The 72089-nt window shown below is 44.7% G+C and overlaps 1 protein-coding gene across 1 annotated transcript; it reads right to left on the minus strand.

The window, feature by feature from the left end:
- Positions 1–10637: 10637 nt before the first annotated feature.
- LOC8026503 (calsenilin) lies at positions 10638–48638 on the minus strand. Its single transcript, XM_042288495.1, has 8 exons — positions 48614–48638; positions 48311–48438; positions 44544–44606; positions 42013–42019; positions 39260–39330; positions 34118–34342; positions 28691–28753; positions 10638–11393 (listed from the first exon to the last, which is right to left on the minus strand). Exons 1-8 carry the CDS (start codon positions 48636–48638, stop codon positions 11346–11348), a joined length of 630 nt encoding a protein of 209 aa, XP_042144429.1. The 3' UTR covers positions 10638–11345.
- Positions 48639–72089: the final 23451 nt, after the last annotated feature.

Consider the following 72089-nt stretch of genomic DNA (forward strand, 5'->3'; position numbering starts at 1 on the left):
GCATGTGCAATAATTGCGGGCCAGAAATCAGAAAAAAAAGCCAACAATGCATCAGTTTTTTTTAAATCTGAAAAAAAAAAGTTGTAAACATTTCAGCGAAGAAAGTGGACGAGAAGACATCGGAAAATAGAATTGTAGTATAGGTTTACGAACCATGAGATGCAGTGTGCCCCATATGTAAGGACTATGCACTTGGTGCAAACTTTCGAAGAAAAAAATGTTTCTTTTTTAACAAAAATTTGCTTTTATAGGTTGCAAACCTGATGCATACTAGAGTCAGGAAAATATGGCTCTGTGATTTTAGCTATACGTTTATAAAGTACTGCCTACATACTTTGCTTCTCTGAACAACGCGTTAGAGGGTGCACTTACTACGGCTTGAATATACTAAAATTACTACCACTTGATTAAATTCACTAGGCTTGATTACTAAAATATTTTTTTGTAGATTTTAATATGGTGGAATCAATAAAATAACCAAAAAGAAATGAGCGTGGTTTTTTTTTTTAATAATCTGTTGCCTCGTGCCTGGTAGAATTAGTAGTTCGCACGCGGATGTACACGCGGGTGTGGCTCTACCCTAGCTTTCATTTTAGATTCAGCTACATTTGTCGAAAGTTTCCCTTGGAGCTCGACACTTAACGTATGATTTAGCCCAGGAGTGGCCGGGCTGGCCTGACCTAAGAGCCGCAAACAAAACCACGAAACTTCCAGAAGCCGCGGGAAGGGGGGGGGCGGCAAACTTTTGTTTAGAGCAATAAACGAAACTGGAACTAAGTTTTAATTTATCCAAGTCAAAAGCCGTTCAACTGTTAGTAAGGTAGCAGTAGCACAAGACTACGAAACCGCAAACCGCAACCTGTCTTTCGATTTAAAACGCGTTCCATTACTCTTTTTAGGAAAGTGCTCATGTGACGGGGAGGGAGGAGGGGGAGTGAAGGAGGGGAGGGAGCCGCGAGCCGCACTTTAACACGCAAAGAGCCGCAGGCGACTCGCGATCCGCAGCTTCGCCACCCCTGCTCTAGCCTCCAGTCACTGTCAGGATGAGGACGGCAGGGCGTCTGTTTTGAACCCCCTGACTCCAGCGCCCTTACGTTGCCTTCCCACGTTCTTTGGCTGCTTAGGATTTTCACCACGTTCTACTCGTTCTTATAAAGAAGTAAATACGATAACACACAAAATAGGTTTGTTTAAATAAATGTCGCGTGGTACAGGTATTTTTGTTTAAGTTAGACTGGTGCGAAATTATTGTGCGCAAGAAAGAGAAAAATCCAAACAACGTACCATTGAGAGGTTTAAGTGACCTATCTTGAACCTTTTAATTGGGGTTCATCTCGAACATTCTTTACCAAGTATTATACACCTGTACTCTTATACATGGGTCATCGACTGGTATTAGATTATTTCAATTTAGTTCCATGATGTAATTTATTTAAAATTTTAAATCGAATAAAAAATAAACGTTTCCAAATTTTGAACACGCGTTATTGACCCATTAACCGTTTTTTTCAGTTTTTTATCTAAAAGTCTTTTTTATATTGCACGCGCGGTCCGGACTACACGTGTCTCCACAATTGGTCGCCAATCTTTGAACCTGTACAATAATAAAACAAAACAAAAAAGAAACAGGTACAAACATTTCAAACATTTCTGTGCAACGCCGCAAGCTAAGATCTAGGGGCTGTTAGGGGTGAGGAGGTATGCATGTAAACATGCCTTCATTAAGAAAACATGTCTCCGCCCCCACCCTCCGCTGTTCCGATGACAATGGCTACGCTTTTTTTTTTTCGTTAATTAAAATACTTGAGTCGGGGTGCATATGGTACCTCATATCAGCTTAGTATATCCAATAGCCTTGTATCTCTCAACTTAGCTGTCTTTTTCTGCTTAAGTTTTTTTTCCTCCTGAAGAGTGTACCCATTTGATCTTGAAACCAGATGACGATATCTACAGCCGGTGAAACTGGTGCTGTAGCTTTCTTGAAATTAGGGGGTTTAATTTTTCTCAAATATTCAGTCCTTCATGGTGTCAATTCTCAGTGTGGGACATAAATCAACGTTTACAGGGGTCTTATGATGAAGAAAATATGACAGGGAAATGGCATTCTTCAAACCACAGAGAATATACGCTTGACTTGAATACATGAAGATTGTACCGTTACCGATATGAGAAAGGAACGAAATAAGGGCTGTGGTTATGAAATAAAGATACAGCCCCGCGGACAGTTCAATGGTGAACGCAAATTAAAATATGAGCGATGATTTTCTTCCCGTGAAGCTTGGCTTTTCTTATTTAAAAGCAGCCCGTAATCGGAGGTTTTCAGTTTGCCGGATTTTAATACTACCGTCTCGGAGGTTAATTTCGGCGTTTAACGGTATTTACTGAAAACACAAAAGCCCTAACCAGTAGGACAACGAGATTCATACAAAATACTCACTCACCTTTTTCAGAGCGTAGCACAACAAAACAAGATGATCATTCAATGCATCAGCACTTGCTCGAATCGGTGAATTTTTCCAGAAGTTCATTGCACGTCACATGAATAATCACGCGGAACTGTTTTTCTTACCTCATCCGGTCCCTCGTCCGTTGCGATGTTTTAATTCTAAAATATGCCATACCAAAAATTCCAAGTCTCACCTTTAACATATTCACCCTCTCTTGACAGTAATAAAAAATTGCGGAACGCAAAAAGCAAGTATACTCTACGGTGTAGAGTTGATAGTTGCTAGAAAGACACTGTTGCCAAAGAAGTGTTTCAAGCAAGCGATCACATCTTGAATTGTTTTGGGTATCTCTTAAAAATTGTAGAATGCGATACATGCGTCGTCAAACAAACGTATAATAACTATATAAATTACATATATATATATAAGTTTATATAAATATGATATAAGTGTCCTTATACTCGTATGTTTACTACAGACAGTCATATTTTTTATTAGACTATTTAAGGGCAGCTGCATACAATTAAATTTGTTGAACTTAATGTTTGATCCACAATCATTTTTATTGTGTTCGTTTCGCCTTTCTACGTTCGTGTTCTAGTCTGTCTTAAAACCTGCAGCAAAGGGAATTTTCGGTCGCTAATTGAGCATACCCGCTTTGGAAGTTTTCAAATAACAGTTGATATAGGAAAGTATTTTCATTAAATTAGTTCTAGGACTTGCACACTATAGCTTGCAGATGTGATGTAAGATCGAAATGCGACAAAGGACACCGAGAGTTTCCGAAATATACATTTTTTATTCAACGATAAACTTCACCGTGCAATGGTCACGAAGTGTATCCAAGTTCTTGTCGTCGTACAAAAAGACGCCTGACACGGGACATATTCAAGACGACGCCGAAACAATTCTAGACATCGTCGTTTTCAGACAAATATATAGTTAGTTGCGCGTACCTCTGGTGTGTAGCCACAGGCACGCGCCACAACAAAAATACAGAGCACATCGTTTCTTTCATGATCCGAACAAAGTGACATAGGTAACTTGAAAAAGGAGCCTCTATAAAAGGAGCTAAAATTGGAACATGGAAGGTTTTCCGCGTTTCGAGTCAATGCTCAAGTACTTCTGGAGACTACAGCACTAATAACCAGTCTTAAAATTGTATTTCTCCTTGTTCAATATTAAAGCGCAGCAAGTAGCCTTTAAAAGTTTTATCTCTTTTGTGCGAAAAGTTCAACAAACGCCAAGGAAGCCACATGTTTGCATTTATTAGAAAAACAAAGCCGCACAAAAAGAAGCTCCGATATAACACAAACATTTCTTGCTTATACTTAATTTACTTTGTTACCCACAAAAAGGAAATCGACCGCTCAAATATATGTCAATGTAAATGCTGCGCACAATATTGATGCAGTATTGTTTAAGAAAATGATTTGTTGTTAGAAGGACAATTTCGCAAACATTTTTTTGTAAACAAATGGCAGAGCTTTTGCATGAACTGAAGAATTGCTTGTCATTTTTCTCGCTAAGTAGAAAATGAATCATTAACTTTTGTTTAGAAACATCCTAATTATTCATTTCTTAATTCTCTTCGTCTCCAAACATGAAGTTTTAGAAAACCTAACTGAAAAAAAAATACTTGGTCTTATTTTTGTCTTCGGAAAAATTTCAGAATCGAAGTTTCTTTTAAGCACGTGACCTGATAATGTTTCCATGAAGAATAATACCCTAGAAAATGAAAATTGCTGTATTACATTAATCAAGTGATTAATTACAAGTTATTTGTATTGCAAAAACCAACAAAACAACAAGCTGACAAGTAGAAGCACAAGGCTACATAAAAATTAAGGCGTAACCCTACAGTGATAGAGTGATGTATCAAATCCATGTTGCAATGACGGGAATCACCGATCAGAGGAAATAACAGTCAGTCTGAGGGTGTGTAAGACCCCTTAAAAAAACGAGAACACTCAAGTTAATGAACTATTGGGGCAATTTGTTATTTCAAATAGTTTTGAAACTTTGTTTCATAGTGGCCGAAAAACTGGGTTTTAGTTTCTCAATTGAACCCGGTACTTCAACGCCAGTGAGGCATTTTTCGGTTGTTTTTCAGAACATTGTTTTTGAAGTATAATTTTTTTCAGCAACGACGAGCCACCTAAAATGATCCATCATGAACAGATGACTACTTAGTTTGCAAGTCATGTTTTTAAGGGATATTTTCCTATGTGGCACGTGAAGATACAAAACTTGCAAATCAAGACAAGGTGTATTTCAATGTAGCGCATTGGTTTCGTTGGGTCTGGGCATCCTGCGAGAGTTTTTATTCTGCTAATTAAGGCTTAACAGCTATCAAAATGGACAAATTCCGGACGGCAGATGGTCGGCTGTAGCAAAAACACGTGCCTACTGTTTGATGATGATATCATCACATTTCTCACCAAAACAAAAGCTAAGCACTATTTAGAGGCATGAATGTGATATAGTCCCTGTAAGAATGGACGCTTGTGATATTGACCGGCACACCAAGCAATGATCGCGAAGATAAATATTTCGCTTGGATTATTCGGCACATTTTTGAGGAAAAAAAATTAAAACAACCTTTTGTTTCTTTTCTGGTTGCCTGATGTACCACAGCAGAAATACCAAATTACATTTTCTTTACTACTTCTGTGTCTGAAAGGCAATTCATTGCAATGGCAATATTATAATAGTGAGCTGTTTTTGCGTGAAACTAATGAAATTTATTATGAAAATGAGTCTAAGACCTCAAACCACACAAAAAAGCATAAATCACTAAATTATTCGACACGTGGTTGTAGCGGCCGATAATATATTTAATGAAATCGATTAAATCGCATTATGTGAGCAGGAGAATGTGCATCTTATATATCGCTTCTCGTTTAGGAACCTAAAAACAGAATTTACGAGCAATAAAAAGAAGCATCATTTGTAAAAATCAATAACTTAATATTAAAATCAAAAACGAAAAAAAAAAAACAAAAAAAAAAACGTTGGCGACATTTGAAAAATTTGTCATGCGTAGAATTAATTTTCGGGTCGGCAAATCTTGGTGAAATTTCGATGCACTCATACCATGACTTCGGACGGGAACGCCATTGGTCGTCGGCAAGGTGACATGATCGTTTGGAACAGCCAAGGAGTGTAAAACGCCCCCTACGAGAGAGCCGTGCTTTGGCGGTGTCTGAATGGAAAAAGCCACCGAAGTTCCAGATCTACCAAGTCAATCAAATTCGCCAAGCCTGACTGACAATATATCCCCGTATTATTTTTTGTTTTGTTTTTATTTTGTAATGTAAAATGCCTAGCCCTCTGATATAACATACTCTATGTTTAAACGATACACAATAGGACTAGAAACATCGCTGTTTAGTCGACTGCTTTCGATTAATGTGGTTTGATCTAAAGATGTCGCAGGGTTTACCGCAAGCCGTACAATACGTTTGGAGAGCAGATACTGTATCAATCACCACCATCTCCTTTACTTCTTGAATATCTGGAAATGCTCACAAACAATGCGATTCTCAGTAAAAAAATTTGGTTTCGGTGGCTGGCATTTCTTTTGTTAGTGTGAAAATATTTATGGAAAAATAGACTGCTAAATTCAGGTGACGTCTCAAGAGGAAAAAGCTAAATGTCTTGAAAGGTATTCCGGATAGTCTACTATATTCCTTCCTTTAATAGACTTTGGAGCTGCCAGTGCTTTCCGAATTCGTACAATGAAACTTTCTTTACATTCCACTTTTTTATATATTTTAACCAAATGTAAAAAAAAATACTAACGAACGCAATATTCGATACCGCAGAGAAACACTCAATTGAACATGATGCTTGATATGATCCTGTGCCACATTATTACAAGCCTTATTATGAAAACGCAACTTCTACCAAAAAAACCGGAAACCCTTGACTATTATAGATAAATCCAGATTATAGCTCACTTCAAACACTTGGTCCACCATCGCAATTCTACATTTACACGATTCTTCTGGTATGATAATCTCTAAGTGAACATCTATGTATATCTCACGCACAAACGAGTGACTTTAATATTACTCCATGTTAAAGACGTACCTTAAAGGTTTCCTTAAATAAGGAATCAATCTAAATTGCTGGTTCCCCCTTTTAATGGACTCCCCTTTGCTTCTTTTTTTGGTTGAGACCTTATATGCATGAATTATTTAGCAATAAAATTTCATCTGTGTTTGGGGCTCATTTCCATCTTCCTGTTGTTTTTCTGTCGTCACCGCTGTCTCATGTAATTCTAAAATTGTAAACTTACACCAGCTCACATGCACCCTCACGTTTGGCTTGATAAACTAGTGAATAGTCGCTTTTAAAATATTTTTAGATGAAAAAAACACCTTCACACGGAAGCTTGTTTTACCTCACTTTCAATATTATCTTTATTAAAACTGAACAACAATATTAAATTGGGTGCAGTTCCTACTGAAAACAGAATATAATGTAGAAAATGTAAGATTTGAAGCCAGTCAGTGTCAAAAATCTCGGAATAACAATTTTTTTTTAGTAGTAAAAACGATACAACGCGCTTGCAATTTTTAAACACCATACCCGCCCTCTGAAGCTTCGAGACATACTACAAGATTTTACATTGAAAAAACACAAGTGATCGATTCGTACTTCTAAAATATCTAAATATTATGAGGGATGTATGCCCCTCTTCACAGACTACCTGGAGCCTACCAATCGATTAGCGCCCTCGTTTGAGTAGCGTTTTTAGTTTTTCCAGCAAATCTTTGCAGAAGATTTCCATAAGTTCCCTGCATATCTGCTTCTTCGGAGATAAATAGGGTGAAATATATGCATACCCAACTAGCCAATATTAATATTGGGTACTATATCTGTTTCGCTTTCCACGCTTCGTTGTTGTAATTGTTCAGATTGCACGGAACAACATCGGTCATAGATTTTATAAATAACGTAGTGCACGAACTGACTTATTAAAAAAAAATTAGGCTGGATTCACGAAAAGCTTTATACGCTTTGACAGCTTAGCTAAAGTTTGTACGTTATGCACTTTATAATTTTGCAAAATGTACGAACATTTGATTCGTGAAGACAAATTTGTTGGAAGGTTTTGTCATCTGCACGGTTTCGGTTGTAAGGACATTAGTGTACGTGAATCCTGCATCTGCAATGTGACTCATAAGGTTCCGAGTACTGCATCTATTAGTCAATGACCAAGACAAAAAAATACCCCCGGAAAGCCAATGAATTTTCCAAAGCCACTGCCGAACCAGCGTTTTTATATTAACTTTATTTGAGATGTTCCCTCAGACCTTGTACAAAGAAGAGCCTTTCAGTCCGTGTTAAGGTAATGTCATGGAGGCGCTTCAGGCGCGTCTGCGTATTCTTAACCTTTGGCAGGTGTTATAAAATTAATTCAAGAGATGAAAAATTTTGTGAATCTATCTGCCAGAAAAAACGAAGATATTCCCTCCTTGACAATTACGGACGACTCGAAGGAGTTGTACACTGCACGGTACCGTTCGCGCGAAAGCGAAGCAACCTTGGTTTTCTCCATTTCACTCATATAGGCCATAATTGAATACAAAATTTTGCAGCTCTACATCGTACCTCATATGAGCGCATTCAGCTGCCTTAATGATCAACGCTTGAAAAAAAAAAACAACAAAAAAACGTTAATTGAGTACTTGTGCTAACTGTGTCGCCCTCCGTATCTCGTCTGCAGCAAGAATTTTCAGACGAATATTTAAAATTTTGTTTCGATTTCTTACGATGCACTTTTTAGACGTAAACAATTTTAATTACGTACGATAGCTAAAGAAACATACCAAACCAGTCTCAAAACTTGATTGGCACCGCAAAAGCTGTGCCTCATGGAGCAAATATGCTGATAAAAGAAAAAAAAAAACCAAGAATTTCGTTCGGCATTGTTTGCTCTGCAAGCGAAATCACAACAGTGAATATTTCACCGAAAGCAAAGCGAACTAAGCGTCTAGCTGAATTCGTCAATTTTCGCATCATTAATTTAGTTTATGGAGTTCGACATTACGAGCTAGGTGGGTGGGGTGCCAGTGAAGACAATTTATTTATGCTAACACGGATCATGCGCCCTCTCCCAGGCAAAACGCAGAGAGAGCTCCAATGCGGGACTCAGCTCATCTGAGAGCGTTGCCTTGTATGATCCTTCGGGGCCCAACATAGTATTTTGTATTTTAACTGGAGGGCAGCTCTATAAAAAATTGCTACCCTAAACCAATTTGTACTAAATATCTCGTCCCTCAAGAGATGAGAATTATGCGCGTTTGGTCATGTGTTTTATGTCTCCACGAGATATAAGCATTTGCGCCTCCTATAGCATTTTAGAATAAATGATTCCTGAGGCGCGCAGAAGTGACTCCGCCCACAAGTAACGTGGAAAGACATTTTCTCCATGCGCGGTCTGGTGGGGAAACATATAGTGCTAATGAGCCTAAACAGAGAGCTAGCGATTTGAGAATGGCCAGCGTCTGATTATTTGTTCTTATGTATGATCTAATCGAAGGAACAAAAATACGCAGATGGTGCTATCTTCTGGTGGGGAGCTCTAACACTACATTCTTCGCTTAGTTTGACAGAGTTCTGCAGACCGATGCAAATGTACGAAGCGGGCTTTTTGGCTGCAATCAGACATTGGAATTTGGTCAAAGTGCGTATTTGCAAAGGCCCCTGTGTCACAACTTTAGTTTTTCCATCCGACATGAGTGCCGCCTTCAGTACACTCCGGGCAAATTATATCTCATTCCTGTATTTGGCACAATGCACCGAGAACAATTTAAAAGGTTAAATATATGAGGATCTATAAACTTGTCCTTACACTTTGGACGAACACTAAATATAAGTTTCCTATAACAAGTTTTCTCTGAGCTGATGACTCTACCATACTACTTCGATTCACACCGAAACTGACGACACAAAACAAATCACATGAACGCTTGACCTGTGCAGGCTGCACACCGCAACGTTTACACCTCCGGCGTGAGGTGCCAGTTGTGGGGTCTACGCATTATAGTATTTAATGCACAGTGTAGAGAAAATAGCTTCTCTCTACTTTGTGCGGTAGATATCTCAATATGTTCAAATGGTAACCTTACTCTAATGCGGTTCACGCCTTGAATTGTAAATAACGCCGCCTCAGTTGTCCAACATACATGCAAGAAAACATTATCTGGCGTTAATTTAGGTAGAATAAAAGATACTACGAGTAGTTGCAAGAAACATTTGAATGACCAAACAAGAGCATAATTTACTGATCATTCAGAACGAAATAAGCGTTTGTGCGTCGCAGACCATGCAAATGTTCTTCCCTCGTATGCTAACATTTATTTTGAAACATGAGAATCGCTGCTTACGACATATATTTCGTGCATGGGACCATTTGTGCTTAATTTACATCCCAGTAACCAAGAGAGTGACCTAAAGCATACGCTTATTGGTCACTCGTCAGCTTGCTGCTACTTCTGTTTGCATCCGGTCGTTGGACACTGTGGCAACCACTAATAAAACGTTTTCAGGTGTAACTGATGGAATGGTGGTCATGTTTACCACCCTTGAGTTAACTGGGGGACGTCAAATTTTCTCTTAGAACCTTTTGAACACGTCCAAGTCTCCTGGTATATTCGCGCCGTGACGAGAAGGGATCTCTCCCCGTCTCAAGTATGCTCTGCAGCATCGTGGGAGGCACGGCCGCCAGCTCATGGCTATACTGTGCTGTGCTCTTGTGCATGTCCTCTTGCACTCAATGCATTTTGCACATATACGTTGGCGCGGCTGTACCTTTAACAGTGTTGCAAATAACTCCGGAGATGAGACATAGGAATAAGTGGAGATATGAGATGTTTCTCGAAAAATGTTGCATCTTAGGGAATGTAAACAGGTATCCAGTGTGGACAATATGAAACAGCAATGACTACATGACTGTGAGCGAGCATTCCGATTTCTATGAATGCAAAACCAGGTGTCGAAAACATCTGTATATTTCAAGATACGTCGGACGTGATGCCATATACCCAAGAAAGCTCATTTACAGCGATTGAGTGGTTTTTCTACATACTAAAAGTTATGTAAAAACTGAAACAACTAGTTCGCTCTTCATAAACGTTTTGGCCCAAGGACGTGGCCAAAAAAGACAGAATTGAGTACAGTCTTCCTTCAACTGGAGCAGAACACGTCAACGCAGATGCATCTGACATCTCAGATCTATCTGCCAATGAGGAGCAGCCTGCATCGTGTGAACTACTTCTGAAAACGTAGCTAGTTTTTCAGACACCAAGATTCGGCTCGCCACAAACCGATGATCTCGTGTCACGTTTACGATAGACCATAGCTTTGCATTTCATGAGCCATCCATCAGGAAAGATTTGTAGGCCACATGTAACAGTAGATGCGCGCGAACCTGACGATGCCTTGTTTTGATAGAATTCTTTTCCAACTAGTGTTAGCGTCCATCTGCACTGGCGAGTCATTGAGGTACGCCTATCTTTTAGTCCAACAGTGGTCTAGAGTACGCGGACTCTGACCTTGACCTGAGACGTTGTTTCATGTAGATCCTTACACTGGTGCCTGTGCTTAGGCTTCACGTGGAAGCTATATGTGTTACCAGACACGATAGGGTCGCTAGACTTCGACGCCTTTTCTAGGTCTAGACATCGTCATGATGTGCTATCGGCGCCACCGACTGACTTGCTGAATGAAGTCCCAAGGTCTGACGAACTCGAGGATGGCGCCGAGACGTAAAAGCGACTTGGAGAAGCAGAGGTGCCTTAGAATGATGTCGCTGCAGGACCGATGAATTCAGGGATTCAAGGATGGCATTTCAGTTGTTCATGATGGCAGCGAGGCGCCGGATGATCATAGCACCGTGTCAAGGATAGCCAAGGACTTCATGACGTTTTCATCCTGGACAAAATAAAATAGAAATTAGAATGTACTTCAATGGTAACATTTATGCATATCAACAGTCAGGATCTAGTGGAACGACTGGTTGTTTATTAAATTGAGTGCACTGTAATCTAGGCGCTTGTTATCGTTGTGAGTGAAAGGTAGGCTTATTAACCAGGCATATTGAGCATAATATTAATTACAAAGATATTGACCTGAGATAGTTTGGTATTCATTTGGTGTGGAGCCAGCAGACTATAGGAAGGAAGGAAGGGAGGAGAAAAGGCAAGTCAACCGACCGCTGGACTACCAACAATTTTATTGAATCCTCCTGTTCTACTGATGCTCTTCTTTTTCTTCTGCTTTTTCTTCATAAATACTGTTTCTGTCCCCTTCCTCTCATATATATTGAGCAAGAGGATTGGTGCCCTGCAGAAAGTCTTTCTCATGTTGCAAGGCGTTTGAAGGGGAACTCACGTAATTACTTAACTTTCCTTCTCCAGCAAAGTCCTCGGACATCACCCATGCAAGCTGATTTTGTAGTGTTTTAGAACGCGAACTTACTCGAGGTCTGCTTTGAATTTGCATGATTGACAATGGGCAGCTAGATGCCACGGTGCCGTGAGGTTTCTAATGTTGGCTGCATTTTCTCGTGCTCGGTCGTTTAGACAACTTTTGTCTCTCCGATGTAGTGGCGCCCACATGTGCACGGTATGTTGTAAATGCATTCCTTTTTGCGCGGAGCGTAGTTTGTTCTGTTTCTGGTGTTATACTGATCTTTTTATTGGTTTGTGCTTGGTCAATCTTGCGGCATATTGAATACTCTCTTTTGGTGGCCGAGCACACAACTTGCATGTTTTGGCGGCTTGCAATTTTCTTTTTGTAATTTAAGGGTGACCCCATGATTATATGAAACCACCGCAATGGATTTCGTTGATTTATATTATGTGTGTTTATTACGATCATTCGTCCTCTTGACGGTGCTGCCAGTTTTTTGCGTCTGGAGGCCAGTAATGGGGTTGAATACCCGGCTTGTATAAGCCTAGAAGTTTGTGTTTTGAAACTTTGATTGATTTGGTATGGACAGGTTTTCATAAGGCTCGCTGTTGGAGCTGTAGTGGCCAATCCGTGATGGACGTTTTTCTTAAAAGTTCCGGTTCATAATAAAGAAATTGTTTTCCCGATCGCGCTCGGTATTTCCAACGAACATGTCCTGCTTGAAATTCCAAAGCCAAATCGAGGAGCCCAAGGGATTTCTCGACAGGACTCTCATAGGTGAAGATAGCCTCTCTGGAACTGACTATAGGGATGAGCTGAGCTAGTTGGCTAGTATACATCACGGGTGGAACCAGTTTCTGTTTCTCCTTCCTTCCTTGTTCAGCTGGTTCTACCCTTGATTTCTAGAATTGTTTGATGATGGCATCAAAGCATTCGGAAGCTTTTACATTTACCTGTATGGTACCCCTACTGAAAAAAACCATTTGAAATTCAAACGGGTGGCAAACTGGTCGCCCGTTTGAATCAAACCTGTCGATCCGTTTGGATCAAACGTGATTATGGGATACGGGTACCCGTTTGGAAACGGTACCCGTTCGAAACGGTACCCGTTTGATACAGGTGCCCGTTTGATACGGGTGCCGTATGGTACGAGTACCCGTTCGACATGGCACGTGACCACACGTTTGAACGTGGCCTTCGAAATGGCAAATTATGCGCTAGCCCTAAATGGGTATCGTCTGGGAGGTTGGTTATCTTAAACATATTTAAGACGTCCCGAAACTCATAAACGTATTTATAACATGGAGAAAACACGTAGAACAAATGCACTCGCGTAGGTGCTTGTAAGTGGACAGGAAAACCGACACAAAAGATTGTTTTCAATTCTCCTCGAAGTTTATTACCTCTTCTGTGGACAAGTACAAACGTGCAAGCAATCTGTGAACACTATACAGGTAGACTTTCGGGGAAATTATTCTCCTGGCTGCCGCGCGAATAGGCGCTGCATAATTCTTTAGATAATTTAAAAGAGTACGCGTAGAAGAACGGTCAATCGTTGCCAACACGTAGGTTGCAGTGCACTTACCATAACAATAGCGGACTAGAAAAAGGTAATCCGTGATATTTGTCGACACGGTCAAAGCAGGACAACCACACAAACACAAACGAGAGGGAACGGCTCCTTGGAAGTTTCAACACGATGCGGCGCACAAGCTGTCATTTGCCGAACCCAACCAAACCGCGAGAATTTGCGACTTCTTTGAAGAATCGCTCGTTGCCGACGTACACGTAGGTCTTTTCGAACACTGATAGCTTTGGTGCACATCCAATACGTTGTCGAGAGACATCCCAATAAGACCGCAGGGTTAGGCGACAGATTGAAGCAGGTAGGACGAGCGAACTTCGAGCAGCAACTGACAAGCAGACAAAGAAAAAAGCGGCTGCAAGGCGCGCCCTTCCGGATCTCGATGCTTATCAGCGTGTAGCTCGCGCGCTGTTGTGGGTCACGTGACAGGGGTGACAAGAAAGGAGGGAGGGGGCGAGGTCAAGGCGCTGGGACCACCGGGACAGCCCCTCTCCTCTCCCCAGGCATTCCAGGGAGATGCGTTTTTGTAGTCCCGAAGAAAAAACGCGCGCGCGCGCGCGCGCTCGAACTTTGGAAATGGCGGCGGGGCTGCCAGAAGCTCGGCTTGCGCCCGAGCGAAGAAAGAACTCAGCGCAAGCTCGTAGTTTGAGTGCTGCAACGGCGGGCGTGCTCTCGCAATGCTCGATGTTCTTGCAGCCGCGTGTACGCGTGCTACCTTCGCTGCGTCTTGAATTAAAGTGAAACGGAGTCTAGACGTACATTCTTTCACGCGGTCGCGTCTTCTGCGAGAGAGATTCGAGCTGAATAAGTAAATTGAGGCAACAAAGATGGACAAAGTATAAAAGGTCTGTCAAAAATATCGGCTCACCAACGTCGTGCGTTTACGTAAAAAAAAAAAAAAAGGTGTTAGTTTTAGTTGCAGTATAATCGAAAATCAGCGCAATTGAAATATAAATATAATTACTTGCATTACGCGGACGATCTGAAATCGATGAACCGGCGCTCCCAGCCTTCCGGAAAACATTGGCTGCCACGGTTGAAACGCTAGGCGTGCCCACCCCGCCGATCTGTACGTTCAATATCAAACGGGCTCCGGAGAGCCGTTTGATTAAACCGGTGCAGTTTGCAACATGGTCGCCGGTTTGAGCAAACGTGCGACAACTTTGCCCAAACGAGTCGCCCATTTGCCCAGACGAGCGACCCGTTTGCCAAATAGGTGACCGTTCTGGCTCATACGGGGGACCCCTTTGAGCCATACGGGCGACCCCTTTGACAAACTGGTGACCAGTATGGTTAAACGGTTACCGGTATGGACCCGTTTATTTTCATATGGGCGCCAAATGGTTTTTTTCAGTAGGGACATAAAAAATCATCCACGTATTTAAAGAAAACTGTATTCAGCTTTTTATTACTTCTTTGATTACTTTTCCACACATAGCAAGAAAAACTTCGCACAGATGCGGAGCCTCTCAAGAACCAATGCATACGCCATTTACGCCGTACTTTTGCACATATTGGGGACCTTAAGATTTACAAGTAGGTGCTTAAGCTCATGCTTGCTGCATTGTGGAACTTTGAAAGTCTTTGTCCCTCAATGGTGGAATACAGAACTTGTATGCTGTTTGTGACCAGAATGAAGTAGTACATGTACAGTTCATCAAGATAAAGCGCAAAAGCGATGAGATGCCCTTGTTCTTTAGGAGTGGCTATCACTTGTTCTGAGTTTGGTATACGAAAGGGGTTCCAAACTGTATCTGTACTTCATATATTTGTTCGGCCATAACCGTGGATATGTATGCTTGTCAAGTAGTTATTTTTGATACAATAGCCTGGGGCTGCAAAGAATATCATTATCAATTTGTTGGACGAAAATAAACAAGCAAGACTCAGCAGCATGTTTTTTCAGCCAAACCTTACGTAGAAGTGTCTAGATTTCGGGCATCAAACTTGGCAAGCGGGCATAACGAAATTATTGGCTCAATAACTCTCCAACGTAGAGAGAGAAGACCCCTTCGGGATACTAAACTCGGAAAAGGTGATAGCCTTTGTTCAAGAACGAGGACACCTCATCGCTTCTATTTTTTTATTGATGTAGAGGACATGTACTATTGCATTCATCTCACGAGCCTCATATGGGATCTCCAATTCACCATCGAGGGATATAAGCTTTCAAAGTTCCAAAATGCAGCAGGCATGAGCTTAGAGACCTTGGAAATCTTAAAATTTTACCTGTCGGCAACCATAATGGTCCACCAAAATCCCAAATATTCGCAAAAGAGCGACGTATGCATTGGTTCCCAAGTGGCTCCGCATGTATGCAAAGTTTCTCTAGCCATGTGTGGAAAAGTCATCCTTTAGGTAATAAAAGACCCATGAATAGCGGTTATCTTTAGATACGTGGATGTTTCTTTTAAAATTTGATCTATCACAGAAATCTATAAAAAAAAAACGGAGGAATGCCAAGATATCAATATAAAACATTTCCAAAAGAGTGGAAGGGGCTCATTATACCTGTGAGACTCCCGTCAAGAAATTAGTTAGGTTCCTTCACTTGACTTTGGATTTTTAAGCTGGACTTGTCTGTTCAAAATGAGAAACGACCGCGGAAATTATTTCTTTCTTATGAGTCGCAGCATAAAAAATGGGATGCAAGAACTGGTCATCACAGCTCTTCAAACAAGCCTAAAAAAGACCTGTACATACCATATAAAAAAAGCTTTAATATACAAATTTCTGGGCTTGAAGAAGCCGGTTATCCAAGACCATTACTGATCTCTATATGCCAAAAATATCTGCCGCACTATCAAAAGGATAAATGATCGTAATAAATGCACGAAACAGATTTTCAAGAAATCTTTCGCGGTGGTCATATGTATCCATGGGGTGATCCAAAGGTTAAAACATTTCAGAGCTGGTAAAACGTGCAAGTTCTGTGCTCGGCACCCAATAAGGTATATCCGATGTGCCACAAGATCAACCAGACACAGACCAATAAGAGGGGTCGGTGTGGCACAAGATACGAAAAAAACGACTTTCCGTGAAAAATAAATTAATTTCCAACATACCATTGATATGTGGGCGCAGCTATATCCGACCAACGGAACGTTGTATTAACGACAGTGCACGGGAACATAAAGCTAACTTCAAAGAGTTGACGGCATGGGGGAAGCTAGCTGTCCATTGTCCACCATGTAAATGCAAAGCGAACCTCCAGCAGGTTCGCATCCCTGGACAGAACAGAAACGAGCTTGCGCTGGAGATGTTGGAGGCCCTTGCTATAAAAGAAAAATAAGATAATTGCGTGAGTTCCCGCTTGTAGTAGACCCGAGTCAAGGGGTGTACTGAAGTTTATTCCAATACAGCAGGTCAGAGGGACATGACCAGCTGCCAAGATTCCAACTCGCCGAAGAACGGAATGCACGAGCTCCCGTGTCCGAGCTCGTGCTCTGCTGACAAAGAAGACGATGATCTTTTGCAATCACCACATTTCCTTCCCTTTTAAGAAGGCTTGTAACGGTCCGGCTTGAGGCGGCTGCGGGTCGGGTATCTCCTACTGGAGTCTGGCTGCAATGGAGACCCCGAAGTAACTTGTGTGTCGGTGGCCTCCTGCTGGGTGTAAACCTGAGAAGGCCCTGGCACATCCATTGGGAATATTGAAGTGTCGGGATCGTCATATGTCAACCTTGGTTTCAGGTGATCTGCATGGACCCGACGGGTTTTGTGATCTTCATCTGAAACTTCGTAGATGACGTTGCCAATTATTTTTGTGACAACGCCCTTTATCCATTGTTGTTTGTGGAGAGGATGTTTTACCCACACTTTCTGCTTGATTGTGAAGGTAGCGGTTCCCTTGTCTTTCTTTGCCGTCTTGGCATGGGTCCGTACCTTGGAAGGCTTCAGTAAGTCGAGAACCGTCTGATAGGGCCTGCTCGTGAGCAGTTGACACGGGGGTTCTCCCGTTGAGGTGTGGGGGGTGATCCGGTACTTGAGCAAGAAGTCTCGGATGGCTGCCTTCCTCTCTTTTCCAGAGGAACGTTGAAGAGCAGTCTTCAATGTCTTTACAAAACTCTCTGCTTGTCCGTTGGACTTGGGGTGATACGGTGGGGTGAAGAGATGAGTAATTCCGCCGCTGTCCATGAATTCTTTAAACTCCGAGCTGATGAACTGTCGCCCATTATCGGTGACAAGTTGTTGTGGCAGGCCTTGACGAGAGAAAATCTCCTGCAAAGCGTCGATGGTATCTGCCGCTGTTATGGATTTCATCGGCATAACCTCAGGCCATTTGCTGAACGCATCTATGACAATGAGATAGCTTTGCTGATCTAGCTGTGCAAAGTCAGCATGAAGTCTCTGCCACGGCAGTTCCGGAGCTTCCCAGCGGTGAAGAGGAACGTGTGGTTTGTTGTCGCAAACACTGCTGCAGACCTCACATTTCTGCGTCGTGCGCTCAATGTCTCTGTCGATGTGTGGCCACCACACGTACGACCGTGCCAACATCTTCATTTTTGTTTGACCCACGTGTCCTTCATGAAGAAGTTCCATTACTTGGTGCTGGAATTTGCGTGGAACTACGGTTCGCGAATTCCATAGGATGCAACCGTTGAGGATGGCTAATTCCGATCTCTGTCTATGGAATGGCGTGAGGTCGGAGTGCGTCACCTTTTCTGGCCAGCCCTGACTGATGTACCGTTGTACTTGGGAGAGGACAGAATCTGACGCAGTTTCCGTGGCAATGTCCTTTGCCTTCACTGGTAACTTAGACAAACTCTGGGTGTGAAGCGCAAAGACATGTTCTGTATCACAGGAGATGGTGAAAACTCCGCTTGCCATTTCCTTGTCGAAGTCTTCGTCGGGACCTTTTGCGAAACGCTAAAGTCCATCAGCGTTTCCGAAGTTTGCTGTTGGCACGTACTCAATTGTGTAGCTGTAGTTCATTAGTATAAGGGCCCAACGCTGGAGTCTGTTTGCCGATGTCACGGGGATTCCCTTCATGGGGCCAAATATGGTTGTCAGAGGTTTGTGGTCAGTATAGAGCACAAACTTGCGTCCCCAAAGGTACTGGTGAAATTTGCGGACTCCAAAGATGATGGCAAGTGTTTCCTTCTCTATTTGTGCATAAGCACACTCTGAAGAATTCAGTGTCTTAGAAGCATGTGCTATGGGGCGTTCCTTGCCATTGATCTTGTGATATATCACCGCGCCCACGCCTTCCGACGATGCATCTGCCGCGAGGTAAATTGGCAGACCAGGGTTGAAGTGGACTAGGGCCTCCGTAGCCGTCAGCTGTTGTTTGATGTTTTCAAACGCATCTACACACTCGGAGCTCCTTTGCCAGGCGGTGTCTTTTCTCAGTAGCTTGTTCAGTGGCGCACATTTGTCAGCAAGGTTCGGAAGGAACTTGCCGTAATGCTGCACCATGCCGAGGAGAGATCTTAGCTGGCTGATGTTCTTGGGCTCTGGCATATTCAGGATAGCCGAGACCTTTTTCATGGAAGGCGTGAAGCCATCGGCGGAAACGACTTGCCCGAGGTACTCGACCTTTTCTTGAAGAAAGGCGCATTTTTCCCTCTTGAGCGTGAAGCCGTATTCCTCTAGCCGCTGGAGCACTTGTTGAAGATTTTTGAGGTGTTCAGGAGTATCTTTCCCAGTGACAATGATATCATCGAGGTAACAGGCAACGCCTTCGAGCCCTGCAGTTACCTGGTCCATCGTGCGCTGGAACACTGCCGGGGCAGAGGCGACTCCAAACGGCATCCGGTTGAATCGAAACAGACCTTTGTGCGTGTTGATCACGAGGGCCGTTCTTGCCTCTTCATCGAGTTCCAGCTGGAGATACGCTTCTGACAAGTCCAGCTTCGTGAATTTGTTACCTCCATTTAGTTTAGCGAAAAGTTCTTCTGGACGTGGCAGTGGGTACTGGGTTATGTCGAGCTGACGATTTACAGTGACACTGAAGTCACCACAGACTCGAACCGATCCATCCGACTTTGGGACGACCACAATTGGAGTGGCCCACTGCGAGAAGTCCACGGGTGTGAGAACGTTGTTGTTGACTTGCTTGGCCAAGTCTTTCTCTACTGCTTCTCGCGTAGCAAAGGGTATTGGGCGGGGCTTGAAGAACTTTGGTTTCGCGTCAGGCTTGAACTGAAGTTGGACCTTGAGTTTAGTGCAACAGCCCAAGTCGCCGGAGAACAAGGTCGAAAATGTTGCCAACATTGTCTGAAGTGAGGCTTCTACTTCCAGTTCCACAGATCGAATAAACAATTTGTTGAGGTCGATCTGCAGCCTGTGTATCCATGTTCTTCCTAGCAGGTTGGTGTGTCGCTTGTCAGTCACCAATGCTTCTAGCTCTTCGGAGCGTTTTCCAAGCGCGACCTGAAGCAAGCACCGTCCCTGGACCGTGATTTTCTTCTGGTTGAAGCAGACGAGGTTGTAGTCGCATTTTTGCAAGGTGGGCTTCCCTATGTTCCGCCACGTGTCAGTGTCTAGGAGTGTCAGCTTAGATCCTGCGTCGACCTGCAACCTTACGGGTGTTCCTTGAATAATGCAAGAGACAAATTCGCCATCTGATTCTGGAGTGACGAATACGTTGGTGATTGTTTTCACCTTTTCCTTTTTCTTGCCAGCTGTCTTGTGTCGCTCCGCTGATCGACATACTTTTGCAATGTGGCCTCGTTTGCCGCATGCATTGCACGACTCAGTTCGGAAGCGGCAGGAACTCTCCGAATGGTTGGTGTTGCCGCATCGAAAACACTTGACTGGCGCAGAAGTGGACGGCTTCACTTTTTCAACGAGCAGCGCAGCGTGGTCTCCCCGGTCTAGGCGCCGGGACTCCGCTTCGGCGGTGAGGGTTGACTCGGCCAAGCGAAGTGCGACGTCCAGAGTGAGGTCCTTCTCGAGCACCAGACGTGCCAAGACGCGCGTGTCACGGAGACCCACGATGAATGCCGTCAAAAGGGACGAACTTCTGGCGTCGGCTTCAGATTCATAGTCGCAGTTAATGAGGATTGATCTAAGCCGCGTTATGAAGTCTTTGATTGTCTCATTTTCTTCTTGGCGAGCCGAAAACAACTTCGCCCGTTCGAATTCCTTGAATTTCTTAGGTGCGAAATGTTCTTCGAGCTTTTTGAGCAACTCTTGATACGGTGTCTCCAGAAAGCTCTGTGGCTGAATTAGGGAGTAGAGCAGCTTGAATGTCTCGGGACCAATTGAAGCGATCAATAAGTTTCTCTTCTCCGCCTCGGCAGTGATCTCAGCGACGTCGAGACAAGCTTGAAACCTTATCTGATAAAGCTTCCAGTTCTCCTTTTCGGCGTCGAATGTCCCGGGACCGTGGAAGCGGTGGGTCTTGTTCTCCACCATGCTCGCTGCTGCTCTGCCGTGCTCCCGTTAAGTCCGGTGTGGTCTTCACCTCGTCGCCAGTGTAGTAGACCCGAGTCAAGGAATGTACTGAGGGTTTATTCCAATACAGCAGGTCAGAGGGACATGACCAGCTGCCAAGATTGCAACTCGCCGAAGAACGGAATGCACGAGCTCCCGTGTCCGAGCTCGTGCTCTGCTGACAAAGAAAACGATGATCTTTTGCAATCACCACACCCCTCAATCGTCCTGCAACATTAAGAAATACTGTATCTGCTGGGCACCAATCCTCTCCCACAGCATGTATAGGAGAAAGGGGCAACAAAACGACAATGAAGAAATAGCAGAAGAAAAAAAAATACAATAATAGTCGAAGACGAGGATCCAATAAAATAGTTGGTAGTCCAGTGGCTTTTTGTCTTTTCCTCTCTCCTTCCTTTGTTCATATGTTCAGCTGTTTCCACCCGAAATATTATTACTGTTGTTAATGTGCTTTTAACTCGTGCTTTCATTCAAACTCGGTGAGGCTCCTATATCAAATGATATATTGCTGAATGTTTTAGGGCGCTGCTCTTAGGCACCCGTTTCCGGCTTAAGCGGCGTCGCCGTCGCCGTTTGCGTCGGAGTAACCTCGTGGTGCGTTATGGGACGTTTCCCATAATGACATCAAAATTACGGAACGTGTGACGTCGCGAGGGTCACGAGTGACGTCACGAAGTTTTCGATGCCATTTTGGGAACCTCCCATAATGCACTGCGCGTGACGTCACGAGCGGCGTCACGAAGGTTGTGACGTCATTACGGGAAGCGTCCCATAATGCACCGCGCGGGAAGTCACGAGTGACGTCATGAATGTTCCTCCTGAAGGTCACGACGAAAATAATGTCCTTCACCGTGAAGGTCACGATCTTCACGCGGGCTTCACGAGTGACGTCACTAGGGTCACGAGTGATGTCACGAGAGAGGAGGGAGGGAGAGGACGAGGGGGACGAGGAAGGGAGGTGTAGGGGAGGAAAATGAGAGGACGAGGGAGGAGTGGTAGAGGAAGGAGGAGGGGAGGAAAACGATGAAGAGGAGAGGAGGAGGGAACGGAGGAGGGGAACAACCTCCTCTCCGTACCCTCTCCTCCACCTCTTCATGAGCTGCGCTCTAATTCGGCATTACAGGGAATAGTAAACGTCTTGAATTTTTTTACTGCTACTTGTAGGATATTGAGCCTCCCCAACACCATGTATGGCAGATGGAAATATACAAGTGTGTGTGTTGCGTTATCTTGTGGAACGTTTTATGTTTTCTCAATAGAAACACATCTGCGAATGCTGGAACACATCGTTTTATACCTCTTCAGGTATTTTAGAAAATGTCTAAGCGCGCGGGAATTTATTTCTTGAGTTGATGTCCACATTGGTTGAGTGTAAAATATGTGGGAATGTCTTCATTAGCGCTTTCTGTTTGCTGGGACTCAAGCGTCAGGTAATCGGTGTCGGTCCCACGTACTGCCTTAACCCTCTTGGTTACATATCAGATGTGGTTTCTGAAAATACCGACAACAATGAAACCAGCACGCAGCTTCAGAAATGCTTCTAGAGAATGCTCAATGTTTTCAAATATGCCAGTACTCAGATAAAGCATCTTTGAAATTTATATCAATCATTGCATGGCCACCGATTGTTTGCGTAATTCCCGTTGCGTTGCGTCGAAGGTTAGGTTGTTGAGGTCCTACTGTTTTTTGGGAACAGCGCAAAAAAGACGTAGGATGAGGTCGAAGAAACACACTGACAGGGCCCACGCGCCGTCACACGAACCTGCCACACTTTCTTACAAAATCTACCTTGTCATTTGAAAGGGCAACTTCCGCTGCCCTTGCAAATGACGGGGTGGTTTTCGTAAGAAAGTGTGGCAGGTTCATGTGACGGCGCGTGGGCGTGGGCGATGCCGTATGTTATTGGTTTGATTTGTTTGTTTTCTCCCCTTCCTCCTTTCTGTGTTTATTTCTCTTTTTGCGGAGCAATAAACTTTCAATTGCAAGTTAGACTGTGAATTTCTTCGACCTCGCATTACGTCGTTTTTTTGCGCTGTTCCCACCAAACAGTATGTACCACCAACTAGCCCGATTACATGCCTTGTTGAGGTCATCATATTTTACTCACGACATAAGCAACCTGTTATAAAATCAAACTCGGGAAGGACGAGACAGTATGAAGAGGTTTCTTGGTTTTGGAACACTGCAATCTTCCTCTTTATTTGGACGTGACTTTCTGTTCTCATGAGGAATCAGTCAATAACGACGAAGATAAATCCAATGACTACGCTATGACATTTCTTTCTCCTTAATATTAAAACTTTGGACCGGCTGTCAGACTCCAGTGGAGCGTGGAAGAAGGGAAATCTCGCATTCTTCCCTTAAAAGGCCAGCTTGCTGTTGGGGGCTTGCCGGACCGTGGTCTATCGAAATGATCGATGAACCCAGTTTTGTAGACAACCGTTGAGGAGAAGGCTTGATCCGTCGGTGTCAGGCAATCGTTTGCGTACTTGGTCTACATGAAGCTGTTTCACCTTGGATGGAGTGTTAATGGTAACCATGCGTGCCCTCGTTGTCGCCGCGATTTTTTAAGGTATTCGCTTTTTCTTATCTCTTCTTTCTGACATACACCGGATTACATCGGTTGTATCGTACAGTCATTTCTTTCCCGTGTAACTGCTGTAGAGTGTGATGGAAGCCGTGCTTCAAAACGGAAGGAAATTTGGTAGCCAAAAAACGTTTCAGAGGGTGACTTCTTAAAGCCAGATGGCGTTGGTTTGTTGTTAAAACGAAGCCTGACCAGGCTAGTGGCAATGTCATCACTCACAAATTTATTCAATCCCTCTTTGATTGTTTGAGCTGCGCGTTCCGCCAGACATTTTGACTGTGGGTGAAATCGAAGTGTTCGGATGTGCGTTATCTTGCTTCTCGACTTAAACGTAGAAAACCGCATTGGTGAAGGGTGCGGAATTTTCGGAGACCGAAGTGCGAGGTATTCCGAAACGGCTAAACACTTTACGCATACACGACACGGTGGAATCGCTGGTTGCATGTTTCAAAGGATTACCCTCTATAAAGTTATAATGAGCGTCGACCACTACCAGAATAATCTTGTTTTTAACGGGATAGAGAATACATATGTACCCTGAACATGTTTTCTTGGGTTGCGGACCAATTTACAGTGCCTTTGATGCCGGCAGTGGCAGCACTTTGACCCAGGCGTCAGAGTTCGCTGACATGAACTCTATTTCTTCGTCTTGTCCAGGCAACCTAAACTTAGATCTAGCTATTGCCTTCATAGCCAACGCACCTCGATGAGTCTCGATAGGGAGGTGTAGGAGTGGGCTGCCAGCCTCCTACGTCACAATGGCGCTGACACCCCAGTATACAAGGTCCTCACCATCGAGAGTTTGTTTTCATCCGTAAAACGGTCGCAGACTCGAATCGAGGTCTTTCTCACTTCTTGGCCAACCACTTCTGTTGTAGTTTTTAGCGCCCAAGACTGCATCTGCAGCTGTCATTTGTTTCAAGTCCCTAGCTTTCACTACTACCTTCTCCAACTGCTCCATATTAAGTACGTATTCGGGAATCACATCCTCAGGGCTGTTTTTGTTGCCGCTGCTGTGGCAGCTAGTAGCGGCAGCCTGTTCATGGCAACCGCATTGAGCACCTCTTGACCTGACTTGTATTGAAGTTTGTTGAGGTAGCTTCCAAAAATGAGTGTCCATCATTGAATTAGGGCCGCATCGACGGCGGTAGTCGGGCGGTCGGGTGTCAGCAAAGTAAGAAGCGGCTCATGACCCGCGACAAGAATGAATCACCTTCTAAGAAGGTAGTCTGGAAACTTCATTACTCTTAAAATCGAAGCGAGAAATTCGCGCTCTAATTGAGAATAATTATGTTCTGCGGCTTTCAGAGTTATAGATTCGAATTCGGTTGGTTTGCCTTGTCGGCCTTCTGGGTTTGAAAGAACATATCCGATGCCATATGGAGAGGCGTCGTCTCCGAGCCATAGTTATGTTGTTGAATCCAAATGCGTGATAACTTTTGCCGAGCTGAAAGCTTCCTTTGCTTGCTGGAAGGCCACATCCTGCGCTTGTCCCCTCGTCCATCGAGCTCCTTTCTCATGAATCTTGTAGATACCCGCTTACAAGCTTGACATGTAGGGAGCAAATCGGGCGTAAAACGAGAACATTACTAAAAAGGATCGTAGCTGGGTCACGTTCTCTGGCCGGGGTGCTTGTTCTAAGGCCACGACTTTTGCTTCTAGCGGATGCAGGCCTTCTCCGCCAATCCGGTGTCCAAGGAACGTAGCCTCCTGCTTCTCGAACCTGCACTTGTGTTTTGGGAGTTTGACGGCGTGTTCCCTGAAGCGCTGCAGCAGTGGTGCCCGTAATTTGGCAGCATCGATGTAAGCTCGTTCCGACAATATTACGTCGTCTAGGTTTGCCTGGGTAGTACGTAGTCCTCGTGGCATGGTCTCCATCGTTCTGCGAAATATCGTCGGCGCGGAAGATACTCAGAAAGGCAAACGATTGTAGCAGAAGAGCCCACTGTGTGTGTTTACCGCCGTCATCTTATCCGATTTTTCTTCCAGGGGTACCTGATTCTACGCATCCCGCAGATCCAAGGTGCTGAAGCAATCGCCGCCGTTCCGGCATGCAAGCAGGTCCTCAATGCGTGATAAAGAGTACGGCTTTACCTTACATGCAGGGTTCAAGATCGAATTGAAGTCAACGCAGACGCTCACTGAGCCATCTCTCTTAAGTACCGGACGATTTGAGTAGCCCAGTCTGAATTTGTCACTGGCCAAATCACACTGACTTCAAACTACCGGCTAGTCCCACCTGCCCATTATCCCCCAGGGCATAAGAAAGCGGTCGTGCTTTCCAGAATTTGGGCGTGGCACCTTCTTTTAGAGGCAGTCAAGGGGGTGGTACTTTGATCCGTTCAATTCCCGGTGTAAAATGGTCTTGAAACTTGGTGAAGACAGCCTCTACATGTCCGCGTTGACTGTGATGCTGCAAGGAGGAACGATACAGCCAGCAGGACTTACCACGCGGCTGCCTGTCTTGTACAAGTGGAAGATCAAATCATGCCCACACAACTATGACCCATACTAGTTCAATACCGGTAAATTGCTATCTACGAGACTGCCTCCGTATAAGATTTGCTTGTGCAATATGCTAAGGACTGGTATTCCTCCTAAGTATCAAAAAAAGTTCACACGTGGCGCTTAAAGTTGGGGCAACATTCGAGGTGCTTGGTGTAAACATCTCTTGAAATGACACAGACGGGTGATCCAGTGTCAACTTCCACCAGGAAGTCGACTTCGCTCTAGGAGAACTTGCGCCGCACTGATGGAACCAGACCTACAGCTTTGCCCTTCAGTCTTCATACGGGGACCGCCTCGGTTTCTGTTTCTTCCGACGAGCTCCTAGTAACTTTTAGTGTTTTGACTTGCACTTGCGCTTCGAATATGAGCTGCTTTGTCCAAGATTATTGCATTTTCTAGCCCATTTACCAGATTCCCCGCGAAAAACATCTCGTTCCCTTGTACCCTTAGCTTTCACCTATCTGCCCTTGGTTGCCGCAATGGTCACAAACACTCGTGCGTCGGGTTTGTGTCCCGTAGTTTTCGAACTTCTTTCCTTTAGCTTCTACCTTGAGCACTCTCGAAGTCCTCTCGCGAATCATTCTGTCCGCGTCCGTTTTGGCAGCCTCAGCCGCTATGGCTAGAGGCTTCTGCATCGGCTAATGCTAGTTCCTTTTTGGATAGCAATTGCTTCCCAAGATTCTCCGTCTCTGGCGACCATGTTAAGCATGGTCGCCAGAGACGACCATGCTTAACATCGTCAGAAAATTGCAGTTGTCTGCTATCCAGCGAATTTGTTCGACGAATTCATGTACAGGTTCTCTCTGCTTCTGGCAACGATTGAAAAACTTTAAGCTTTTGAACATTTCGTTGGGCTTCGGATTATAGCACGCATCTAGCGCAGATACCACTTCCGTAAAGGTTAGAGCGTTAGGCTTGCGCGGAGATACTCTTCCGCAGAGTACTCGAACCGCCTTGGCTCCCAGTGCCGCTGCGAGCAACAAGCATTTCTTCTTAATGTTCATTACCTAGTTTCCTTTGAAGTAGACCTCTACCTTAATAAGGTACTCCCTCCACTTATCTCTGTCTTCATCAAACTTGGGTACATGGTGATTTACCCTTGAAATGAAGGCCGTATGGTTCGTTCCTACGAAAATCGAGGTATCACCCTCGCTCTGGGTGTCTTTATGGTCCCGACTCGTCTTAACGACGAAGCTAAAGATGCTGGCTCCGCTATGACAAGACCCTATAAGATGTTTACACGCGTTACATCAGATATGAATGCATTTTACCTTGTCCTATAAGTAGTGATGGGAAGGCTCGAAAATATTATTAAAAAAAAAACATTTTGGGAAAAAGCTGTTTTTTTTCGTTTGTTCTATTCGCATAAAACGCGGAAAACGTTAAAAGAAGAAGCTGAGACCCAATTTAGTTCACTCGTTCAGAAGAATTATGCAAATTTCAGGAGCATATTGTAACGTTTACATTATGAACTACTTTAAAACTAAAAAGAATCTTGTCGCACGCAATGCGGAGCGGAAGTTCGTCTGCTTCTTTTGCGGGGATTATGGTGACATCAGAACGCCGAATGCTGTTTGGTCCAAAGTGAAAGATAGTGGGTAGACCTCAAGGCAACTACTTTCGAGGTTTACCCACTTTCCAGCAATGAGAGCCAATCAGACCTCGGCGTCTTTCTGACGTCACCCCTACTCCTGCGCAAGAAGCAGATGATTTGTTCTTCGCATTCTGTCGATAGTTCAGGTGGAGGATCAAACACGCTATGCCATATTAGATTGGTTAGTCCATGAAAAAAAAAAAAAAAACGGCGTAGTTAAGGAGCAAGAGAGAAAATGGGAGGAAACTCAAGAGCTTGTGGTTGGCTGCTGCCTCTATCCTTCTTCAAACACTTTGCTTTGTACTAAAAGCATGCACCGATTGAGAATGGCTGCATTCTTCAGTATGAATTGTGCAGCAGTATGACTATAAATGTTGAATGATATCAAAATAAAGTTTTAAGAGCTTTAAGGCAGAGAAGTGAAAATGTAGTGCCGCCGGAGGTTTGCTGTCATTTGTACGCATGCATGTGTAGAAGGAATTGTTTTTATGAACTCTGTCATATATTTTCCAGTTAATACATTTTAACGCCCCTTATCAACGAAAATAAAACTTGCATATCATATAGCCGTGCTTCCTCTACCGCATCACCATATTATACTTTTGTGCAATAAAACATCCTAACCGACGAAAGGTGGCTGCAACTTGACCTTTACAGTAAATTTATTACAGCATTTAGTATGATGGAATAATGGCTATTGCCACGTGAATAATCAAAGATATGCTAAAATAACAAAGCTATCATAAACAATAAAATTATATATGGTAATTGTAAACTACTGCGAAAACTGGCGAAAAACTCTTTCCGTTGTTGATTTATGTCGGCATCTTTGAAGAGATTGCTGATTTACTCTTGCTGAGGCTAATGTTCAAATATTTTCAAAATGACAGGGAAAAAAAAACTTTTTTATTTGCCTTTAAAAGTTTCGGAATTTTCGGATCCCTACCTATAAGGCGCCTTCTGGTATATTGGATAATTTTCCCAGCTTTTTTAGTGATCAAGCGGCGTCGCTGGTCAGTCAAGTGTGGCCATGTCCCCGCAGTGTGAAACAAATTTCACTGTGTCCCAAGGGGCAAGCAGTCATAAAATATTTCTGAAAATGACAAATGGCAGAGGGAAATAGCTAAGGAACCAATACCAACCTTCAAACACGTTTCAATGAATTCGTCGAATGTCACCACTCCGTCCTGGTTGAGGTCAAGTTTCTGCAAAAGAAGAATCGTAAATGAACGTGAATGAGTTCGCACGCTACTCACTACATGTGTGGTGACAGTTGCTCTGTACACACCCAAGAACAACAAACAGACAGAGAGTGGCGTAACTTTAAAATTAAATGACGTCGCTTCGGTCCGGACGACGTCATGTCTTTTGTTAATAGTGTCTGTTTGCCGATACTACGACTAGCCCCCGAGTTAGTTGATATCATTGGGTATCAAACCATTCAAATTTCTACTGATCATGTCCAGATACCACTAAAAAATAGACACCGTCAATGGTTGTTATTGCACACGATCGCTGCTCCGGCGTCCATACATATCAGATACACGATTTCTAGGATGGGTAAAAGCACACGAATGACATCATTTTATTCGGGAGGAGGCTAACGACACTGACCAGCTTCGAAGGGCAACGTGCCGACATTCCGTTTCGCTTGCGTTTCGTTGGCCTTCCTTCTCGTTGTGACAGCTTGAAGCGGCTTGAATTTCGAGTGAAGTGAATCGCGTCTGTGAGCTATAGGAGCTGCTCACAGTTTTAGTGCTGTGGAAGATTGTACTGAACTAATATTAAAAGCAAAGATAATCTGTCAGAAGATTGTCTGCTGAAGATATTCACGAAAGCATTTTGAGCCCCGTAGAACAGTTTGCTGGCGTGGCCAAGTGGCCTAATCCGTTGACACTCGATTTCGTATTGGCGTAGGGTTCTAGTCCACGCGATGATTTAAATTTTTTTTACAGCGATATTACTGCGATAGCTGTTGGTGGAATACTTCGCGGTTCGGCGCCGTCGACCGGGCTACATATCGGTGGGGGCCATTGTAGGCACTATGCCAAAACATATTCAACGGGATAAGAAGATAACAAGCAAGAAAGATAAGATGCAAGGTCAGTAAAAGAACCCGCCGTGCAATTTGGCAGTGCACTGGGGTAGGTGCCCATGGGATCTATGATTCGCGCAAACAAATCTCAAGAGATATAGGCAGATAAACCTGTCTTTGAAAATTACGATGCATTCTGTATCAGAGAACAAGGGGAAAGCAATGCACTTGACAGGTACAGTTTTATATTATAAACGAGTAGCCCCAAAGATGGTATTAATAGTGTGTGTCTGTTCCAATAAACCGTCATTTGAGAGTGCACTGTGTCTTGTGTACTTTCTTGTTCCTGTTTATTCACCGCCTTTCGTTTAGCACGTGTGAATATTTGTATCGAAGCGACGTACGAAAAGTGGCTCCACTCTTACGTAGACAACAGAGACGCCCTTTACTTAATACACCCTCATTGGTTCCAAAACACTATGGAATTTTCGTCTGGCCTGTTGCTGGGTTTAGTACGGAACGCATATATGAACTCTTTGGTGTTGAAACCTTTAGCGTTATTTCAGTTCATCTGCTCCGAAATGACAGCTCAGCGGCTTCAACGTCACACCTCGGCTGTCGTTGTGTTTCACCTTTTAGGCTTCGTAAGCGTTTACACTTTTTCTTTCAGCCGCAGGAAAGGTAGCGCAAGACCATTTCGTAAACCAATCGTGGTTCGACCCTTCACCGCTGCGTGGGGAGGGCTTGCCCATGCGTATAAATCTCATAAAAAAGCGTTATTGCGACTGTCACCTATTTTTGGTTTGTCCCTTTTATATTTGGTTGCTCGTTTCAGGATACAAAGACTTTTTTTAGTTCCATTCTCCGTATCGGGTATCAGAACTGCGTGGCTGGGCCACACTGTCTAGAAAATTCAAAGCCAAAGAACCAGCATTTGAATGTATTGACAGAGAGGTCGAGAGCAGGAACAGACTGGTCACGAGCGCTACGTCAGCGTACGGTTGAGCCTCGTGTCGAGTGAAGCTTTCGGCCCGATTGCCGTGGCGACACCATCCTTGTATTATGACATTACGGGGAGTTAGATCAGGTTGTTCAGTGGCTTTGATTATTAAACACATGGTTTTACCGAAACTATGCCAAGAAAGAACGCTACGGCGCCTTCGAGTCGAACCTAGTGACGAACGCGAACTACGTGATATCCGTTACGAAAGGTACATGGACTAGAGCGTAACCGAAGCAGTTAGAAAGGTGGGGAATGAGGAACCGCCCTATTACTCGGTCTCTCTTTTGTGTGTCCCGTAAGTCACTTTTCTTCCTCTAGGATATTAGTCCGTTGCTCCCATCGCGTACAAAAGTTGTTTTCCTCTTTCTCCCGCTTTTGTCTTGGACAGCACTGTACGCAACTAATGAGGGAGAGTATAGCAGCGCATCTGTGTCCTACGCGTTGATTGGCTCTATAGGACCACGTAGCCTTCGCCACTTGCCAAGTTGCGTACGGTGATACGGAGTATAGGTGAAGAAAGCTAAAAACACAGGCGAGCTGGTGAATGACATCGATAGTAATCCTGAGACGTAGGAATCATAAAAAAACAGACAAAAGAACAATCTATCGCAGCTTGAAATTTATGGTGGTGGTGATATTTTGTTTGGTGTAACGTCCCCTAGGCTAGTCTAACAATTTGAGCTGGTGTAGGCAGGAAACGAGCCCTAAAAAAGGCTATTTGTAGGCCATCTCCCTGGACCAGCTTGACCCCAGGTCTGTTCATCTTGCTCTTGTCTAGAGTCGCGCCGCGAGTCCCATATTACGGAGAAACTGTAGGAGAACCTTAAAAACATTTCGGCATTCTCTTTTTGCGCCTTGCGGAAACAGCAGCTCATCCATCGTTTTTTCGCTTCCGATGGTCAGCTGGCCATACATAGTTTCGCGGCTTCTGTCACATGCGGTAAACTCTGTTATGACGTGCTGCAGTATTTCAACGACTGGGCAATTGTGGCACTCCGAGCTTCGCCGTCTTTTCATTTTCTGCAGGTAGTTGTTTGCGATGGTCGTCGCCGTACGCAGGTGCCGGAGCAGGTTAGTTTCTGTCCGTGTCAGTCCTGCAAGCGCACCTTTTGGTATCGCCGGTTCATCTTCCCCTTTGAAAAGGTGTAATTCCATACACTGTGCTGCCTGTCTCAGGTCCGGCAGCGTTGGAATGGTTGGAGCCTCCCCATGATCAGCCATTGCCAGTTCGTCAGACTTTTAATTTCCTGCTATTCCTACGTGCTCTGGAATCCATTGCAACCGTGTCTCAGTTCTGTGTTCTCCCAAGTCCCCAAGTGCTGGTCTTGCTGCTGTGGTGATTGGATCTCCTTGTGGGGTGTTCATTCTCATCTGCAGCGCCGCTCTGGGGTCTTTGACGACTACCATTTGGTGTGGCGGTAACTTCACGACGATACGTAATGCTCTTTCAATTTCAACCAGCTCCGTTGTAGTGGACGACGCTGGTGCCGAGAGCTTTCCGTTCCACTCTAGACCAATCTTAGGAATGTACACGGCTACTATACTTGATGTTCTTGCCCTTTTGACACTTTTGTTTGTGTACACCTGCAGCTTATCCGAGCATTTTTTTTCAAGTGATTCTAGACCACGGCCCTAACTATCGCTTCGTCTATTTTGACCTCACGTACTTGACAATTGTGTTGCAGTCCCCTCTGACGATGTCCCAGGGTGCTACGCTTGCTTGACTTGTCACCTGGTGTAGTGGCAAAGGTGACTTTGTAAATTCTTCTATTGTACTGTTCCACGAGGTCTTTTTTTGGATTCTAAATTTGTTCAAAAACCACCTTCCTGATGTTGCAGTCGCTAGTCTCGCCATCTGGAGGAGTCGTACTCTGCCGGCCTGTCTCATCAGAGGCATCGCCGCCGCCTCGCTGAGGACCGCTTCGTTCCCCACTATTCCTGAGACTCCCAGTGCCGTCCGCACTACCCACCTGTGCATGGCTTCGAGCTTTTGTACATCTGACTGCGATGGTGTCACGTAGGGCAGCCTGAATAGCGCCCTTGATGTCAGCAGGGCTTCGTTCACCGTAAGGATGGCTTCACCCGAGCCTCCTCAGGACGTTCCAGTCAGCCTGCGGATTGCATTTACTGCGGGCCGACAGGCATCAAAGCACCCCCTTTGTGGCTTGGGCTCACTGAAGCCGTTTCTGAATAGTAACTCCTAGGAACCGTTGCTTTGGCACTCGTTTGATTGGCCTTCTCGCCAGAATTACGTCACCTGAGAAGAATCGCCTCCCATTTCCGCGTACTGCCATTGAGACTGCTTTTTCCTTAAATACTGAGAGACCGGATTTCACTATATAGCCCTCCACCGCGCGGATTGCTTCTTGAATGCTGCGGGTGACCTGCCTTGTGCAGATTCCTGCTGTGCACAGTCACAGGTCCTCTGCATAAATAGATACATGCACCGGCAGTGTTGCTCTGGGAATCACCTCTGGGAGCCGAGCCATTACAATGTTGAACGATACGGGGCTAAGTACACTCCATTGTGATAGTCCTTTGTGTAGGGTTCTTGGGATAGACGTGGTGTTGCCAGCCTTTACTTGGATGACTCAGCCCGAGAGAAAGCTCTCCATTAAACCCTGAATCCTGCCTGTGAGTCTAACTTCTGCAAGCCTCTTCAGAACGGTCGATCTCTGGACACAGTCGCGCGCTTTTCGTACGTCCAAAAACGTCACTATTGTGTTCCACCTATTGTTCTTTTTCTTTTCGAGGTCGCTGGTAGGGTCCAAGATGCTGTCCTGTGCTGTTAGTCCCTTCCTGAACCCCGTCATACACGTTGGAAGGACGTGATGCTCTTCCAGATACCAGCTCAGTCTCACTTGGACCAGTCTTTGAAAGAGCGTGCCTTCACATGATATAAGTGCTACTGGCCGATATGACGTATTTCTGTTGGGGGTGTTCCTGCCCTTAGAATCGCTACGATGTGTGCGAGTTTGCGGTGTTCCAAGTTTCCGGGTACTAAAAACAAAAACGTTTCTATTTTCTTTTTTTACAGGTAAGTCAAAGGTTTTACGGTTGGGATTTTTCTATTTTTTTCGGTGTTGTGCTTTGTGCTTTTTCTGTCGGATAACCCCCTTGACTCTTGTTAAAGAAACAGAAGAGTTGATACTTGTTGCCGGGTTCACAGGCTGACCTTGTCAAGTGCGTGAATTTGTCGCAATGCTCTTGAGTGTTTTTATTTATTTATTACTTTTTTGTGTATTTGGGTTTGAGTCCTTTTATGCTTGGGGCGTGCATGGTTTTGTGATTCGGGGTTGTCTGTGGTTGTCAATATAGATTGGAAGTTGGGCTACACCGTGTAGTGGGTGAGGCGGTCGTTTGAATTCTGAAAAAGGTCTGGGACATGTATATAAGACGATGGCTGTGTAATAATTTTCAAGTTGCCTTTGTTCTGCCCGTTTTTTTAAAGTTATTCCTACATTTCAGGGTTACTATGAAAGTATAGGTGGTGTTGTCAGGGGACGAGGTCAAAAGAAAAAGGGTGCATACCTGGAAGACCCTGTTGGCGTGATCCCGGACCGAGTCGGGGTCATCGTCGTCTCCCCCGGAAGCCGAGCCGCTGTTTCCGACTAGGCTGTGGATGGACACGATGATGTCGAGCATCTCGTCCCTCGAGATGATGCCGTCCTTGTTCAGGTCGTAAAGCTGAAACGCCCAGCGGAGCTTGTCCACGGGGGCACCGCGGGAGAGCGCCGACAGGCCAACCACAAAGTCCTGCAGCGAGGTCATGCGTACGCCGTGTCCGAATTGGGCTACTAGTATTAGCAACAAACGTGCAAACAGCAGGCATGCTCCCATGCAAGTATACCCCGGGTAGGAGCGCACACGAACGTGGAGCGACGCTCAAGGCTGGTTCGCGTATTTGTGTTAGACTGTGACCGGAAATATGCGCTGTGATCGCCTATAATCAAGTGATAATGGATGGATGAATACGGTTGATTCCGCTTAAACGGGCGGTGGCTTGCGCCGCTTATTCGGAGATTTTAATGAAAAAAAAAAATAACGGATCTCTAGTTTAAAAAAAATCGGCATCGGCATCGTCACTGATGACGTCATCAGTGACGTCATCAGTGATGATGACAATGACAATGCGGATGCCGATGACGTCATCATGACGTCACCGATGACGTCATCAGTGGCGATAACGATGCGGATTCCGATGCCGTCATCAATAACGTCACGCGTTCCATAATGCACCGCGCGGTTACGCCGACGGCGACGGCGACTGCGACGCCAACGCCGCTGAAGCCGGAAACGGGCGCCTAAGACATGCGCTCTAAAAAAATATGGTTAAGCCTTTAAGCAGAATATTTTTTTTTTAAATTCAGAAATAATGCAGCATGATACAAAATCCCATAACGCTGTCCAGTGCGGGAATTAGCTGATTATGCTCCTTAACTAAAAGTTAGGATCGGTGTTACAGTTTTGCCTCGTGGCAACCTGGTGCGCGGATTTTCCCCTTTACAGAATCAAAGAAAAAGATGCGGAAATTTCATTTTTCCCTGAGTTATGCCACCAGTCCGATAGCCTACGCACACCGGCAAGCTGACGCAAGACATTGAGTAGGCCTGAAACACTTCCAAACTGTCTATAGTAGTTTGAAGTTTCTTGCAGTATTGGCGAGATCAAATCTACTCAGTATTGACAAGGAATTCTAGCTTAAAAAATGCTATAACTATTTAAAGACCACGATCCTAATGTGATGCATAAAAAGGAAAAATATAAATATGCCGGTCACAAGTTTTCCAGGGCTATCCCATAGGTTGCGCCAATTTGATAGCGCCCTTATCACTTACAAAAGATCAAAATGCACTCGGTTGACTCAGTCAAAGTTATACTCAAACGTGTGAACCACCCTTCACGGGCTCTCAGTATCTGCCTAGCACGCGACGACAAACCTTACAATGTTCGGTTCTTAGCACATTGTAATGCGTAATTCTTAAGCATCGGCTACAGGCAGATACTTGCACACAACAAAAATCAATGATTAAAGCGAACCTGAAGGCCTCAACACAAACTGCTAATATATGGCTCGCTGCTTCCCTTACGTGCGCTCGAGGTGACCCTGCTTTACTTCGAGCGTGTCAGAAACATGCTACATACAATGCAATCATCTACAGAATTCGAATGAATAGCAGCAGAAAATATAGCCAGTCTAGTATTTATAGCTACATTTTGTCAACACAGGATCCACAGTTATGGCGTTCCAGCTGCCACAAATGTGCGGTGGGGGATCTTCTACATCAAAGCTGCATCACGTGACAAAAGAATTGCGTCTGATGCGAGCTTTTTGAGATCATTGTGAGACATATCTGCGCAACTGCGCAGTGATACTTCAGGGCACGTGCCTGCACACTGTCCCCGGTATTTTAACTCATCTTGTAATGCCAGTTCTACTTTCACAGAACCTGAATCACGCCCATAGTCAGCCAGGGATATACAAAAATACGCGTCAAAAGCGGAACAATTGGAAGAAGGCCCGCGTTGAAAGGAAGGCGCCACGCGCTGCTCTAATTCGAATACCTCAGTGATATTAGTACCAATAAGCCAGGGTGCCCCTTAATGATTAACCGATGCACTGTGGTATTATATAATGTTATGTGTCGCAGATTTTCAAACAAATAGAAATGTCACATTAACAACGTTTTGTCACCATTTATTTTTTTCCTCGCCAGTTGAGAAATGCCACACTGTCAGATCTTATCATTGACGATGGCAGACATGTACGTGACGCGTCACAAGTAACAAGTTGCTTACACCTAGTTACCTTTTTAGGCAACGACTAATAAATTTAGTTACTTTTTTGGTAAAAGAAGGATTAACGTTCTTAGCTAATTATAAGTGGAAGTAACGAGCAACGATATTTTGTTACTTTTGAGCAGTAGCGTGTGTGTAGAGGACCGTTTTGTCAGCCTCGTTTTAATTTTAAACTTATTGTGCGTCTATTGCGGCAAAAGCAGATAAGCAGCCTAAAAAAAAAAAAAAAAAAACTAAACTGTAAAACAGTACAGCAACGTTTATCGCTGTATACGCCAGTTGAACTCTACAGCTGGGAATGTCCTTCAGCCAAAGAACACAGTAAGGATCATTGGTTTAACTTTATAGAAACGTGCGCAGACCAAATGTATACCCAGTTGCCAACGCGAGAAGGCAGAGAACTTATTCTAAATTTGAAAGATCAGAAGCAGAGAGAACAAGAGAGAGAGAGGAAATCCTAGAGTCATCAGCTCTTCCTGAAGCACATCACTGCCGTTCCTTCGAGCACGTCACTACAACGACTCTTCGGCGTCGCCGTAAATGTATTCTCAAGGAAGCTGGGAAACCTAACCAATGAAACTTCAAGATGCAGCTACTGCTTAAGTGCAACGACTATTGAAAAGAAAACAATAAACCCCGAAAGAAGCTGTTTTGTGTTTGGTTTTCGAAGTAACGACAAAAGTAACTCTTTGCATTTGAGGTAAACTAACGCGTTTCTAGTGAGAACCGGTAACGAGTAACGTATTTATTACTTTTTGAACGAGCAACCAGTAAAGGTATTTAGCTACATTTTTGGGGTAACGTGAACATGTCTGGACGGTGGGAATATTCAGCGCTTATCATCTACTGAACTTGTTCTGAAGACCATACTAAGCGCTACCACTGCGCATAATAGTTTTACATACCGGAGCGACCACCGAGACACTCAGTGCTCTCTCACGCGGCTATCGTAAATAGCTCGCCGAATCTGGAGCAAAGGCACAAACCGGTTCTGCAGGAATCAAAACTCTTACGAAATACGTTTCGCATGCGCGAAGGCTTTACGAGTTATCCTGGCCGTTTGTTGGATTGCGCAAACGGTGCCTCATAGTCGCTGCTGCCTTCTCCCCGATTGTATTTACGGTTATGTGTTTATTGTATGTACCGATGAACACCGAAAAGTAAACCCACAATCCCTTCCAACAAAATTAATGAAAAAAAAAACAACAAAAAACCCGAATAAGAGTTTTCCTTTAATAAAAACAAACCAAGCCACTTGAGAAAAAATCTTTATCTAGGGCACTTTTGTGTTGAACTAGGCACCTCCCACCCGGAGCTGTCTGCCAGTGTAAATTCTTTCTGCGGGAACCACCACCCTTGTCTTGTTTCTCTCTTATATCGGTACCGGGACGTTTTTCAGGTAGTCCAGGCACGTTACGTGCAGGTTAGGGAATATAAAGCCTGTGTCCTTTCTTATATTTTTAAAAGTAACCTGCAATAACCACTGATTTCTTTGTGCGCCGAATCGGTAGAAAAAAAGTGAAAAAAAAACCAACTTGGAAAAAAAAAATCCCGAAGTAGCGGAACCCTTAATTTAATACGGTGGAGATCGTTCACTTTTTGGTATTACGTTTACATGGTCGGTATGACATATTTTAATGTCAAAGTAGAGTAAAAAGCTCATCAGGTATCATAATCAGAACGTAAGGGCGCAGGTGAGCTGGTGTATATTAAACATTTTAGTGAAAAACCAAAGACTGATGTAAAGACAGACGACGACAAGGAAGAGAAGGAGAACGTCTGAAACGCAGCTAAACCTTTATTGAGGAAAGAACCCTTTATATAGGGTTGAAAAAGAAGGAAAGAAAGGGAAACCTTCTTCACATCACCTCTCTCCACGAAAGACACGACACCACGTCTCTCCACAAAACTAAAGTTTTGGCTGTGTTTGAGACGTTCTCCTTCTCTTCCCTGTCGTCGTCTGTCTTTGCCTAAGTCTCGGGTTTTTCACTAAAATGTTCAGGAATCATAAATTAATCCTGGTACGAATGTAATGTAACCTACAATTTAAAGTCTAGTTAATTCTAGTTACTCCTTCGCATTATTTTGCAAACTTTTGCCTGCTTTCTCAGTAACGCGAACAGCATTGAATCCCACTATCGCATATTCAACGAGTATTGTACCGGGATTCTGGCCATTCCAAGAGGATGCAATCGTACGTTTCGTCTTAAGTTCGAAAGGGGCAAAAAAAAGGTAGTTTCCACGCAAACACAAGCGCACAAACTAAAAACGGTTTGTCATGACGCGTTCTGCGGGCTTCATTAGATCAGTGGGCGGTATCAAAGCAATACAACCAGTAGGAAAATGCCATTATCTAAAAGTTTTCTATGAAGCTTGATAGGCCCGGCTCGGTGGCGTTGGTAGTGTCCTGACTAAGATGAAACGTGCAAAGTATAAAAAGTTGTTTGGGAGGTGAAGTAAGCTTACATAGATTTGCGTGTATTTCGTTATGTTTGTTCCGTTTCGTGTGTTTCGTCGCGCCGAGAACGCTGCTTTAGGAAGGTGTTTTTTTTTACTACTTTTACCTAAAATTTCTTTACGGGTGAAACATCGCTATTGTAATTTAAAAAAAAATATATATTGATGTCAACCATAGTGAGATACATATAAAAATAAGCCCATTTTGGGTCCATTGTGTGGCTAAAGGGCTTGGCAACGTGGGATCGACAGAACGGCGCGGTAAAGTCCCCGACGTCCGAACAACACCCCCTCCATAAATCTAGCTCGGTGCTATTGAGCCTGGCGCGTGCGCGCGACAGGACTCTTTGACGCGAACCACAAAAACAGCAACAGAGGTTCCCGAGAGAGAGAAGATATAACAGGCATTGTATTAACCTGGAAGGTTATTGTACCGTTATGGTCCTGGTCGAACGCCTGGAAAAGGTAGTGCGCGTACTGGCTTACATCTGCAACGGAAAGAGACACACGTGAGTGAAGCGTAGTGGTAAAACCTTGTCGAGCAAGTCAATAGGGCAATTTCGGCACTGTGATTTGCGAGTTTTTGTAGACGTCACGACGACTTGTTTACAGGGCAAGAAAGAAAAAAAGGAAAGGGGGGGGGGGGCGAGGTTTAGGTAATCATTCCTCAGCGGTCCACGCGTTAGCCTTTAGCCTGCTCCCACATTTGCTTAACCGATCAACGCAAGCGAATCTGGGAGCTGACTAAATGCTAGTGTGTGAATCATTGAGGCATGTCAACTTGAGCCTTGGCCCCCTGTCCTCTCTCTCCCAGTGTAATTTCAACGGTATGACGTATATGAAAACGCGTGAATTAGGGTATCAAAATTGGACTCTTGACTAACTCTACGAGATTTTTTCAAAATTGTGACCGGAAAAACGTGTGATTAGTAGAACATGTCCTCGTGATAATGAACAGGCGAGCGTACTACATCGGATGAACGATATATTGTCCCAGACAGAAACGTAGAATCGTGTTCCAGTGAGAATTGTGTTAGAAGAGGGAACACACGAGTCCGAGTCGAACGGTGACAAAGCAGTTCTGTCAAACCTCTTGTAGGTGATGCCCATAATTCGGCACTGCTGCCATGCTATTCGGGAGGTGATGGCTAGTGACTCCAACCCAGTCAGAGGGTATGAAGGTAGCGAAACCTTGTCCAAATACTTGACCAGGACAATAAATCCCAGTGTGCCTACTTGAACTAGAGAGGCACAGACATATAGTTTGGTCATTAATTGGTAAAAATTGGACAAAAATAAGGGCCCGCTATTGGCCTAAATTGTTTCAACGACATTGGGCGGGTTGATTGACAGCTCTTGGGACGAACCACTAGCCAAGAATAATCCCCTGGAGAAGGCAGTGGGCTTAACGTATGCCCTCCAGTCACAATTCGTAAGTAAGTATGTATTCGGGTGTTTCATTTCAGCCCTCTAGTGTTGAAGTTCGCGGCTCTTCGTAACTAAAAGGACAACGCAGTTGGCGTTGCCGTCACGGCTCAATTTTAGCGGCCACGACCAAGTGGACGTTAAAAAACGTGGACTCCACTCGGTCAAGATTATGTCTCAGCCCGATGTTCGCAGTTCCGCCTCAGATTTGAGGAAGCAGTTCTCTTAACTGTCACCCTTTTTGGCTCAGTAAACGCGCTCAACACCTTGAAATCCCCTATTTCTATCAATCTCTCAACATTATCACTTCATGTACACATCGCGACACTGTTAGCGCGAACACGACGTCGGCGCCTTTTCGCATTTTACTTTTAAACAGTATTAGCGAGCACGACATTTTATCACTTATATTATAGAACTAAATGAGCTCTTTCCGTAGCAATAATAATTTGGATGACATTCCTTGGTTTCGAAGAGACAAACTGGAAAAACCGGCGGTCGCTTGTTCGCGCTCTGTACCTTCAGCGTATTAAAAAAAAAAAAAAAAAAAAGATTCGTGCATCGTGGTACGCGTCTCCTTCAATGTTATCTTGGGTTATTTTTACTTCGCAGGATAATCACAGGGAGAAGGGGGGGGGGGGGGATATCCGGCGCTTTCGGCGGCGCCACTTTCACCGCTCCGCCCCGGCTCCCTCTGACTCCACCCATGGAATAGACTCTCTTTACCATATACGGCTCTGTAGACAAGGCGTCCACAGCACCATAAGCTCCCCTAGTGGTGTAAGAGGTCATACAACATGCGCATCGCTCTGCGCTACCGAGGAAGGCTGCTGCCGACGCACCGAGACACCCGATCCGCCAAGACAGCAACGACGGTGGCCTCTTTCTTGTCGAAAGATTTCCACGACGGTAGAGGGTGGCAGCCATCCCAATCAAAGGGGAAACCTCGAGGCCGTGCGTTTCCAGCCGTTCCAACTACGCAAAACCTATCGACTACGAAGCCTTTGAATTATCGAGCAGTAAGATGTATTACCTAGAAAAATATTTTGATATTGAACCCTCTCCCGCCGAACACTTTTAATAAGACTAAATATGGGAAAAATGGCTCTGCCTTGCCTGCCACATTAAGAATAAAATTAATTGGAAAGGGACGTTCACAGAAAGGGTAAATACAGGGATGAAATGTATACAGATATGTAGGATGCGTTACAAGAACCGTAAAAAAAACAACATCAGATACTCTAAAAAAACAAATGGCAGCGATTTTTGTTTCTTAAGTCGACTGGCAGGATTTATTAATGACTTTGGACTAGTACCTACATTGCAAGGCAAAGCTGACGCCGTCCATCTGCGGACGAAACAATGGAAGAAGAAGAGCCTCGCGTAGAGAGGAGGAGAGGAGTGAAGGGCAAAGGTGAGAGGGAGGCGACGTCACGGGGCGGAAGCCAATGCGAGCGCGGGAAACCGGTGAACAGCGAAAATAGCGCCAGGCAGCTGATGCCGCTGCGAAGCGTGCGAGGCTGGCGAACGAGACAGAGGAGCGGAAGCAGCGTCCAGCTCGGCTGGACGAAATGCGGCGTAAAAGGCGGCGCAAAAGGCGGCAAGCCGACGCGGGGCTGCGAGCCACAGAGGCTGCGGCCGAAGCGTGCTTAACAAGCCCGCTTTGCCAAAAAAAAAATAAAGGAAGATCCATTGGTGGATTCTTAGGAAATCTGTTAGCGTACCCCTTGGGAAACGCTACACACGTCCCTGCTTAGGAAACGCTAACACTGAGAGCCATGCTAACGCATACTCTAAGGATCCGCCAATGAATCTTCCTTTAAGTTTTAAGGAGCGATCGTTCAGGTTTCTTTAGAAGATCCTAACAAGGTGTATTGGGGAGTAAAAAACTCACATTTTTATTAACTTTCCAGCTAAATTTTGCGTGGGAAGTGAATTGGTATATAGGTAGGGCAGCGTGTTTTTGGATAAATCAGAGAAAACTCCGAAAAACACTCGGCGATAAATTTCTGTCAATTTGGACTTATCCGAATAATCCTGAATGTAATGTCACATTTTCAGAAGAAAAATAAAACAGTGCATTTTATTGCTAGGTTTGGTCAGAGCATAGGGTTAGAGGTCCCAAGAAGAGTTCACTCCCGTTTCTATTCAAATATCCGATCATTGAAAAGAGAGGTGGTACCGCTTTTCTTGTCAAGGTTCGCTCAGGAAAACGGGCCATTGTGCCCATAACTTGAACCGCAGACGAGGAGACAACCAAAGGTAAAGAAACTCAAACATCTCAATGTCTGCTTGCCCATCTGGCTCATAACTAAGCCACCGTTCTGGTTTGAACTTTTGACGAGAGTGTTTGTGCTCAAATATACTTGTTACGCGTACGCCCTTAACCGCAGTTAAGTCACCATTAACTGCAGTTATACTTCGCCTCAGTTGACACACTAGACTCTCGGACAGATATTTCAGACGAGGAAAAGAGTGCACCTGCACACATTTGATGAACGCACAAGATGACCCAGCGCACGTGCGCTTAAAGACATTACTACTGTCACGGAAAATGTCCAGGAGTACTGTGTGGCGAGTGTGGTTAAGCGTAATTGGAATTACATGCGCCCGTGTAACTAGGATATTAGAAGGAGGCAGGGTTGTGTTTTTGTAAAAGTGAAATTTATAAATTTGTAAATTTTATAAGCGTGTGTGTCTGTTGGGGGGGGGGGGTAGGAGGAGGAGAGAGTGTGAAATTCCTATATTACTTCCTTCACTACTCCGCTTCGTGCAGCCGCGGGGTGGTGTGGCTGTATGCGATAAGAACAAGATGAGCTTCAACTGCTGCGTCAAGGAGGTTTGAGTATTAAAACTATCAATGTTTTTTTTGTTTTTTTTTAAGCAGAACTTGTTTTAAAGTTTCGTTGTGGGACAGTTCGCATTGCCGATGGCATGGGTGCCAACGTTAAAACCGGCCGAAACAATATAATTTGATTAAGTCGCGTTCTTTTGAATGTAGTTATGTAGACAGTTCAGCGAGTTAGTATAGATTGAACATGGTTACAGTTGCACATAGGCACGAGGGACCACAGGCTCTAGGGCCCTCAAGCTCGAGGGGGACACGTAAACGTACCCACATGAAGGATATTTTATAAAGGTCATTTCCTCCTCTGTTAATGAAACAGACGGAAAGCTGACACATCGCTCGCCCATGCTTAGGATAATTATAGCTTCAAATATATCTCTTGTGTGTTCTTCCCAGTACCTGCCCAATTTTTTTGGTTTTTGCTAAGGATGACGTACAGATACAGGATTTACAGTGGTGGGGTGGATGGCCGCTCACTGTTGAATTTAGAGAGATTGTCTTCTCGGAGCCGGTCATTTACACACCGCCCGGTCTGTTCAACATATCTTCTACCACAAGAAAGGGGGATAGAATTATACTACACTGAGAGAGCCTGACACATAAGGGTAGGAGTGGTTCTTTTAGCACACATGTTTTTTTTTTAATTGTTTACCTTAGCATAAACGTTTTGACAAATTTGAGCCATTCTTTTTTTTTTGGGGGGGGGGGGGGGGGGGAAGGGGGGGAGGGCGGTGGCTGACATCACTAAAGGAACCCCATACCGGCGGGCCACCTTCTTAAGATTGTTCGAAATTCTGCACATACGGGACCACAAAACTCGTTTTTGTCAAAAGTGCGCCTAGGTTTTTGAACTCGTTTCACTTTCTTGACGAATGTTCTTACTACCTCAGTCAGCATTTCCATTGGAAAACCCGAAAATGCCAGACTCTCAACTTGAGCTTCAGAACTACATTTGAGTGTATGAGAACAAGACTAAATGAATATGTAGAGCACTTTATTATGCAAGAATATTATTGATCTTTATTTTTAATTTGAGAAAATATTGAACAAAGCAAACACAGCATTTCGAAAATCTATCGACTGAAACTGTGAAAAAGGGACTAGTTGCAAGCCGTTGGGGTTGAGGATTGCGGAGTCCGTATCAAATCACTAATGGTAACATTTTAGAGAAATAACTACTTTTCATAAATCTTTGTAAATGAGAATCCTCTTCAGCGCGCTAATTTTTTAAATGGTTAGTGTTAGAGGTGACACCTTGGTGATCATGCCTAAATTATTTAAATTATGGAGCATGCTTCCCACATCTCTCACTCGCAAATATTGTTTCAGCCAGGGCCAAATTAGGTCGGGAAAACAACCACTGACCTCAATACACCTATAAACGGAGCTTCGCAGCGTTGAAAAAATAAAGATTTCTTACCTCCTTGCGGGGAAAAATTGTGCGTAGATATCTCGGAAGGTGTTCTCGTGGACCAGACCTGTTGGACAAACCTGGAAAAAGCGGAAGGTTTAAGAGATAAGTTTCAACTGATAAGTACTATTGAAAGGTACATTTTACCTTGCGTTTTTAATTTAGTACGTGCCCCATGCAATGATACTTATAATCAAAGGCGGTATATATTTGATATAAAGTGTTAATAATATATATATATATATATATATATATATATATTTAACTCTGGGTATTTGCAGAACGTTATGTGTATTGTGTATTTTAATCCTTTAATTTAGCTTTCATATCTATCTAGCCAAGGGGTGGCCAGGCTGACCAGGAAACCACGAAACTTACAAGAGCCGTGGGGGGGGGGGGGGGGGGGAGGGGGGGGGAAACTTTGGTCTAGAGCTGTAAACGAAACTCGTACTACTTTCATTCTATCAGAGTCAAAAGCAGTCCAATTGTACGTAAGGTAGCAGTAGCACAAGGCTACCAAACCGCTATCTTTCTTTCGATTGAAAGCGCATTTCATTTCGCTTTTCGGGGAGGTGCCCTTTTGACTGGGAGGGTGGCAGGGGAGGGGGGGGGGAGGGGAGGGAGCCGCGAGCCGCACTTTAACACACGAAGAGCCACATGCGGCTCGCGAGCCGCTGCTTGGCCACCCCTGCCTAGCAATTAGTCAGTCCACCAGGCAGCATGGCAGAGAAACGCCTAAGTTGGTCCAAGTCTGGCGATCTTAGATGCCTGGTCGAATAAGGTCTCTCCAAATCTTTAGTTCTTGCCAATGTACCCTTCTTTGGCTCTTTTATGCATTTTTTTCTGGTTCGCTACATAATTGCGAAAGTGCCAGACATGAGCCAAACATGCCACGTAGTAACCGAAGAACCGGTACTGAAGCCTAAATCTGGCACTGGTTTGCAATCTAGTAACTAAGTTGCCAGGTGAAAACCTAACAACCAGAAATGAAATTTCATTCTGGCATTTCCCCAGGAACTGAGGCCTAAAAGCGCCGGATGACGAACGAACAACCAGGCTATGAAATCTAACGCTCCCATTTGTTTGCCAACTTTGGGCAAAAACAATCAGACTCTGGTCAAAGAATCCGTGAAACTCGTTACCGACATCCTTTAGCCTATTAGTAGGCATATTTACACCCATGCTTTTACTTCGGGTGTGTTTCCTATATATGTGCAAATCGAGAAAGTAACAATATAATACGAGGAAAGACATCGAAAGTGTATATGAAATATTTCCCTCTATCTATTATCTAATTTCTTTTTTCAAAAGGCTTACAAAATTACCCACTCTAAGACACACTGCTTGACAGCACTTCGAATGCTTCGAGTATAAAACCATATTTAAATAGATGTTGCTTCTAAAATAACCTTCGTCTTAAACAGCACTTTGCTTTGTATCCGTAATTTTCAGTGGCTCTTTTTAATTGGCCATTTTTGAAATCTAAAAGAAAACGATAAGTTTTAGCTTTTTAATCCTTCTTGTTTATATATTTCAATATGGTGAGTTATTTTTAGAACCACAGTTTTTAAAACGGGTTGAAAGTAATGCCTTTAGGTCACTGAAGAGCAAATCTAGCGGAATGACTATTGTGTCTGGACACAAACTTTTCACCTACTCCTGTGCCTCATTTCTTGTTGAGGAATTGTAATATACGTCAGCGGTTCTCAACTATTGATGTTTCGCGGACCCCTTGTGGATAGGCGGAGATGAAGAAGGACCCTGTCCGTGGTGAGAAGGGAAAGATATGGTTTAATTATGATAATTATGACATGAATGGATATAAGGAAGGGTCAATTTGAAGCAGAGTTCTCTCATTGACATACACACAAGAAAACTCACCCGAATATTGGAACGTTTCTTCTCAATCTGAAAAAGGGCAACTTTTCTTGCTGGGCATTCATATTAAAAATAGCGCAAAAGAGACGGGACAAAAAGACGAAGAAGCACAAAGGACAAACGCTTGTCCTGTGTGCTTCTTCGTCTTTTTGTCCCGTCTCTTTTGCGCTATTTTAGAGCGCAGCTCTTAGGGGCACGTTCCCGGCTTGAGCGGCGTCGCCGTCGCCGTCGCCGTCGGCGTCGCCGTCGGCGTAACCAAGGTCATCCCAAGGTCACGTGACCCCCGAGGTCACGTGACCCCTCCAGGTCACGTGACCCCTCCAGGTCACGTGACCCCTCCCAAGGTCATCTCAAGGTCACGTGACCCCACGTGACTCCCAAGGTCACGTGACACCTCGAGGTCACGTGACCCCTCCCAAGGTCATCTCAAGGTCACGTGACCCCAAGACCCCACGTGACCCTTTAAAGGTCACGTGACCCCCGTCACGTGACCCCTCTGAGGTCACGTGACCCCCGAGGTCACGTGGTCTCCTCCCCAAGGTCACGTGACCCCAAGGTCACGTGACGCCTCCCAAGGTCATCTCAAGGTCACGTGACCCCAAGGTGACCCCCAGGTCACGTGACCCCAAGGTGACCCCCAGGTCACGTGACCCCTCTGAGGTCACGTGACCCCTCTGAGGTCACGTGACCCCCCTCCCCGAAGTCACGTGACACCCCCCCCCCCCCCGAGGTCACGTGACCGCCCCCCCGGAGCATATTAAAGAATGAGGGGAGGAGGAGGGGTCTACCCTCCCCTCAGTACCCTTCACTCCTCCTCCTCAAGAGCTGCGCTCCAATTCGGCGTTACAGGGATTTGTAAACGGCTTTTTTAATATGAATGTCCACTACCAACTTGCTCAGCAGACCAAGCTTTTACAATACATTTCTTGCTGGGCCTGACTGATAACACAGAGTTTCGAGGACCACTAGAATGCCTTCGCGAACCCTGAAGGGCCCGCGGACCCCCAGTTGAGAACCCCTGATCTATGTTATAGAAAGTGGGAGCATCGGTAGATTCACGTGACACATTACGAACTGTCAATTCGATGCCCCTTTTAACACATAATAGGTTTATTTTTTATTAGAATATAAATACTGTGATGCTCGACCGTCACGACCGACCCCACGTTTGACCGTAACACGTGGAGTAAAGTCAGATAAACCATATAGGTTTACAAAGAGAGTGGGGACATCGATAGATTCATTTGACACATTACGAACTGTCACTTCGATTCCCTTTTTAACACATAATAGGTTCATGTTCTCATTACCATTCAAATACTATAGTATAATAGGTGTCATAATTTAAGCACAACGAGAACTTAACTTGATACCTAATGATTCCCAGCCCTACACGTAATATCCTGACTGAAATAAGCATAGCTGGCGCTTGAGGAGTGCTAACAGTTTGTTTATAAGGTCAACACGTACACTAGATTGATCATGCTAGCAAGGTACGGGAAACACAAATCGCGTTGGGATACCATACAGATGAAGTGTTCGGTTATGCTCACCCCGCACGGATCAACGCATCAACGCACTAACACACAGGAAGCATGTGCAACTCACACAGATCATGTGCATATATATTAGCTCAACCTGAGATCAAATCTAATGCAGGTTAAGGAAAACAAAACAAGCTCCACCCCACCAAGCCCTCTACTCTTCAGTTTAGCAGAGCAAACGCTGGTGAAGGGAGTGCACTTGCCTTCTCTGGAGATTTTTCTGCGCTAAGGTGGAAAACGCAGAGGGCATCCCGAAAGAAGCTTGTTCTGCTCTTCTTAGCCTGCAATAGGCTATAGTGTAGATATTCATACATGCGTGACTGTTTCTGTGCTGGCGCGTCAAAAGGTTCATGGGCGCATACCTGCTTGAAGCCCTGGTACATGAACTTGAGCTCCTGGCGCGTGAACTTGGTGCTCCGGCAGAGGTCTTCGATGCGCTCAGGCTGGCAGCGAACCGCAGCCACCTCGACTTCTTCCACGGGATCGTCGGCTGCACGGGATAGAAGACATATTGTAACTGAATGGTTGAATGTATGTCTGGAAGTGGCGAAACCCTTTTATGAGGCGGTAGCCCACGCCACCTATAGCCTAAACATTTAGAACACTTTCTTTCAAAGTTTGCTCTAGAGGGACCTCTATCGACCGATGAGAGGGTATGAAATCACCTATGAGTACTGCTAAAAGTTTCATGACCTTGAAATGAGTCGAAAATCAAATCTGGGGAATTTCACCTGAGAAGGCAAGGACGTATACGCCCCAGAGAAAGATTAAAAATTAATTTCGACTATCTAGAAATATTTTGACGTGCAACTGAAATCTCGGTAACATAGTGTCTTCTTCGCAATAACCATTCGCCGGATTACGGGATCATATTATTAGCAATAGCGTGTCTAAATTTTAAAATTGAAATGTAGCTCTTATTTTAAACGGATAAACCGACTCATACACCACCCGAATAAAGTGTTTTTTGATAAGGGTCAGCGTTCCTCAATGGCGTAAGAAAGGCAGGTTTATGTCAACAGGTTACAAAAAGATTTCATACCGCAACATTTAGTGGAGCAAACAATAGCGTTTGTTCGTACGGAGCACAAGCAGACAAATTTTCCTTATAGGCAAAACTAAAACAAAAACGCTTTGATTTATTGATGTTCTTGCTAAACAAATACACGGGTCAATTTCGTGGACGCTAGACATTCCCTCCCTCCCACATCGCTCTTGAAACTCTTCAGAAAACGATCAGTTGTAGGACAATCACAGCAGTTTCTACAGCTGTTTCTTGACCATACATTGCGTGCTTAATTATTTAAACACGCAAGATAAAAAAAAAAAGACTGGGAGCGCGCGCCGTTTGCGGCGCGCGTTCCGCAAGCGGCAACAGTTGCAGAACCAAAAACAGGCGCGGTAACTTCAAGAATCTGCAAAGCAGACGACATGAGCACCACGAAAAAACGGTCAAGCTAAACCGACAAACCATATCTTTTATCGATTATGTGTCTAATCTGTTTTATTAGTAGGGATGATAAAATCATGCATTGTCAACTGACATGGAAAACGCTCGCGCCGCTTTTGAGTCGAAAATATCGTCTGCTATTTGACGCAGGCTTTCGGCGCCGCATGCTCGTTCGTTGGCGGCTGTTGGCGGCGCGACCGCTTGTGCCATCGCTTGTCTCCCGTGCCCAACAGATCCCTATTGTTGTTGAAGACCGGTGGCTTCGCTGCGTTTCGACAGCAGTTAATACTTTTTCTTTGATTACTTTTTCCTCAATAAAGTTCGCTCTATGCAAATTTTATAGAAAAAAAGCCCCACGTGTGGGCAACGTCGCAGAAAATCGTAGCGCGATAGGCTAAAAAACTGATCTTGGCGGTCGATTTAAAGAGCATGGCCGCTATTTGAGACACCCTGTAGTTTCACATTAAGACCGACCGCAGCCAACGGAACGAACGGATGGAGGCAATTAAGTAGTATTGCGAATGTAAGTCGTCGTGGCGCGTGTTGTCTTTGTGCTCTGGAGAAAAAAAAAAAACGAAGAAAAAAAGCACACGATCACTTTCATTTAGTGTACATGATCGGTTTGGTCGTTGATGCTGAACGCACATAGACGACGAGCGACATGACGATACACTTTTGGCTCTGCTTCATTTCATTGGTTCCGTTCGGACTTTATGTGAAACAGAGTTTCGTGTGATCTTGTACCCGACAGAGAGCAAGGAACGCGAAAACGCGTGACGTATATATCTCGCAACCTCTGACGTCACGGTTTGATCGGTGAAGCAATTGAGCCTATAGTGTGTTTGATTGAACTCCTACTTTCTTGGGGCAAATCGAGACTTCGAAAACTTCCTCATTAAACCGAGACCATCGTGGCACGTAATAATGCTCGATTTAAAACGACATATAATTGCGCGTCACGGAGGCAGGATAAAAAAAAGGAAAGCGGCGTACAAAGTTGTATTTTATTTTTAAAGTAGATGTAATTTTAAATTTATATACACAAAACCGCATAGGCATGTGAGGTCATGTTGAGTATTCTTATAGAACAACGCAACGATAAAAGCCTGCGAGTGAGTATAATTTTGAGGGGTTCTCTTTATCGCATTTAAATGAACCCTCGTAGAATATATAATTTTTTATCGATATTTTCGTACACAACTATAGCAATACACTCTAAGAAAGAAAAATGGTATATTCTTACATCCCTCGTTCAATATAAAAAACTACATTTGGACATACAGCGCACTGGTGCTGAACAGACGGTATCAACTTTCACGAGCGGCTTGAAAGCCAAGTAGTACAATTTATTAAACCAGCTAATGTACGCGTAGCTGACTGTAAGAAAAAAGTAGTCGGGGTTCTCTTTGCCCTACTGCAAAACCTCACTGCTTTTTTCTGTAGTTTTTGATGCATACTTCAGCTGCTGAATATGCTATATCGCACCGTCATCAAGCCCCTGGTAAACGTTGGGGCAGTCAGTTCGACGTCAGTGCGCTGTACGTCGGGCTCAAATTTTAGGGTGTATTATATGGGACAGAAAGTGTGAGGCCACCCTCTTTGTCTTCAGAGTGTAGTGCCCACACGATAGGTTCGTATTTGCGTTTGTGTTCCATCGAATAGAAATGAAAAGCTATATTGTCGAGGAAATGAAAATGACCACTCCGGGGTCTGAGTCTTTATAGATCCTTCTCAAAAGTGCGCACCCTCTAGTACACTCTAAAAAAAGTCTGTACGTCTACTTCCACGCACAGCACTCGGAGAGCCAAGCAGCGTGACTTACGGAGGCAGCTCAGCGAATGACAATGCCGAAACATAAGTTTACACCAAAAAAACGCAGTCTAAGTTGTGACATATGCAAGCGTGACGTTTAGCATTGCTTAATATCACAACTCAGACCGCGTTTTTTGGTCTAAACATACCTTTCCGCATTGTGATTCGTTGAGCTGCCTCCGCACGTTGCGCTGATTGGTTCTCCGAGTGTTGTGCGTGAAATTAGATGCACAGACATTTTTTTTAGTGTAGTTACATCGAGGACGCCATGTGTTGTGAGCGTACTCCGAGCATGCATTGGACGCGAGCATTGCGTCAGGGTTCGGCGCATATTCGGGTGCGAGTCTATTCGACACGAGCGTAGGACGTCACTCGGCGTGAACTCGAAGCCAATCACACGCTTCGGGCAGGCAGCGCTGCCCAAAATATGGCTGCCGCCAGTCCTGCTCGGTGGACATCTGAAAATGGTCTATTTAAACTAATATATATATATATATTTTTTTTTTATCATAAATACGTTTTTATACGAAGGGGAAGTGGGTAAGAAAATGACTGATGCTCGCAATTTATCGAGTAATATGTTTACGCTCTAAAAAAATGTTTGTGCGTCTACTTTCACTCACAACACTCGGAGAACCAATCACCGCAACTTACAGAGGCAGCTCAGCGAATGACGATGCCGAAGCATATTTTTAGACCAAAAAATGCAGTCTGAGCTGTGACATTAAGCACTGCAAAACGTCACGCTTGCAGTGCTTAATATCACAACTCAGACTGCGTTCTTTGGTCTAAACATATGTTTCGGCATTGTCATTCGCTGAGCTGCCTCCGTAAGTTGCGGTGATTGGCTCTCCGAGTGTTGTGAGGGAAAGCAGACTCACGGGCTTTTTTGAGAGTGTAGAAGCAGGCGTGTGGGTAACGTACGTAATGCAAACTTGGAAATAACAGCAACTGAAAATACATAAAAAAAAACAAAAAAAGAAACGAAGATTTGACATATAATGTGTACCGAGCCATCCATTCCCTAGTACTGTCGCCCCAGGCATGCGCTCATCAGTGTTGAGAACCCCCCAGCCCACTTTGTGGAAACTTAATTCGGTGGCTGCATGGGCCCAGAGTAGCGTAATTATCTTGTTTGTGCATGGCTCAGTGCGCGTGCGTGCCAATTTCGTGGACATTAATTATCACCCGAACGGCCCGACTTTCCAAAACTGTAATAGCAGCGGAACTAAAGACGGAAAAAGAAAGAGCAAAAGGGGAACATTCCGCGACGGCCCCGGCGCTTCCTCGAAAAAACAATGCCTCAATTAGCGGAAGCGATCGAGGGTTATTAATTAGCGCAAATGGTTGTCCGACTCGTCGCTCAAACATCGCAGCGGCGCGTGACGCCACGTCATCGGGACACGCCGCGGTTAATCGATGGAACAAACGGGGAATTCGATTAGGCTTATCTGCAGCTCCGTTCTTCTCGCTATTAGGGGTGCCGGCGCGGCGCGTGGTGCAGAAACAATTTGCCGAGCGGTGCCGTCACGAACAATCTATGTTCGATACAGGACAAAGTAAAATAGAGAGGGAGATTAGCTTTTTTTTAATGCGAAAGCATTAACTGGTCGCATGAAGCGGAGCCGGCGTTGTCAGTAACCGCGAAAAACGGCAGAGAAATTCCCTCCGCGCCGTAACGGCTCTTATTTCTTTATTTAACCCGGCACAGTTTTATTTAAGGCAAATTCTCTTCTCCGGACGGTCCATCAGGCGGCCAACGTCTCGAGACCAGCAGTGCGCTTTTAAGGTGTAATTTTGGTGTTGCTGTTTGCAGCCCTTTTGACAGTTCATCTGTTTTCGGTTGTATTAAGGTTTAACTGGCAGCGTATGGCGCCCACCGGGGAAAAAATTACCGCATCTCCATGTGGTGAATGATGTTGATTGGGGTGAAGCTCGGGTGGTACTGATGACACTGATTTTGGTCATAGGTAGTGCTGATGGTGCCGTTTTCATTCATGTCAGTAGAAGAATGTGTGGTTTTCTTCTTCTTCTTTTTGTAAGAAGACAGATGGGATGGCAACTCAGAACCCCCAACTCTTTTTTTCTTCTTTTTCTTGATACCGATTTTGGTCATAGGTAGTGCTGATGGTGCCGTTTTCATTCATGTCAGTAGAAAAATGTGTGGTTTTCTGCTTTTTTTTTTTTTAAGAAGACAGATGGGATGGCATCTCAGAGTCCCCTATTTGTTTTTTTTTTTGTTTTTTATATTTAAAATTTTTTTTCTTGCTTTCGCTGCTAAACTCACGAGGAGGAGCTCGTGAGCTCACGAGCAGGGGCACGCCGGACGTTTTTGTTTTTTTTTTCATTTCTTTCTTGCTCTCGCTTCTCAACTCACGAGCAGAAGCTCGTGAGCTCCTGCTCGTAAGCTCATGAGCAGGGGCACACCGGACGGCGGACGGACATACGGACATGGGTAGCCCCTAAGGAGCTTCGCCCCTAAAAGAAAATGAGCGGCGATAAAAGCGGAATACTTATTTGATCTACGCAACCTGTCTTAAAACATCCGTAAAACATCTTTCACTATTAGACATTTTTAGTGTAGCGTCGCTGGATCTTACGTACGCTATACGCAATAGTATAGCGTACGCAAAAAATGACTTGCTCGGACCAAATTTAGTTGTGCGTAATAATTTCGAATAAACACCGCGCATGATATTGGTTAAATTTGCTAGAGCCGCAGAATTCCGCGTGCTTATAGCGCAACCATGCTCCTGGAAAGAAATATTGAAAAAGAAAAAATGTCCAATCATTTTATTTCAGATTAAACCAAGCCACAGCTGCCTCGTCAAGCGCGCTTTTCTGCGGGGTACAGAAGCTACGAGTACGAGTGCGTAGCCAAATTCGATGACAGAGCCTCCGTCAGTCGTACCATGGAAACGGCACCTTTTATCAATGCTATCGCGGAATGAAATTCATGAACCTGATGTCCAGTGCATAGCTATAACTTCGGCGATTTCTTTTAGAGTCGCTCGTCCGTCGGCGATGAGCTGTGGGAATAGGCTTAGCGTTGAGCAGATCGCAGCGTCGACGCACACTGCGAGCGGCGAACATTTCCACTGTGCACTCCTTCAGCTGCAGGGCGATCTGATCCGACCGCGGTAGGTCCCAGAAACAATCGCCGAGCTGAACACCACGCAATTTTACGTAACACAGAGCTTTGAAAACACCACGTCGCCCTTGCTGCGCCAGTCGAGGCAACCGCCATCTTGAAACTGGTGTTCTCGTTGGGTCCGACATCTCTCGAGAGCGTCCCGCAAGGCCCGCTAGCCAGCAACGCAAAATCCCCAGCGTTGCGTGCGTACGCAATACGCTAGCCCTTCTATTGCGTTCTGCGCATGCACACTCACGACCATACGCTACGCAAAGCTATAGCGTACGGTCCACTAAAACTGTCTATTAAAAGGTTAATTTCAACGCAATTGCTGTCGTTTACTTGTTCTGGGTTGCGGTTTTATTATTGAAACATCCCTCATCTAATCAAAAATATCATTAACACGCTAACTGTGCGGATATGCGTTCGCCGTTTCTATCACACTGACGAAGAAAACAACGTTTAGGATATATGCAGAAAAGAATACCTGCTTCTTATTTCTTAGAATATGAGCTCTTCCGGGCTTTTGGTATCTTTATGGATCAAAAGCGTTGGTAAAATGCGGAATGTTAGTTTTTGTATTTTTCGCCAGGACGTCCCACCGCTTGCTGAACTTGAGACTTAACACAGCAGCTGATGTAATATTGCGTGTCCGATTCCGGGCGTCTCACAGGCAGGGTATCAGTACTCTTCACATGGAGGACGGGAGAACTGTTAATTTGTTCCGCAAATAAAATAATAATAACGATATTAATATTAATATTGATAATCTTTTTGCGTCTTAAAGGACAGCCAGTGGCCTTTTCAGGAGGAAAACGCTGAGACAAGAAATATAAACAATTAGGAGAAGGAAATCAACGCGTCAAAAGGCATAAAAAGCGGCACGAAGGGGATCACACAAACTAAGTGAAGAAAAACAACAATGCAGGTAAATACAAATCCAATCAATTCACAAAAGTACAATAACCAATTTGCTCCAAAAACAACCGTGGCCAAACGAATTAACTGCGTCACAATGGCCTTAGTGACGCGCGAAGACCTGAAATAATCTCCTTGGATATGGCTAGTTTTTAGGCGGATTCATTGCATTTCGATTGCATGAGGTGGACAGGGTTCAAAAAAACTTTTTTTTTTTGCCGCACGGGGTATAAAATGCGACACGAGACTGATTGCTGCAGTGTGGCACACGCAACAAAATAGACGATACAATCTCAGAAGAATCAATCTTGCCGTATAAACACTTAAAGAAACACAAAATGTCAGCAGAGGGCCTGCGGTGATACAGAGATTCGATGTTATAGTAGCTACAGACACTGGTATAACTGTATGACTCCTTTTGCAAGTAGCGGTAGTTGAAAATGTAGGCAAATTTCTTTTGAACGCGGTCAAATAAAGCTTCATTTGATCGCGCCAATCCGCTCGAGACTACAGATGCATATTCCAAGCTGGATCAGCAACTACTTTTAAAAAGTCTGATAAATACAAAAGGTAGAAAAAATTGACTCGTTGTACGGCTGATAACTTTTAGCGTTTTCATATCAGTAACGAATGTTGTCCTTGCATGAGACGGAAAATTCAAATTTGAGTCGATGTAAACAGATAGATCTCAAAATGTTTCACTATGCGCAATTCTCTGAGACTCATTTCGCAGTGTGCGCTCCTCACGCGCTTCTCACGCGTTGAAAGTATTTATAAAAATGTATAATTTAGTGGCTTTCGATGACGCTCAGCAAGTTTCTAGTTGGAACCGCATGACTATTTTCACAAACCAAACGTTAATTAGATTCTACTTTATTAGCCGACTTATCGTTACGATTAGCTCCATTCTGTCCTCCTGGCCGTATAACGCACCTGCGAAAACCGCATAAGTGTAATATTCAAAGATGTTTAAAATAAGTCTGTTAAGTTTAAAGATATACCCCGTTTACAATACAACTTAGAAAATAGGTGGCGCTTTATGTACAAAACACTACACAACTGCACAATAATAAAGTACTCATGCAATCGAGACACGAAGAATAAAACACGAACATCATGTAATTTGTTCAATAAAAAGAAACGTTGAGTAAGAACTGCATAATTTAAGCTCAAATGCATGTTTCAATTTATATATGTTTTATTAAACGGTCGCATATAAATATTTGCATTGCGTCGTTTGGCGCCTATATTAAGAAGATCGGTTTTTGAATGGGCTAGATTACGGGATACGTAAGGAAGTTTGAAGAGCAGACTGATCATTGGGGGGGGGGGGGGGGTGATACATTGGCGGTACCATTCTGACTAAAAGCAAACGTTTTGTATATTACATCTTTATTAATTAATCGGCTTTGGTTTGGCGCTTTTTGACACTGCCTCAAAAGCAATCTCATAGTGTATATTTCAAAATGGCAGAAGACATTTTATTGACCTGTGTTGCCTTCAAGGTCCTTTGCTATATTCTTTTGTTAAATTATTCTTTCCAGAGTTTTGCGTTTCCTGTGCTTTGCTTAGACAAAAATGGAATCCACTCTATTTGAAATTTGACAGTGACAGAAAAGCATAATTTGCGTGGATCGATGAATACGTCGTGCAGTTTTCCAGCTCCAGTTTCTGGTACTTAAAATCGAGCCATGAATGTTTTATACATGCGCAGAATACGCTATCCTAGATTGTAATGCTTTCTTTTGTTATCTGGCATGTCTGAATATCAAAAACAAAACAAATTGCCCACGAATGTAAATATGTCTCATAAGAATTCTTGTTTTTTATTTCGGAATTTTTTTTCTCTTTCGGTTGGATATTACTGTATCGACTTTGCCAGGTTTATTCTTTCAGTCTTCTTGCGTAATCGCCGCGAAACAATTATTCTTCTGCTATGAAAATAGATACGACGCACACAAATTGGCCAGACAATGAGCCCGAGAAAGCGATTCAGAGCGCTGCACTAGATCCACAAACCCGGAAGCGTTACTCCCATAAGATCATCTAAAAAATACAATTTTTACGCTTACTAATAGAATAAAGACCGCGAAGAAAACACCAAGTAAAAGGACACAAATACTGCGTTCTTATACTTATTTCTGTGACGTGCACTGATTTTCTTAACTACAGATGTTGCACATTAGGAACTAGGAGATAAAGAGCATGAAAAGAGAAGAAAAAAAGAACATAAAAATCAAAGGAATCTCAAAGGAAGCCTTCCGGCTTCGTTCGGGATTCCTGGGAGGTAAAAACAATCTCTTGAACTTATAAGATAAACAGGTGAAGATATATTAAGAAATTTTTGAAGAAAATATTGCAGAAGAAATCTGTGCAAAGAATATTCCGAGCGAGCATTATACGAAATTTCAGAGTATACAAGGAAATGCCAGATAAACGACTTGAACGACATAGAAGTCATAAAAGAAACCGCATGGAAATATCACGAAAATGCATTGGAAATGATGGGGAAATGTTTGCCAAATACGGCGTACGTAGTAAGTACCGGAATACAATAAAATTACTAGAGCGCCGTTTTGACGTGTTTAACATTTTTTGAGCAATTTTAGAAGTACGATTGCTCATTTTTTTGGTGGCTGATTCCAGCAGCTTATAATAACCAGTCCCGCAGTGGTGCGGTTCACTCAAGAACTGGAGCGAAAAGTACAAAAGTACTGGGAACAAAAACATGGTTTACAATTTCTTTTCGTCGAAATCACTGGAATGCGTGGCACCATCACCCAGGACCCTCGGGGAGAAATTTTGTCGCCAAATGTTCTCAGGGAAGGACCTCAAAATTGCAAGGCCAGTAGAAACCAAACTAAAAATATATAAACTAATATATCTCAGAAAACACTGCCCTGGAAGGAATTGAGCGAACGGTTAGAAGATAGGGTTCAGACGTGGACCTAGCCCTAATGGAATTCGACGCCCCGAGATTGTTTCAGCGCTGACCGGAAATCGGGGAGCGGGTTGTTACGCGAGCGAGCGATGCCAACGGAGAAAAAATCCGAAGGATCGCTAGAAAGCCACGTTGGGGCTCTGCAGGGACTCAGGGATGAAAGGAAGCAGTGAGGCTCGTCCAACCGGGCATCTCGGAGGTTCATTGTTCTCGCCGCGTGGGGATTGGTGGCAAAGAGTCGCCTCGCAGAGACCCTTTTCCCTAAGGGATTCGAGCCTTCCCACGTTAGCAATGGTACATAGTACTGAAGAAAAAGCACGCTTATGGTCCGACGTAACCTGGGCATGCACTCGCGGCGTAGCGACGTTAGGTCGGTAAAGATGGGGCAGTTTGTAGTCCGTTGTCCCGGCGTTGCCGACGCCAGCGCGGCGGCATAGAGCGCGCCCTTACCGTGCCGAAGCGCAGACGTAGCGTTTATACGTCGGTCGTTTTGGGTCGCCAGAGCAGGGACCTTAATCTGGACACTTGGCGAGAATGTCGGTGAGAAATTTGGCGGCTGTGATTGGACAGCGCCACACTTGGCGCCGGCCAATCATAGTAGCCGGATTTCTCGCCGACCTTTTCGCCAAGTGTCCAGATTAGGGCCGTAGGATGCATTATGCGCCCGCTCTCGGATGGATGCCAAGGTGGCGGGGGCGCAGCTTTGTAACGCAGACGACAGCGGGTGTGCTTGTCGCACCCGCTATTGTCTGCGTTTCCTGGGCCAGGACTTTGCCTCTTGGGTCAGGACTTGACGGGGCGAAGCGGCGACAAGGTGGACTACAGATGGGTCGAATTTCTATCTGGCTCGGCGTACCAAAAACGTAGCGTGGCTCACGTTAACAACTGCGCGCCGACGCGACGAAAACGTAGTACTGTGCCTTGACTCATGGCGCAACGAACAGCCGAAAGAAAAAACAAATCAATTTTTCAACGACAGTTTTTGCGCTTTTCCACCTGTTTTTATAGTGGACAGTCTATAGCGCACTTGACCACAATTCAGCTTGATTGAAAGCATTCAAACACTGGTCTTTCACTGTGTTTTGTTTACGTACAGAACGCATGTGTCAGTGATATGTGTCTTCGTTTCGATACGATTTATTATGGAATGATTCAATCATTCACAATATTTTGAACATACGAATCTGTCGTTATTTCGCTACTAAATAGTTACCAAAAAAACGTGTCCGTTTTTTTTTCCTTAAAAATAGTGTGTCTCGCGAAAACCTTTGGATACAATTACATGCCATTTTCCAATAAAGGTTAATCTTATTTCAGACAAATACAACTTTAGCGAGAAACGCGTGTGCGCAATATTTATTAACCGAGAAATATGATCAGTTTCATCATCATCATCATCTGAAAAATGATATGGGCCGTAATAACGGCGGTTTTCTGTTTACTGATGAAGGAACATGTTGAAGATGCTTTTAAGATGAGGATTCGAGGCCTTTACATTCGAGACGTGAGCACGTTGCGAAGCAGGAATTGAATGCAAGAGCTGCGTAAGTGTTCATTTCTCTAACTCGGGCCCAGTCAATCTGTTAGTAGGCCCTAATCAACATCAAAGTTTCATGATCTATTGAACTTCATCAAGGCGTCTGTCTGGGTTGGCGCTTTGCTGTGACTGGTTGCAGTTTTGTTGCCATCGACACTAAAAGAGATGACCGAGAAAGAACTTAACAGTGAAGAGCACATCTTCGTTTGCCGTTGACTTGCGAAAGTGACGGTGCCTGATAAAATACTGCAGGCTACAGGATCATTGCCGCCATTAGTATGGCAAAAGTTAAACCGCCATTTTCAGCCACCAGATGGAACTCAATTTCAGAAAGGGTCTATTTCAACGTCAGATTATAAGGAACTATGGAGACTCTTTAGCCGATGAGGAGTCGGTCATATTTTATCCATTTGTAGAAAATGTGCACCGTAGAAATCTAAATATTTTACGTGTAAGGTTCTAGAATGCTTCTGGTTTCTATACAAGCATTTTTGTCTATGAGCATGGTAAATGGTTCGTGAATCCCCCGAATTTCAATCGGTGTTTATGGTTGTGAGTCGCACCCTCTAACAAATACCTTAACTCGTTCTCACGGACGACTGTTGGACAAATACGCCATCATTTAAGTGCTTGTAACAATCGTTCCATAATTCAGGAGATCCCGACCTTTAATTTTTTAAATTCAGTAATTCGTTTGCTACATTTCTTGAAAAAAATTACAAGAGGGCACCTAAGCCTCCTCACATGAGGGAATGCGAAAGCCTTCGTACACGCAGCGCATTCCTACAAGCAGCGCGCCCCGCTGTACTCCGCAGAGGTCGGCCGGGCGGCGGGACATGGCTAAAACTTGAGCTTAGAACACGTGATACTGCAATGCATAGGGAGAAGAAGGGGAATTTCCTGCTCCGCCTTTCTCCTCCGGCCACGCCTGAGACGTGTTATAAGCGGCGGCAGCCGCGTGCGCGCCACCTTTTTTTCTTTTTTTTTCTTCACCGGCGCGCAGGCTGCAACGCCAGAAAGAGGACTTCTTTGTAGGGTGGCGTTCCTTCGAACTATAACGCGCCGCAGCTAATGGGAATGTATTGACTGTTTCACTGAGCCGGAATTGAGGTGCCGCTCCGCTCAGCCGGAATTTACGTGCCGTTTTCCGCGGTTACAAAAAACGCCGGCTACACTCCATGGGACAGTGAATGCTTTTGCGTTAAAAGAACGTTTTCCTTTGAAGGTGATTAAAATAAGCGAAGTGAAAACATGGAATTTGATGGGTGTGAGCACTCTCTTGCCCAGTGGCATCAGGTGGAAGTATAAGGCTGTTAAACACAAACCTGTTTTCCCTCGCTTCGGAAGTACGCGAGAAGCAAGTCTAGGGTTTTCTGTTTTCAGGTATCTGAGCGCAACGCGGCGGCCCGGTGCTCTTGTAGCACCGGAGACTCCGAAAGAAGTTGTCGGAAAATGGCGGTTCGAGCCTCAAGCCCTTCTGGAATGCACCGAGTGCAGCGGCCCTCCTCGGGTTTCTTCTCTAAGAGAGCTCGTTTAGCTGGGGTAAATGTAGCGCCTGTCCGTATCCTCTAGAGTTGAGCGGCAGCCCACCGGCTGTAGCCAGGGGAGACCGCGTCCTCCTCGTCCGGAATCGGGAGCCGGGGCACTTCTCGACGCTCCTTCTTCGCAAGCTCCAGCGCCTGCTCGTAGTCGTAGTGTTGTTCTCGTTCAGCTTACAAGCTGGCCACTGCTGGGCCATTTTCGGGACTTAGACCTAAAGCTCCCCGTGCTGCGTTGTGTGCCAGCTCTTTGCCGTATGCTCCCTGATGGCCTGAGATTCACTTGACCGTAAACTTGTGGTCGTCCAAACAAAGTTCTCCTGCGATTGCGTGGATCTTTTCGGCGGAGTGGCTCCGGGTGGTATGCTTCCCCTATTCGTCCACTCCCTGCCTGGAGTCAAAGTACCAGTATATGTGATTTGGTTTGTTTGTTGCGTCGATTAAGCGTCTCTGTGCGTCCGAACAGCTAGTAGCAGCCAGAGGTCGGCATTTTAGGTCGCCCTCACTCACCCTCACCCTCACAGTCACACTCACCTAAGCCCCTCACTCACCCTCACCCTCACAGCTACACTCACGTTCAGCCCCTCACTCACCCTCACCCTCACAGTCACCCTCACCTTCAGCCCTTCACTCACCCTCACTGAACCTCACAGCCCTCACGCACTCACCGCCCTCACGGCCCTCACGCCCCTCACGGCCCTCACGCCTATCACGCCCCTCACGGCCCTCACGGCCCTCACGCCCCTCACTCACTCATAGCCCTCACACCACTCACCGCCCTCACTCCACTCACCGCCCTCACGGCCCTCACGCCCTCACGGCCCTCACCGTCCTCACGGCCCTCACCGTCCTCACGGCCCTCACCGCCCTCACGGCCCTCACGGCCCTCATAGCCCTCACGCCACTCACCGCCCTCATGGCCTTCACCGCCCTTACCGCCCTCACCGCCCTCATGGCCCTCACGGCCCTCACCACCCTCACGCCACTCGCCGCCCTCACGCCACTCACCGCACTCACGCCACTCACGCACTCATGGTCCTCACGCCACTCAGGCCAGCTTGAGATGGGGCAATTTCGGCCAGAAACTTTACGTCGCAACACCAGCAACACGCGCCGCCCGCGATCACACGCAGCAACCAATTGTTGCAATTTGCCATCGTCATCATAACATTTTATTTTTCTTGCACTATTTAGACACAATTACGCGTTATAAACGTGTTTTTATGCATTTAAATCCCGTTAAGAATACTAATGCACTTTTCTGAAACAGTTTATTTCCAAAAAACGATCGATTTCAAACGGGAACCAAGTCTTTCGGTGTCATCATCACCGGCACGAGGTATCACGTGACAATTTTGCGTCCCTGATTAGATGCAGCCACTTCAAACGTATTCGAATTGCTCCGAGTTGCTTGCTTATTTCGAGCCGGGCCCGATCTCAGCAATTCGTGTCGGTCTAGGGAAAGCTAGAGAACAACCCGCCATTAACACCAAAATTGCTGGGAAAGATGCTCGATCTGAAGGGGGCCTCACGCACTCACCGCCCTCACGGCCCTCACACCACCTCATGCACTCACCGCCCTCACGGCCCTCACGCCTCTCATGCCACTCACTGCCCTCACGCCATTCATGGCCCTCACACCCCTCACGCACTCACCGCCCTCACACCACTCACGCACTCATGGCGCTCACGCCACTCACCGCCCCCACGCCCCTCACGCACTCATGGCCCTCATACCCCTTACCGCCCTCACCGCCCTCATGGCCCTCATGGCCCTCACGGCCCTCACGGCCCTCACGGCCCTCACCGTCCTCACGGCCCTCACGGCCCTCACGGCCCTCACCGCCCTCACGGCCCTCACCGCCCTCACAGCCCTCACGGCCCTCACGGCCCTCACAGCCCTCACGGCCCTCACTCACCCTCACACTCATGAATTTTCCTGGTTCAGAAACTCACTCACCCTCACCTCACCTGTGAAGATGAGGGTGAGTGAGGGTGAGTGAGGGCCCTCATGAGTGAGGCTTGCCGAGGTATGGTAGCAGTTTCCGAAGCTCAGATTGCTCACTGTCGGGTTGTCGTAAAGTTTTAGCCCCTGTCTCGACTTGGTGGTATAGGAGTGTCATGTGACTGCAGTGTGGTCGCCCTGCTGCGCAGCGCCGTTCCGTCGACCATCACATTTCCACCGCTGTATGGTGCTTCGTTACTGCATTTACGCGGCGCGATGTGTTCTGCTTCATGTTCCTCGCCGGTGGCTAGTGGTCCGTGATATCTATCGCATCCCAAAGGACAGGGGTTCAGGTCAGCGGAGGCTCGCCTTCTACGTTTTGTTCCAGTGCCTGCAAGATCTGTCTGCCGGCTTTCGTACTCTCTTGTCAGAGCTGTTGAGTTGCTAGGAGGTTTTTCGCTTAGTCCCGTATAGTGTTGAGGCAGTCTTGAATTTGTAGTTTTGTCAATCTCCGCAAACTTGGGTAGGCCTGTGATTAGACGCATGGTCTGCCTGTTGAAGCATTAGATGCGTTTCTTTTGACTTTGGTTCAGGTAGAGGAAGTTATAACCACATGCTGCCTTGGAAATCAGGAGTGCGTTTACCAACGCAGGAAGTGTTCGCTCTTTCGCTCCCCATGACTGCGAAGTCACTCGTCGGATCGGTTTCGGGGTGCCCCACATCTTTGACAGGTGATTGAACCAGGATGACGCTCCACGAACCTCGTAAGTTACTAACCCATGTACCCTAGCCGAGGGTTGGTCTTGTGTCCGTTTTCCCTACAGGGTGAGGCAGACTAGGTCCTTGACTCCTTGGTGACGATTCTGTCTGTTGGCTACTACCACGTAAACAGCCTTCTGCGGTGACGGCGAGAGGCTGATTTCAAGCATAAAGACTTTGATCGCGTGGAGACCTGCTTGCAGCGTGTCTTCCTGATGGCCGATGGAGCCTCCTTTGGACCAGAGCGTGATATCATCGCTGCGTGTATTAAAACCTAAGCCCTCGATCTGCACCAGTGTTGTTGTAAAGTGACAAAGCGAGGACCGAGCCCTGGAAAACACTAATGCAGTTGGCCATCATCGGTCCCATAGTTTGTCCCACTCTAACATGGAAGCGTCGGACCTTTAGGACATTTTGAATAAATTGGAGTCGTTTGCCTCCTAGTTTGCTTATGCGGGCCCTTTCCATCCGTGACGCACGTGGAACCGAGTTCAATGCGGTCCTGACATCCATTGCCACTACTAAACGGGGGTCCCAAATGTGATGCCTGAGTACGTCGTTGTACATGAGAGCAAGGCTGTCCTTAGTGGAAAGCTAATGCAGAAACCTGCCTGGAACGGGTGAAGGCATCTCTCGAAAGACAGACACCAAATAAGACTACAATCCAGAGCCAGCATACTCGGCATCGATTTTTGGGAACACTCGCTCGTACCGAGGTTCCTGAACCACAAAAACATCAACTTCGATAGAACTGCGATGGAGTTCCGGGCATGCGACGCAATTCTGGACACCGAGACTCGAGGCGTCATCTGAGGTTGACAAGGGAGAGACTACGGAGAACCTCAAGGCTACAATGCTAGAGGGACAGAAGGCCCCAAGCGCTTTCTGTCGCTTTGGCCACTTAGGATCTGTCTCTTTTTCTCTATTTTTTGGAAGGCGACAAATGGAAAAAAGATATAAACTTTTAATAAAGACGCTTTGTTAGTAAAAATAGTTTTGTAAACAAGGTACTTTCTTAGGGGTTCTCCCTGATTAGATATTTGAACAAAGAGGTTAATGAACATTTTTTGATGATTTTTTATGCTGCAATTTAAAACTTCAGAGATAAATAAGAATACATAATATTAAAGGGCCCTTTCTACTAAACTAACATAATTTTTACTTTGAATTCCCCTTAAAGTATCGCAAAAATTAGTATTGTCTTTTTTAAATTAAAAATCGTTTAGAATAATCCGTAATTGCAGCACGTATCATTTTCTCCGTACTTCATAAAAGCAATGGAAAAATGAAAATAGAGCTGCTTATGTCTTCCCACCCTTAAAAAAAGGCGCAGGGAAGTAACGAAATATATTCGTTTGCTCACTCATTTACAACATATTTAAAATAAATAAAACAGCAATTTAGTATTGCCAATAGAGCTGCGTTGGCATCAGAGCGAATGAGGAGTAATATTCGTAGCTTACGAATCTTCTTCCTTATTCGGAAATATATTTAAAATTATTTTATTAGCCGAAACTTGCTAATGTATTTAAAAATCAATCGACTCGAGTACGGGTATATAAAGGGTCAACTGGTTTGCTGCTAGGTGACTGAAATATGTCATAAGCTTCGCTATCTATGCATTGTAACGGGGTTTAATTTGCTGGGTGTGCTGCATGGCCAGATTAGAATAAATTATCAGTCAGGCCCGTGCCGCCTAAACGCTCCCCATCGTCACCTTCAGTGGGTTCCGGCACAGCTACGCTATTCGCCCTTTAAATGTTTTAGGACTGATTTTATCTGGTTCATTCTGCCTAACAACCTTGGCAGGTTTCATTACAATCAAACAGTGTTTCTGCAGGTGTTGCTGCCGATGGTCGTTTTTGCAAACTCACAATTCACGCCTAATTCACACTTCCTACGAAACAAAAAGCATATTCGCACTTTTCGGTGTTGATACGCGTAGTGTTGACGCCGAGCCACCGTGTGCTTCTGTTTCCGTCACCCTTGGTGACATGTCTGAGCACAACTCTGATGCCGGCCCACTTCATACTGGTTCAAATGTTCAGTGCACATTTGTGCATTTTGGTACGAAACACCGAAAATAAAATGCGCCGGTAAGGCCGAAACTCCGCAAAAACTGAAACGTTCTTTGAAAATTTCGTTCATTAACCCCTCCAATGAATTAACACGACGACGGTCAGAGAAAGCACTCAGTTCCAGCGCACACTGACGCGCCTTGGTGTCTTGAAGCCCTGGGATGCCGATGTGGCCATTGGCAAACGTAAGAGCTTCATTCAGGGCCCAAAGAGTTGTCGTGGGGAACATGACGGAGAGGTTCTTGTTTTTTCGAGAGGTCCGCATTACTGATGTGTTGCTTCAAGTATTTCTGCCGCGATCCTATAATTCCATGAGAAACCGGCTTCGACGACGGTGCAGAGAGCTTTATGACTGAATGTTTTCCGGGTTACATGAGGTGTCAAGCTAAAAATCCTTCTTCTGATACCAATTATATGGAATTTAATTTTCTTGGTGTGGTCCACGGCCAGATTAGAGCAAATTGTCAGTCAGGTCCGTGCCGTCTGCGCACGCATTGTCGTCGTCTTCAGTAGGTTCTATCAAGGGCTTCAGTCGCACTGCTGCAACACACCTTTGCAAGTGGAATCCCGGCTTTACCTCAAACCTCGCACAGAGGTGAGGTGGAGCTACTCTCCAGCCAGGACGTTCGCCACTTGTCATACAATGTTGCAACGCGTCTCTTCTTGAAGCATACAATACTAAGCGCAAAAAGGAATAAAAAAATATTAATCGTACAGGTGTTGTCTTCTACCTCAAAAGAGCACAAGCAATAAATAAAATCCCTAAAGCAGTAACAAATGGAAAAATTACTGTAATATATAAAGCTTAAAGTGCTCATCAGAATGCGCCAGAAGCCGCACGACGATTGCATCAATAATAGCTACGCTCACGGCAGCTCTGGCTTCCACGACGTGCTGGAACAGAGGCTGCGATTGTTATGAAGTCAGATCCAACACTAAAATTTGCCCCTTCCTACAATACTTGGTGCTACGATTCTGTGTGGATAGCTCCTCCTGCGTTTCGAAACAGCAAGACTGTCGCTAACTCTGGCCGTAGGCGATGCAGCAGTCACCGCCACCTTGGCACCGCAACCACAATGACGTGCCCATGGGGCACCCCAGCACAGTGGAAACGTTATGCGGCGCCAGCATCGCTCAAAATGGCAGCGCACAGGAGCCTATCTTGCCAACGTGTTTAGGGAGTATTCACCGGCGGCCATAGCTGTGTGCACGACTGCTGAGGACGTGCTGATGGCGAGCTTCCACAATTCGTTTGCAACATGTATTCCACACCCTCATCTTAGCAGCCTTTCAATGTGATCTAGTTATGAGCACTCATTTTACACAGCGCCCTCAAAGATGGCGTTAAGTGAATATGCCCTAGATATGTCTACTTCGTCGAAATTATTTTAATTTTGTTTTCTTATAGAATAGAACAAATTCGTTCCACTGCAGGAAAGTCCTTCTTGCTAATTTTTCACTCCAACTCAAGTACTGATACTCGTGACGAGACTCTTTTGCATAGATGTTAAAATTAGTTTAAATCGTGAGTACTTAAAGTCATCGGGGAATCGTTTCTCGTTCAGGAAAGTTTTTTCAATCGGTATATCTAACACGCCCGTGAGAGAGTTTTAGAAAAAAAAAAGAGATAAATCAGGTTTGCCTCCATTGAGAGATTTCATCATTTAATACTATTGCTTAATTTTAGACGTTATTAGTATTTTACCGTTCAGCGACGTATACATATTCCTATACCGGGTGTTTATTTTTAAATCGAACAGATTTATTTAAAACAATCCGTAAAAGTTGCACTGATACGGTTTGTGGAGGTGAGTTATACGGCCAGGGGGACATATGATAGGGGGCTATTCGTAACGATCAGTTGGCTAGTTAATTAAAATTTGGTAAATAACTTTCTAATTAATGAAAATATACATATGGTTCCAATGAGAAACTTGTACAGCGTCACCGAAAACCACTAAATCAGTCATTTTCAAAAAGACTTTGAGCGCGTGAGAAGCGCAGTAGTGCGCTGAAGTTACCACTCGTGGAGCAGGTACAAGGCTGGGGCTATATAAGAGACGGAAAAATCGCGCGGGCGCCTTACCGCAACCGCTAGCTTTGTACCTGCTCCACGAGTGGTAACTTTAGTGCACTACTACGCTTCTCACGCGCTCAAAGTCTTTCTGAAGATGACTGATTTAGTGCTTTTCGATGGCGCTGAGCAAGTTTCTAATTGAAACCATATGTCTATTTTCATTAACTAAAAAGTTAATTATCGAATTTTAGTTAATTAGCCAACTGATCGTTACGATTAGCCCCCTATATGTCCCCCTGGCCGTACAACTCACCTCCACAAGCAGCATAAGTGTAACTTTCACGGCTGTTTTCAAATAAATCTGTTTGAATTAAAAATGAACACCCGGTATATATTAATTGTTATAACTTCAAATAACTAGAAAAGCGCCGTCTCCAGGTTAAAACTACGGATTAACCATTTAATTTCCTTATCATTTACCTTACACTAACGTGTAACAACTCTAGCTGGGCATAATGTCCATGACCTAGTTTGTGCGATACACATTTTTGCTTTTTAAGTTTTCTTTCAGGCTTGTTGGTTAAGGGCCGCCGTGCACTTCGCACTTCTTACTTTTGTCTCGCCCCCCCCCCCCCCCCCCCCCCCCCCGGTCCTTTCCTATATTTTCTCCCCGTTTGCCTTGCCCCAGCTTGGCTCCCCTGACATCCTAGGTAACGGGAGAGCTAAGAGGAAACCGAGCTTGTACGTCGTCCTTTAACCACTCATTATAAGAGGTTCAGAGGCATTACAATCACACTGAACACACTGAACACTGAACTTCTTCAACATTGTTTAGAAAGTATCAATCGCTGGAAGCTGAGATTTGTTTGCAGGCAGTATCATTCATGTTTCCTGGAAGTTGATTGATAAAACAACAACAACAAAAAAAACTAGTAAAAGGATCGGGTACATTGAAATTGACAGTACTAATAGATAAGAATGAAGCGGGTAGTAAGCTATTTTACACACGGAAGATACCTGCCGTAAAAGTGTTACACAAGATATGTGTTCTTAAGCCATTCCTATTTAAAAACTAACTTCGAAAAGGGTACCTGTGACCCATTAAGTGTAAGCCTCCAACATAATAAACAAGAGTTCCAACGTGACTTAAAGCACAAGAACCAAGAAAATTGAAAAAAAAAAAAAGATATATAGGGAACCGAAACGCAAGCCTCGCTTGATAAAGCGTAAAAAAAAAAAAAAAACGTCCAGACAAGTGTGAATACTGACGGCGAGAGGAGATGATGGGCAATCTGCCAGCCACATTCTTTCGATATGTTCTGTTGCAGCTAAACGACTGCCCGACGACCGCCATACACGGAATGTCGTAACCGGTCTCCCAAATTTCCGAACGTCGCGAGAAAAAAAGAAAAAAAGAGAAAAAAAAAGGTGGCCGGCACGCGAGGCGGGCCGAACGATCGATTGCGGGCGGCCAGGAGAAAAGACACCGCAGTTGGCTGCCATCAATGAAACCGAAGGAAACAATGGCCGTCCTCATTAGGGAGCGCTTTGTCGCCGATCTCTGCTCGCCGTGATTTGGCGACGGTTGCAGAAGACGGCTTGCTGCTGCCGATAAAACGTTTCTTTTAATGACCTCCAGGGCGGCTCGACGGCAGCTTGCGGGTTCATCGCTTCAGTCGGTCTCGTTCTTTTTCGAGCTCGCCGGCCAGTTTGGAGTAATGACCCCGGGAGGGCTTCGACGCGTTGGGCAGAAACCCGGAGAACAATGAGGGCGTGTCTCTGTGTACGTATGAATAGTGGATGGAGCAGCTTGCTGCGGTAATGGGAGCCATAGACGGGCTGTGAGTGGCAACGCCTTTTGCGCTCGCTTGAAGCGGCTCAATGCCGCAAAGTGTCCGATACTGCAGCACGGACAATTCGTCTGGCCCTTCTTGCTTTCGTCTAGAGTAACGAGAAATGTACGGCGACTCTGATTCTATAGGTCGGGCTCTGGCTTTGTTCCCGAAAAGCGGACATTAGTATGAATTCTTATTGGATCGTAAGAAAGAAGGCACATTAGCCGGAACGTTTGCGCACCGCCGGGCTGAAAATCCTTCCCATTTTCAACCCTCCAATGAGCTGAGTGTTCCTTATTTCTCTTTTCTGGCAAGACAAATTCGGTCTTTCTTGGTGGACTTTTCTTGTTCCAAATAAAGCAAAAACGGGAAACTTAGAAGATAACTCCAACTCGGTCTTCGGAAAGCAAAAGTATATCCGCCGGTTTCCATTGTTCGTCGCAAATTCCTTGGCATCGAACGAAGTTTTGCGAATTGTGATTGCTTTGCGGAACGGTATGATGCCAAGTTTTCTTAAGCGCTCTTTTTTTTTCCCGCAAGCGTGCTAGGCGAGGAGAACTAAACTGCAGCTGGCATGTGTGTACAAGGTAATGCACGTTTCTGTCCCTCATGCAATACACCTACTAAAACCACACAGGCTAAAAGCAGGCGGTCTACGTTCTCTCACCGCCATTTTTCCTAAACTAAAACAAGAGGGTATAGCGTAAGTGCACATAATAATGAAGTACTAATATTATTGCTGCATTGGCTCAAAACACACATTCTGATAAATCGGTCGTTTTCACGTCTTTCTGAAGCAATGTCGCACACCGTTCATAAACAGAGTTCAACGAAATATAGTAAACACTAAAGCGTGGTTGGATAAAAAATATGAGCCAAGTTTTATCCGAAGGAAACGTTTTCCTCTAATATAAAAGCCACCCTCTTTATTTTCGTAGATTCACACAAAGAAAAACGAAAACATTGCGTAGATTTCAACATCGTAGAGACATAACGCCCTGTCTCATCAGAATTCAGCACATGACGACAAGTCACAGCTGTATTTGTCGACTTGCTTCTGAATTGATCATGAAGTTTGTTGAGAGTGACCTCTGCTTTACTGAATTAAGTAAACGATTTGTACAGTAATAAGGTAGGAAAGAAGTCACTATTATACTAAAGGATTCTGTGAGGATTTTTTTCTGAAGTTTTCCTGTTATATTTTTACTGTGTTGTAGAAACAGGTATTTTGTCACCCAGCTCATAGTTGCTTTTGTTTTATTTTGCTTTTATTAGTTTTGTTGCATGCCACGTGCAATTTATTTGGTATAAATTGCCATTAAAAAGTAAAAAAAAAAGAATTAGAACAAGTTTCAACGAATGTTTTGGGAATCAATGACGAAATGTTGTATTTTTCATTTTTCTAGAGATTGTTCCTTAGTGTTTTTTACCTTTTCTAATTATTTTGCTTATTACGCTGTTTTTATCAAATTGAATTGCTCCTCACTTCTGCATAACAACGGAGTTCCTTAAACAGTTTTATCTAAACAATTTGGGACCTCCGCCTGAATATACTTTGCATTATTCAAAGACATGTTCGCGCCTTAATAAAAAAGTTAGCAATTACTTTGTCTTATCCTTTCACTAATATTATGCAACACCGTTTTTTCCTCTTTTTTAAATTTATTTCTTTAATTCTTGCGCGCATACGCGCATGCTTCTTTCTCTTATCTCGTTATCACCCTCTAAGCAATTTTACTCGTTCCTCTCTCTCTCTCTCTCTTGCACTTTTTGCATTCACTTTTTTTTAGTCACAATCTTCCTAGCTTCCCGCGCTCATTTGCATCCCCACTCTGGCCATTGCGAAATACCCTGTAGGGGCATTTCATACCGCACACAGGCACGTGTAGATAAATAAGAAATTATTTAGTACCTTACTGCACACATTGCAAAGGAGCGGCCGTCCCTTTCGTCGTCGGGTGGTTAGATATCTCCGACGGGTTTCGTAGAGGTCAGACTGAGCCGGACGATAAGGTCAACGGCGGTTGTGCCCCACGAGGTCTCCAATTAACCAGACCCCTTTCTCGGCTTCTCTCCCATCTGCTATTTCGATAATTAAACTGGCGCTGAGCGACGACACACCCACCCCCGAATATCTGACTTTTCAATCTGCAGATTGGATTGCAGTTTTTTTTTTTT

This window comes from Ixodes scapularis, unplaced genomic scaffold (genome assembly GCF_016920785.2).
Source record: "Ixodes scapularis isolate PalLabHiFi unplaced genomic scaffold, ASM1692078v2 PGA_scaffold10__122_contigs__length_95168666, whole genome shotgun sequence".
NCBI lineage: Eukaryota > Metazoa > Arthropoda > Arachnida > Ixodida > Ixodidae > Ixodes > Ixodes scapularis.

Excerpts from the sequence above, each read along its gene's own strand:
- LOC8026503 (XM_042288495.1), bottom strand. The coding sequence starts at position 48,638 with ATGAAACTTTTAGCAGTACTCATAG. Across the intron at positions 34,343-39,259 it reads ACGGTACAATAACCTTCCAG|GACTTTGTGGTTGGCCTGTC; the intron begins GTTAATACAATG and ends ACCTCGCTGCAG. Across the intron at positions 11,394-28,690 it reads TCATTGAAACGTGTTTGAAG|GATGAAAACGTCATGAAGTC; the intron begins GTTGGTATTGGT and ends TATTTTGTCCAG.